The following is a 72,089-nucleotide window of genomic DNA, read 5'->3' on the forward strand; positions in this document are numbered from 1 at the left end:
GTGTGTCAGCTGTACAAACCTGGAAAACTCCAACTAACTCTGGTCATCAGCCCACATACTTGTTATTCATGCAAACTTTTTTATACAAGGGGATTTAAAAATTAAAATAACAACAATGTAATAGTAAATATTTAAATAAATATTAAAGGTGAAACATACCACTGGCCACTGTTCATTCCTTCCTCTTTTTTGGTTGAGTTGCAGGTAAATTATGAGCAACAAGCTCTGGAAATGAAAAAAGAAACTATTCATATATTTCAGTTTGATTTGACCATAAAGAAAAATCCAATGAGTAGCAGAAGTTATAGCAGTGTTGGTAATAGTCTGGAATAAACAGTTCACGCTATCAATTTGATTCGGCCCTCGGTGTCTCCTGTGTTCACTTCAACTTTTTTCCAGTGTTTATAATTACATGGTTCTGATTGGCATAAACGCAGCCTGATCCTGCACATTTGTGTATTTTATTGGTTGTCAGTATGATGGGACAAGGTGTGAAATACAGTCCCAGCCGGTTTCTTGCTGTAATTTAACACCTTCACAGTGTTTACACTGCAGCAATGAATTTGAGCCTGGTTCTACAGGATGTGAGGATGTGGGTCAGAAGAGTAAATTAGACAACAGCTATGCAGGGCCAGTCTTGCCAGTTTATTGAAATGCTTGATTATACTTATTATACAGATTATACAGCATATCTTAATTCAGGGATCTGTGCAATTTGCCAGTTTCACTTGTAGAAGGCATAAAACTCTAGGAGAAAATACAATAATTAATAATTAGTTAAAAGACAAACTATCAAAATTATTGTCTATTCTATTATTCATCTTATGACTTAGATGTGTAGAAAGCCTTGCATCAATATACAAGGAGCCGTATAGTAAACATACAAAATATACACTGCTTTGAAAAGAAGCTGAAACCCTATTCATTGATGATAGGAGCTTTTCTGAATGATACAGAACAACGCATTATTTTATCATCATTTATTTTTCCATTTGATGTTTTGCAATCTTTTGTTTCCATCTTTGAAATACGTTTTTTAATTCAAGCGTATTTTCATCCCTTCTGGAAGCAGCTAATATTACAGTCTCTGTATAATTATTGCAGATGATGGTTTATAACCTCGGTGCAAAATAAAAGATTAAAAGACAAGTTAAGATTAATATTTATATATTCTAAGAAGCTTTTTGAACTTTTGCTGTCTTCGTTTTCCTCGATGGTCAGCTAAGGACCAGGTTTTACATCTAACGTGGTAAAACCAACTACCCACTAAATTATTGTAAAAGCATGACTTCACATCCAACTGTCATTGATTTGTTTAATGTGTAGGAATGTGGTGCAAACATGTATAACACATGACAGTATAAGCAAACATGTCAAATATTTGTTTTTCAGTAATTTCACATATTGATGTTGTATTTCTGTATTTGACAGCAGGTGTTTGTGTGGTTTCATTGGTGGCTTTTTGGACCAAGTCTGCTGAGAACTGAACTAGATTTCCTAAAAACCAATATTACAGTTATTTGTAATATTAACCTGTGATTTCTGATATATTAACCTGTGTTAATTAATTTTCAAAAGGAAGACATAAATGCTCTAACTCTCAAAGTTATAGAGTTACCAATGCTTAGGAGGTAGAGCAAGTTGTTTACAATCGTTGGTTCAATCCCAGCATCTATAAGAAGTGGCCTGTGATAAAGTGCTGCTGTATAAAATAGAAAACACTCTGTGAGTTTGTATGCAAATACATGAAGTCTAGAGAAATCATTTCTAACTATTTACTGTGGGACTGACTGATAAATGTTTTCTCCTTGGAGGATGAGAGCCATGAAGTAGCTGTTTGGGACACTGCTGATTTTTCACTGCTACAAAGTAATATCCACTCAACAAAACTCAACTTACTGCTGCTGACATCTGTTCCTGTTGATACTTCCTATACTCCCTGAACTGTAGCTGGTCTATATGCCAAATAGCTGAAGCTCTTGCATAATGATGTAGGCGTTGGCCTAAGAGGTACACAACTGACATTATGCAAAAACTAAAATGACTTTAGAGGACCAGACCTTGTATATAGCTCAGCTTGCTCCATTTCCATCATTTCAGTCCATCCATTTAATTTTTGATGCAGTATGAAGGATGTCTTTCTTTATTACAGCTACCAAAGGAATTTGTTTTTCAGGTTGACTAAGATGACAAAAAACGAGTCCGTTAGAGGCTCTAAAGGTAACGTTGGTAACCTTTTGAATGATTGCTCAGATCAATCGATATTGCGTAATTGTGCTGCAAATGTATTACACCACAGAGAGAGGACGATGGACGATTACAGCAAACAAAAAACAGCAGACGTTCAGCCACAAAGGACTAACTCAACAGCATTTGTATGTGCAAACCTTGCTCAGCACAGCCTGAACTCTATCTTTTACAAGTCAGTATTCTCCACCACACTCTCAAGCTTCTCCACCTCTCTTGCTCTTGTTTTATATGAGCTGCTCTTGCCTCACCACACTGCCTGCGCTGTCTTTCTAGTGTCTCCTTCAGATTGCTGCTTTGCATGCCCAGCGACAGCCGATCAATATCCCGCCCTCTGTGTCTGGCGAGCCAGGCGTCACCGCTGAAATAACAACAGATTGGCCTGTTTGTATAGAACAGTCTCTCAACTCGTCCCGGAGACTCAGGAAACTCAATGCAAAACAATCATTTACAACAACACGGCCAGCAGACAGGCACTGAGGTGGTGGAGCTCATTCATGTAAAAGAATAGATGCTTCACTGATGCTTAGTTGGCCTTTAAATGACAAGGGCGGTACATCCAGTGATTAGGATTGGAAAGTCCACCTTGGCATTCTTTACGGTACCAAAGAAAAAGGCTGCACATTGTAGCTGAGAAAAACATGGAGGCCCTCGAGGGATAGACAAGAGCCCAGTGGAATGGCTTCAGTGTTCCAGCATTTATTCTTAAAATTCAACAACATACTTCTGATAATGCAACCCAGATGCCAGAGCTCCAAACGCAGGTGCTCAGTGGTCTAGTGTTAATTGCTGCTAATTGGTGTTGCAACACATTGAGGCATATCCGGTCTGCGTGCATTTCAGTGAGAACAGAGGGGATTGTCAAGGGCTTCAGTGGAAGCCTATAAGATTATCCAGAAGCTCTGTGCTTACCGTTTCTCTACGTTGCATATACAGACAATTTGACATTTATCAGAACAAAGATCATATTAGTTACCATCGTCTTTGTCTTTTTTGGAAAAATTAGCTGAGTGTTGTTCTTTTTCTCTCACACTCAGCTTTCCTAGCTGAGTGTAAACACATGTTGTACTCCAGGTGAAACATTAAGCCTGTAAGTGATTTTAATCAGAGTCAAAGCAGTGGTCAGTAGTTACTGGTGAGCAGTATATTCGCATTTGAACATGCATTAGAATCTTTTTTAAGGCAGGTGCATCATCATCATTATTATTATTAGCAATAGCAGCTGTAATAGTATCACATTTTATATGTAATATGGAGGGGGTAAATAAATGTCATTAATACATAAAAAATGAATATAGTGAAAATTTAACATATATATCTTTTATAATTAAATGAAGCTAAACACCAAATTTACATTTGATTTTATTTTTTTTAATTCAATAAAACATTTTTTCTTTGCAGTTTATTTTTGGAAAATCTATTCAGTAAACATTTAACGTACTGATGGGATGTGTAACAACATCACTGTTTTATTATGGAAAATGTCATTATTTTTGCCATTGCTTGCAAATGCTTAATGAGATATACAGGAAAAAGCTTTTAATGTTCCCCAGGTTAACCATTTGTAATTTGTCAGTTTCAACAGACGATGGCTGTCTGAAAACCACAGCAGAGATGTTTTACTGCTCGAATGTAAATAGTGAAGGTTAAGCTATAGTTTAACTCAGAGAACACATGGGTGGATCCAGTAAACCCACCATGACTAAGTTAGTGGTAATGCTGAATTTAAGACATTGTACCATTAAAATGTTGTCTGATCCTGCACTACAATAGTTTAATGGCTGAATCTCAATCTGTGAACAGATTTCCTTTGTTAAGTGTTTAAAACACACTTTAAAATACATTTAGTTCCGTTTTAGAGTCTCTGTGATATTCACATCGTCTCCAAGATCCCTAATGTGACCGAATACTTGAGTATTTCCAATGTGGGGAAACTTGCTGAAAGCCTGAGAGCTTTATTATTGTTCATAATCAGAAATATGGTGACTGATTTTTTTTCCAGAGCTGATCAAATATTTGCAATGTAATGCTGTCTCTGTCATATTGTATTATTGTAGGGTCTACCTCACAATATAAAAAGCACCTTAAGGCGACTGGTTGTGATTGGGCTCTGTTTAAATAAAACTGAATTGAATTTAATCCGTCCTTATATTGAAAACTGAATGATTGTAAAAGCACCCACAGTGAACTAATGTCTTACTTACTCATTACACTTGAGTACCACCTAATGTGTGTGGGGTTGTTACAGCAACCCGACTGAAAGTCCCATGACGTCATTTTGTATGTGACACAAACTACACATCAACGGAGGATGTCAAGGCGATGGTATACCTGCTTCTTGGTGTATTACTTTTTGGCCATGCCATGCCATAGGGCAGGAGGCAGGGTACACCCTGATAGATTGGTAACCATCCAGTGTGTCCCCAATTTCTCGTCATATAACAGACTCCAGACCAACCAAAATCCTGAAATGGATAACTGCAAGATTTTGAATGGAAGGATGGAAGTTATATATGACATTATATTCAAAATTATACAATGTAATTATGTAACAATCTAAGAATGTATTGAATTCCCAACTTATAAAAGAAAGAACTGAACTACTAAGAGACCTGATTAACCAGCGGTTTAATATTACCAGAATGGAACAGAGGTGTGTAGATGGAAAAAAATAAATAAATAATGACCTACGCACACGGTTTTATTTCATCACAGTGTTTTGGTCCAACTGACTTTTGTCACAGCGTAGTATACTAAGTATTGTTAATATTCTCCAATTGGTTGATAGAATTCCACTTGGTGTCCGAGTGTGAACGTATATGTAAATGATTGTGTGAGTAATTATATGAACTGACTATCCACAAAAATGAAAAGTGCATCACACCACACAAATGTACAGCATTTCATTTCTACGCATTGCTGGTAAATATATCCACATTATTAAGACAATAATTGTCACATGGTTTACTGACCATACTAGAGTGAGACTCCAGCAGCAGAACAGATGCAACAAATCTTTCTGTTTGCTGCTATGAATCGACAATAAGAAGCAGAAGATATTCACAGTGTGATACAGAGAAAATCAGAATGAGATAGCCAGCGCTCAAGAAATAGATCCAACTTCATACCAACTCTTTCATTTGATCTTAATGATAGCCATTGTATTGATGCCTTTCGCGATTATTTCCGCTTCTTGCAACCTCCTTCGGCTCGCCTGGCTGCCGGCCTGTGTGCCCAGCTCCAACACATGACTCCTTTAAAGAGCTTGAAGGGGTCTTAGAAATGGAGCAAAGCAACAGCAACAGAGGAATACAAGAGGATAGAGTAGAGGAAGAGACAGACGAGCAGGGGGAGGAGGAGGGGAGCTGGACAAGATGAAAGAAACAGCTGTATACAAATGACAGGCTTCCATACCTCCCCACCACCACCAACAACACCAACAGATCCCCCCACCCCACCACCACCTGTGGTGATGTTGCCCTGTGCGGTCATCGAACAGCTTCAAAGAGCCAGGCAGGCGAGACGAGGCGAAGCGAGCGGGCCGAATCCTCAAAGAGACAGCCTCCCTCTCCTCCTCCGCTAACACCACGGCCTCTGACACACAAACACAATCTGCCTCATCCACACTGCACACCCTCTTTACTCCCCACTCAGTACCCCCCACCCCCCATCACATGTAAATAGCCAGCAGAAGGAATACAGAAGGAGGAGGAGGAAGGCAATGAAGTGACTTTATCACAGCCATGTACTCAGTAGAAGTGACAGGCTCTGTTGTGGGGCGAGACCAGCAAACATGCAGCATACGTAGTTTCTGCATAAGGTATATTTTTATATACCTTATGCTTGTACACTATATCATTAAATCTAACCACAGGCTTATTTTCTATGTGAGACAATAAAAAATTGTTTAGAGAACACTTTTTTTCAGATTTTTCAGCTACATTTTACATCCATTGGTGTAAATTATTGACAGATTACATTTTACTTCAACACACTTAAACCTTGCATAAAGGAGGCTTTGATAAACAGTGGTATGTTATAGACCTTATGGATAATGTGTAAAGAAAGAGTTCTTTACACATCCAGCAGACACAGAGGACACTTAACATTAATCTGAATTTGTATATACAACTTAAATATATTGCTCTTTAATGGCTAACTGCATCATTGTCTTCACAGGCTATTTCTTAGCTGCTAGCATACAGCATGCGTATGTAGGCAGAAGGGTAAAAGAATGATGGTAGCAATGATGGCTTTGTTTGTGTCCTATGTGGCAGGAGTGTAGTTTTTGGGTCCGGTGCAGGGGAAAGCACTGTATGCACTACAATAAATGAGAAAAAACACAGTCTGAATCCGGTGTGGGTCCTCGTCTCTTTGCATTGGTGCCAAAACCCTAAGTGGTCATGTCAGGACTGTAGCCCACGCAGCTCGCGCCGCATGCGCAGCCGCTGTGCCTGCTGACGCAAATGCTGGCGGAGATTTGCTGCAATGCATCAGAAGCAGGTAGCGGCACACAAAGCTCAGCTGGACTGGCTCCAGGCCTTCAAGGGAGGACTTGCTGCCTCCGGTGATTTGCGCCATGGAAGATTTTCCACTGAAGCAGTCTTGTATGACACCTTACGCCTATCCTTTGACCAAGTGATAGAGAATGGTGGTCACTTGTGGCGCCCTGAAGGCACGCGGACCTTCATATTGTTAAATGATAGACTTTATCAAGTGAGTCATGACACTTGCACAGAGGAGAAACACACCTAGTTAAGTGAGCCACCGGGAATCGGTATCAGGGCACATTGTTCATGTCTCGCACACTAAAGGAAACGTATGAAGTATTGGGTGTTAAATCTGTTCGGACTAGTGTGTACCACCTTAGACTATCGGGTTGGTGGAGCAGCTGAATCAGAAGTCAATGATTTGTAAGTTCATTCACAAGGATGAAGACAATTGGGATTGCTGGTAAGACCCTCTGTTGTTTGAGGTGGAGGTGCCCCAGGCCTCTACAGTCTGCTGTTCAGCAGGAAGCCACGGGGGGTGCTGGACCTTATTAAAGAAAACTGGGCGGAAGGTCCAAGCCCAGCCAAAAAATGAGATTCAGTACGTTCCGGACCTGCGAGCAAGCTGCACAGTTAGGGGAGGCTGTCAAGGGAAAATCAGCAGTGGCAAGGACCCTTTGAGGGCACACAGCAGGTAGGCGATGTTGACCATGTAGTGGTACGGTTGGACAGGGTAGGAGCTATACAGATATATCACCTCAATCTCCTTAAAGCATGGAGAGAGGCTGAAACCGCTTCTCTGGTGAGCCTGGTTAAGGAAAGAGAGGAGCTGGGGCCAGAGGTGCCAAATTCCACCATTCCCACCTCCCTCCATTGTGAAAGCCATCTGCATTGCAAAGCATTTTGCAGATGTGTTCCCTCCCTTGCCCAGCCGCACGGCTTGTTTGGAGCCTCTGCCACTTTCCAGTGCCTCGTGATCTGGGTGCTGCGTGCACACGCTGCTGCCTACCTGGATGATGTTATCATCTACAGGGACACCAGGGCAGAGCATGTGCAGTGGATGGCTGCGGTTCTGAAGTCTCTGAGGCAGGCGGGGCTCACGGTCAACCTGAAGAAGTGTGCAGTTGGATAGAGGAAGGTACAGTATTTGGGGTACCACCTGGGAGGCAGGCAGGTGCGTCCACAGGTGGAGAAAATGGGCGCCATTGCATCCTGCCCGTGTCCTAAGTCCAAAAAGGAGGTGAGGTGGTTCCTGTGGCTGGCCGTTTATTTTCGTGATTGGGTTCGTGGACCTGACCCGCCACTTAACCCACCTCACCCACAAGGGTGCCCCAGATCTGGTCCAGTGGATGGAGCGGTGCCATTTGTGTAGGTGAAAAAAAACCTCTTTTCAATATTACCTCCTGGGACGCTCATTCACCCTCTGCTTAGACCACGCCCCGCTGTACTGGCTCCACCGCATGAAAGATGCCAACGCACCCAGTGGTATCTGGCTTTGCAGCCCTTTAAGTTTAACGTGGTCCATAGGCCGGGGGCGCACATGGTTGTGGCTGATTTCGGCCAGATGGGGCCCCTCAGGCGTGCATTGGGGGTGTGGTCTTTGGCTGGAGGTGCAACGGGTTCAAGGGGCAGTGTCGAGAAGACTGATGGGGCACTGTAAGCCCTACAACCAACAAGGAAAAAACAAAATGCATCCGGTGTGGATCCTCGTGTGTTCACATCCTATCTTTACATTGTTTATATACATTTTTACTAATCAATACTTGACTGCTTTTATTGATGTAATTTATTGATGAACACAGGAATGCAACAGACTACCAAGCTAAAATCTAACAACAGACGGGAAATCTTGTCAAGAACCCAGATGTTACGCAGGAGGGGGTAACACAACAACTCCAGAAACTCGGTACAAGTGTAATAACAAAAACAAGTTTAATGGCAGCTTTCTCACAAAAACAGTAACCCAAATTCATACATGCGGGGGAGAAAGGGACAGTTAGGTTGTGCCAAAAAAAAAAAAAAAAAAAAAAAAACACCAAAAAGACAAAACCAAAACTTAGCTGAGCTCTTATCCTAGAAAATCAAGAAAAGGAAAAGACCCTAACCCTCAACTCAAAACAAGCTCAAAATTACATGGGTGGCACCAACCTACTTACCCTAGTGTTTCTAACAGAAAGGACTCTACGTGAGGAAGTGTATGTGGTCCCCAGACTTACCTAGTCCTCTTTACTCCCACCACAACCTTCAAACAAAAGAAAGACACCAGAGGCGTATTACATATGTGCCAAACAATTCTAAGGGAAGAGAGCCACACCCAGCCACAGGTGAGTCTCCTTATCAAGGTGTGCACTCCTGGTTTGTCCAATCAAAGCCTCCTTCCTCTGATTAGCTGGAGATCCCCAAATTGACACCAGCCTGCAGTATGTGTACCTGAGGAAATGGCAAACAAAAGAAGAGGGAAAGAAAGCATTCAGCCTGCAGACACGTAACACAAGAAATGTCTTTCACTTGTGTGAAGATGAGCAGCTTCAAAACTGACATTGTGACATAACATTTATATATTTAGTGCAACTTAAAAAGATGCAACAATGTCTCACTGTTTGGGATCTGCAGTAGAGTAGCTGGGCTCGACATGAAAGTGAAATAGTCAGATGATTTTAAACAGAGGCACAGCTATTGATATTAGAAATCTTCTCTATAAATCACCATTTAACCAAAAACGAAACCCTTCTTATATATAGTCATCACCCTGACTGACAAACTATCAGACTTTCTTATCCCTAAGTAGCTTAATACAACTTACACATCCAAACACGTTTACATTGTTCTTTTATGAACTTTATGTCTTTCTGTTCCTCACATTCAAATTAAGAAGTCCACATATGCAATGCTGTATAATCAGTTCAATCAAGCCAACACAATTATTTACTGTACAGATCAATTAAATTAATGTTGTTGCACTCACAACATAATGTTTTTTTTGTATGTAATTTGTATAGTATTTTTTTCTCTCTTATTTTCTTTTCTAAATGTACTTGTATATTGTTCACATGTTGAAATAAATTACCAATCAATCAATCAATCTTACTTCATCTTATTCTTTTTTTTCCATTGGTTAGTTTCTAATTGTTCTGTTTGGGGCTAGCTAAGAAAAGCTATCTGGAGCATGTACAAAGTGATATTTTAGTAGGGCTGTCAAAACTGATCTTAGTTATCTATCTTAGTTTGAGTGGTCACATGACTGCATCATGTGATTAAAATCCATCATCATTTTCGAAAGGCTCCGGGTTCGCTGTCCACACTGCAACGTGAAAACGGCGTTTTCAAACGTATCCGCTTTGGAGAGCGTTTTTAAAACGCCAAAAACGGCGTCTCAGTGTGGACAGAAGGCCAAAACGGAAAGAAACAGATGCGTTTTCAAACCAAAGTTTAGTGTGGACATGGCCTGGATGAACCAGCCAGTCATCGGCATCACACCCATTTGCATGTATTTAATTCCATCCAGGTGCATTACAGAGCAAAATTGAAAAAGGTGATGACATTTTGAGATGGCATTCACGAATACAGTGTAAAAGTATAATGACCATGTTTAGTCAAAATAAATATGAAAAAGACATTTAATTATAAAACAAATAATCTGACACAAACATAAAAACATTACCAGAAATGTATAAAAAGTAACTGATTTGAGATTGTAGTGGAGAAAGCTGGCACAAGTGTAGGTGTGACAGACAAAGATAGAGATGGATGGGTTACAAATGCCAATTTGGCTGTGAAACAAACAACCTGAATTCACCTCAACCCTTCCCCTCCGCCATACCTAACTATCTTGATCAGGAATGACAGAGCTTGGGTGCAGGCCAGAGCCTTTTAACTGACACATGATGGATATGGACACATCTCTCCAAAGAAAAACATAGTAGGGTAATTCCAGAAAGCCATGTTGCTGTTCTTTTTCTCTTCTTCTCTTTAAAAATGTATTTCAGAAAATCATGTCCCATCCTCTTTTTTTTAAACCACACCACCTGAACCTCCTCAGTCTGGATGATGGAAGAGAAGGAACATTTTTGAATCTGAGAATGTCATCATCAAGAAAACGAGCTGCTGGATGAGCTCACACTACAACCTTCAATCACACACACTGTGCGCCTGCATGCACACACATGAAAACCAACCCCTCACTCACTCAGTCCCACCCTTTACTGGCCTGGGCTGGTAAATAGGGCCGGGTGTGTGAGAATCTCATTACCGCAACACAAAGCCGAGTTTCCTCTGAGGATTGGTGAAAGAGAGAGTGAGACAGTGTTTGTGTATGCAAAAGTGAAATAGAGCACAAGTGTGCATGTGCAGGCATGGCTGTTTCCAAAGTGTGTGTGCGTGTGCATGTGTACATTTGTGAGTGTGAGTGTGTGTGTGTGTGTGTGTTAGGCAAGCTCAATCAGCAGCAGGCTGATGGTGAGGGAGAGTGAGGCAGCTGGGGCCTCCTGCCCAGGCCTTCAATTTCCCTCCCAGTCCAGCCACTGGAGTGTGTAATTACTATGGGGCCGGCCTGGGGGCTGGCATGGAAGTGCAAACACACACACACACACACACCATCTCTCAGTATCCACCCTACCGCAACCGCTACCACCCCCCAAGTCACACACCTCCCACTAATAGCCTCCACATACACAGACACACATACATATATAGATATATACACACACAGTTAAGAAACACATCAGCCTCCCTCCCTTGGCCTGTAGTTCATCCTGATGCCCCATGTTGCCCTGGGGTGGCTGAGCATCTATGATCCGCAACTGAGAGCACAATATGAAATCCCTCGCAGCTCCCACTTCACAGACACGCTGGAAAGTATCCACTCCTCCACCATGACACAAAGTATGGATTTCATATTAATCTATACTATATTTCTCCTTGTGATTTGCTGTGGCATTTAAAGCTATTTTTATTAGTTTTTTTGAATAAAAGTATAACAGTTTGTTCAGAAGATTTGTCTCTTGTCCAACCAAAAGAGTAAAAAACTTTCTCCTTGATTTAGTGGAATTAACATGTTACTGCAAGTATAACTGCAGAAGGACACCGTGGGATGGGAATGACCATATCGGACTACATCTGGATATCGTCACTTCTATATGTGATCACATCTCAGCCATGAGTAAATTCAGTATGTACAGCAGATCCACAGTCTTCCTGCTTCTCTTGACAAAAGATGGCTGACCAGTGAATACTGAGGTACTGTTAATATCATAGACTGTAAATAAAAAACAGTCATCTTTGGGTTCTGTACTCTGCCGCCATGTTTATTTTTTGATTTTTGGTTAGCAAGACGCAAGGATAAACTGTACAGATGAAATACGCAGACACAGATATGTGGTGATTAGTGGTAAGTAGCATACTAACAAAAATACATTTTCACTCACCAAGAAGTGGGCAAAAATTTGCTGTTGTGCAATTATTCAATTAAAAATACTCCAAAAGGAAGAAGCAGTACAAACACCGTCAGGAGATCCACTTCAGAGACTGCAATTAGCAAAGGTTATTCCTAACAGAGAGCAGTCAGCTACAGATTCCCATCAATGCAGCCACATCCCTTATTTTAGGCTTTAACACTATTCAAATGCATGAACTGCAAATCTGGCATAAAAATGAGAATTTTGACTCCAACTATAAAAAGAAGAAATGTCACACAGAGTCTTGATCTTAACAACTTAGAGGAAATATTTAAGGTGCAGAGGTTCCATCAAGCTCCTCATTTTCCTGAGACAAACTGCAGGAATCTCCGAGGCGATGGTGGCACTCGGCTGGTAGGTTGGAGGTTATAAATCCAGACTGTCCTTTGTCAGAGCATTGCTCTCTTCTCTTCTATGTTCATGTTTTTTGGACGACAGGACGACGAAGATTCTTGTTACTTTCTGTTAGATTTCTGATCCCATGCATTTTGGATTCAAACTCAAATAAAGGTCCATTTTTACATTCACCTGTTTATCCCAAGAGTCTGGTCCTTAGTGGCAGGTACCTAATAGGTTGTTGATTTCTTCTGCGTTGTCTTTTATAATCCAAGACTTACTCAATGGTATTAAGATCAGAGCTCTGTGAGAACCAAACCTTCTGTCACAGGATGGTTAGTGTTGTAATTTTTGTCTGCAAGTTGTTGCTATATTCTACTTAACCAAAATAATAAAGTCGTAATGCAAAAAAAAAAGAAAACCGTTTTAACTTTAAAGTATGAACACAGCCTTTGTAATGTCACACATCAGTTTTTGACGTTTAATATTTGAAACCATGAGCAAAGTGTTTTTCTGGGGGATATTTAACAAGCTGCGCTTCATGCTCACATGGTAGATAACCTTTCAGTCATAAGGTAGGCCCACCCACAACCATAGTTTTTATTGTCTTTTCAGACAGTAATGACAAACAAACGTCACAAAATAAGCATCGTGTCGTATTAAATAAGATTAGAATTGTATGAACTCACCAGAAAAACATTCAAAGACGGCATGGAGCTCAGGGATCTCAGTCTGGTAACATTTGCGATCAATCCAACCAGGCAAGATGATCTCAAGATCATTTCAGGGATTTCTTTTGTACAACCAGTTCTTGTTAATATGTAAAGGGATTTTATGGCATGTGCATTGAAATGATGTTGGCACAATGTTTCACTGGTCATCTTCTAAACATGCAGATAAATACCTTAGGATCTGTACATTTATTCTATTCCAATTTTTTGGATTAAGAAATTCGATACCATGTGCATGATTAAAGATAGAAACTAATTTGTATGTAGTGGCAAATCAAGATGCAGCATGTCTATTACTAAAAAAAGATTTAGAAGAAGCAAGTGCAGACTTAACACTCTGTGTGATGGTTGATTCTCTAGTTGCTGGTGTGAAGCTGCAGTTTGTAAATCTGCGGGTGGGATTTGTGCACTTGTTTCAGCAGCCTTAAAACAATAGGCAGACTTGAGAGAGGCTCTTTGATATAACCACATTTTAATGGGACACACACTTATAGCGTGCTTGACAGTATCTGATTGAGACACTGTGGTTTTCTCCATATCGTGATGCACTCACTTCTTGTGTCTAGCTTGTGAGTGTGCATATGTGCACGTGTCCTCCTCGACGCAGTGGGAACACGCACATTCGCTCACTGGTGGGCCCTGGGACAGGCAGACAATTAAACAGGTCAGCGTGGGGTAACCGTGGCCAGCCTGCGGGGGGCGGTAGACGCGCAGCTGGAGGTAGCAGGACAGGCGAGAACAGCAACACCTCCAACGGACATGCTCTCTGTTTCACAGGCAGACACTGAGGGACACACACACATACAAACACACACACCCAGCCGGTAGGAGAGAAAGATGATTAAGAAGTTAGAGTGGAGGAGATGGAGCACTTCTGGACAGTGACATGAACTCTGAACCTCTAAAATTACACAAAGAGGTGATTTCACAATTTTGCCCAAAAATGCAACAAAACATAAAATTTAACAGACAATCATTTCTTCTCCTTTAACCATTTCCCCCTGAGGTTTTACAGTATTAATTCATAGTTATGGAAACAGAAGAGCACTAGATGAGGGAGCTGAAGCTTTCTTGACCTGTACATGCAAACTGAGTTTTTATTGTCCTTTTGGCCTTTACCCTGCGTTGTTCTCTAACTCCTGAATGCTATTTTACATGTTTTTCTTTAACCTTTGCTCCACTGAGAGTGTGGGGGGTTTTTTGCTGCAGAGATGTTACAACAATTAAGAAAACAGGTGCCTCACAGTGTCTAACAAACTTCAGCCGTGGCTCCTCTGTGATAAAAGCAGATTAAAGCTTTTCTCTATGTTTGCGTGGTAACTGATTGCCAAGGCAGTGCTATTCTTGTTTGCTATTGCAGCCGAGGCGGAATTACCTCGATTTTGTACAAAATAGTCAATTAAATTAACTGTGAAAGGCTATTTATTTTGACCTGGGGATACATTTTTTTTCTCTCTTTTTCTTTCCTCTCATGCGCGTTGTAAATGGGGTGGGGGAGTGAGGGGTGGTGGGGACAACAGAAGATGAGAAATTGGGAGCAGAACAAAGACAGAGGATTCGGCTGAAGTCCCAGAGTTGGAGTCACACTGCCATCAGGTGGACATCAGCTAACACTGCAGATCTGACAGGAAATGTGTAAGAAAGTATTTCTGTGAAGGAGAGTGCAGCCACAGTGCTGTTTTCATTTATGCATCGTCTCCATATTCAACAATCTTGTTCTCATGATAACCATAATTAGATATTTGTGTGCTGTGCTTCAGCAGTGTCACGTGGGCCTACAAGTTTTCTGCATCACACTGCACCTGGTTATATCGATAGTGTGCAAATGTTTTAATGATGAAAGATGTAACTAGTACTTTAATTTGACAGGGAAAAATTCAAATAGAAAAATACTCAAAACAGACTAGATTTGCCATTAGTTAGGAGTTACTGCGGCACGGTGGTGCAATGATTAGCAGCTCGCGGCAAATGAGATTTAGTTGAAATATTCTAGCTGACTGGAACTTTAATGTTTGTGGCATGTTCTCCCTGTACATGTGTGGGTTTCCACTGGGTACTGCAGCTATGCCACACAGTCCAGAGATATACACGTTAGGTTAACGATGGTTTCAAATCGTCGTAGGTGTCAGTAAAGGTAAAATAAACAGCTTGTTGTATAAAAGCACTCTGATGGCCTACTAGTGCCATTCCATTCCTTATACAGTAGAAGTCAAAGTGCCACTTCAATTCACTTTAACGAATAGAAACATATATTTATTACATCTAGCTTCGGTGCATGCAACCAGAGCAAAGCATTCTGCTTTCGTAATTGTCTCTTTTCCTTTGCAAAGGACATTAGAGTTAAGATGGGTTGGGTTATCTTTACTTAACCTTTCATTTACACTTGGCTAATATCTGGACGTGGACTATTCAGTTCATTTCAGTATTATTTATACAGTGCCAAATCACAACAGCAGTCACCTCAAGGCGCTTTGTACTGTAAGGGTAGACCCTAGAATAAAATAATTCTTCAACAAGCAAAAATCTAAAAGGCGTTTTGTGTGATGGTTTTTTGCTATTGTTGTTGTTTTCTCCTTGTTTAACATTACAGTTTCACACTATACATGAGAACCTTTAAACTTGATCAATTTAAAATAAAGAGGAAATCTGTAATAATGCAATCAAAATGAATATCCAGTCATTTTACTGAAATTACCCAAAAAATATATCTGTGTACAATTAATACCAGCAGTGCAAATGCAGACTAGTCAGCCATATATGGTTTTGCATCACCAACTGAATGCATGTAAACTCCCTGTGGTAATACAATTCTGACAGTGTGAGCTATGGCAAGGCTTTGTGTTTTGCCTATATGAGACGCCTTCCCTCACCTGAGAATCTGCAGTGCTCTTACAGCATATTGTCAGAAAAAAGGTGAATTTATTCTGAAACTCTGACCATAACCTCCACTGGAGGGTGTTAGATGTGGAAATTAAAGTTAACACGAATTATTCTTTTTTGTACTTTCACAACAAGAAAAAGTCCAGTACTGAAAAATATGGTAATGAAACACAAACTAACAATTCTACAAACGTCAGATTGTAAATTAAAATGCTATTAAATTCTGGTTATTAGACATATGTCACATGTGTCAGGACTGCACCGAGTTAGTTAATTATTCTAAAAAAAAATGTTTGACTTTGTCAAATTAAACATGAATGTTAAGAAATGGGTTTTCAGGGCCTTCACTTGTCCCTCACTACACCCAGCCAAACAACCAAACTTTACCCATGATGTAGTGTGGAGGCATGTCACAAAACAGGAAGGATGTGGTCACAGCTTTTATCCAAACCAGCCTATCGATGATTTGAAATTAAAGGACACAATGCTGCGTTTACAGTAAAATGTATTTTCATACAGTTGTCTTGATCCAAATAAGATGTCCACACACACACAAACACATATCAAAACCTCATTCCAGGTTTAAATAGGATTTAAAAGAATGTACAATACAATGATGTTTGTTAGTACAGCTCAGCATGAGGGAGATTTATCTTCTAACAGATGCATCCCAACACCAAGTGACATCCCAATGAAAACAAATAGACAAAAAACACAATACAGCAGCAGAAACATAAGGGTTTGCACACATGCATGCGCACATGGTGTCTAGTTAAATGAGGCATGTGATACACTGTAGTGGAATGTGTGTGACAGTAAGACAGAGAGAATAATTGTGACTGCGAGATAGAGCAAATGATGAGCTGGAGGGGAAGTAAACAATGCCAGTTCCTGTGATAGACTGCAGAACACTTTCCATCTCATTGACTTTGAATAATTTTTCACATCAAATGAAAAGTAATTACATCACAACAACTCATGCTGAATGGTTTCCTCTCACTCTATCTTTGTGTATCTGTGTGTGTAAACCAAGATGAGTATTTATGTTGGTCAGTGATTCAATTGACTCATTCATTATGTCGAATAAAAGGTGATGGTAGACTTTGCTGTTTGTAGTGTACCTCGTGTTTTGAGAACGAAACCCTTTTGAGATGCTACATTGTATCTAGGACGAGAGTCACAAGAGTGAATGCACAATGAGCAACATATGCTAAACTGTGGCATGTAAAAATGAAGCAAGTACAACATTGGGATTCTTTCTGTGTTTATGTATATTTTACCCTAAAATTTGCTCAGCATTTTGAATAAACTCTGTTTTAACTAATGACACACGAGCCATGTTACTGTTTCTACCTCCATACTGAAAACATCATCCACGCATTTGGTGTTGATGTCTCATTTGGAAAACAAACTTGCACATATGAATATCGTTTTAGCAGAAAATCATCCAATAATTAGCTTATGCTGGTTATAAAGAAATATTACACCCAAGTTTAGTCTAATGCCAGACCTGAAAGGCTCCCTCTCTTTGCCCTCAGTTTTGCAGTTATGTACAGTATGCCTATCATTTCCACCCTTGTAATATAAGGTAACACCTTTCTCACTGAGGTCAGCCAGTTCTGTCTTTCAGTTTAATCTCACTTACTTTGTTAGCTCAACATTAGCTAATCCCGATTACACCTTCCATAGTGCATGGATAATATTGGATAGGAACTACAGTATATAAGGCAAAAACAGAGTTTGCACCATTTTAACAAGCTTGAAAGTTGACATTTGGCATTTTCTTTATTCTTCAAACCCGCCCAAACTCTCTTAAGCACACCTGTTTTGGAATTCCTGCTTCCTTCTAGTGGAACCAGGTCACTAGTGTTTAATGATGTTAATAAATATAACAGGGTATTCTGGATCTCTAGTCTTCTTGAAGAACATTCAAAGATGCTCTTTTTTATGTTGGCTGCCTTTTATTCTATTCTCTGTTAAGATGATCCCACACGGCTTCAATAATGTCGACATCTAGGTTGGGGAGGCCAGTCCATCACTCATAGGCTCCTAGTGTGTATTTTTCTATCCAGGTGGGTTTTTACTTCATTGGCAGTGTGTTTGGGATCACTGCTATACAGAAAAATGAAGCTGTTGCCAATCAGATGCTTCCCTGATGGGACTGCATGGTGGATCAAAATTTGACAGTATTTTTGTGTTTAAAATGTCATCAGTGTTGACAAGATTCCCAAGAGCACTGGCTAAAATCCAGCTCCCATCTGTGAAACAGCATCCCCTGTGTTTTAGAGATAATCATAAACACTCACTGTTGCCTCTGTCCTGACCTCATTTGCACATACTGATGGCAGTCTGGACCAATTCTAAGTCCGATTCATCCCTCTATATGCCACTGATTTTCAGTCCACTTCTTGTGTAACTTGGCTCCTCAGGCTTTTCGTCCCGCCTGCCTTCCTTAAGAAGAGCTTCTTGACAGGTAACCTCAAACAGAGGTTTTCAGCAGTTGATCAAACCAACATTTGAAAATGAGTGAAAATGCAGCTAATGTCCAAAGAAAAACTATGAAAGAACTTTGGAAGCTTTGGAGAACTGCTGCTCAAGATCATGTTTAAAAACTACATGAAGGTCTGGCTCCCTGCAAGCAAAATATAATTAAATGACCAATGGTTCAAGACTTGCACAGCATTGCATATAACAAGCTAAATGTTTCAAAATCAGCAAAGCAAATCAGAATTTTAAATGTCTAATTGTTAACATAAGACATGTGTATAGCATGAAGTATACATAAGTCTATAATTTGTTGGACAAGACACTTTTCAAAAACTTTTTCTCTTTACACCACCACAATATATTTCAAATACAACAATCAACATGTGATTCAAGGCAGACTTTCAGCTTTAATTTAATTTAATGGTTAGGAAGTACAGCACTTTTTATACAAAGATGCTGGTTTTCTAATATTTTCTAATACTTGGATGAAAATCCTTAATATCAATGACTGTCTGAAGAAGCCATGGACATCACCAAATGCTGGACTCCCTCCCTTGCTCTGCTAGGCATTTGCTGCAGCCACCTTCAGTTGTTCATCGTGCTTATTTGTGGGTCCTGCTGACTTCAGAAACTGAAAAGCACACTCTGAGATTAGGTGACTGACTTAACCATTACAATTATCCCAGATATGACAGAACTTGTAAAAACAGTCTTGACCTGGGGAAACGGGAAGGCTTGGCAGCAGTTCCTGTCAAAGGCAAACAAGGAACACGAAAAGTGTCAGGAGAGAGGCAACATCATTGGGAAGGTTACTTTTCAAATGTATTCCACTACAGATTGCAGAATACATGCCCTAAAATGTATTTTGTAACGTATTCCGTTACGTTACTCAGTGAGAGTAACCTATTCTGAATACTTTGGGATTACTTGAGATATTATCATGCTTTTTACAACTACATGAATGTACTATTGCTGTGTGATTTATTACTATTACTGAAGGTACTCACCATTTTTGCAGCGATCTCATATAGAAAATTATTCCGTGCTTATATAAAACAGGTCAGCGGCCGTAGTAAAGGGACCTCTGGCTAATACGTCGGGTTCGTGTCGGGCTCGTAGCCGAAAACTAGCTTTACTGTGTTGTCTGGGTCGACTTTGCTAGCGAGAGACAGAGAGAGGCGTTGAAAGACTGCTCCAACAAAACTTATTGTTTCAGAGGAAAACACGAACACAGCGTACAGTCGAGTCTTAATAGCTTACTTACAACTGGGCTCGTCAGGCACTCTTTTCGGCTGCAGTGGTTATTATTATATTTACATGCTTCCAGCTCCCGTTTCTGCTCAGTGACAGCTCGTACTTTTCCACTCTCCTTTTTCTCCCTCCCTCGCTCACAGACACATAACGGGTATGGCAGTCCATTCTCCCTGCAGCACGGACTACACTGCCCACGAGGCTACATTCTTTAGGGCGATGCCTGTAACACTCTGCCTATTGCCTTCATATTAAATAATTTTTTGCATAATAATTTTTAAAAATATTTCTTCATGTCATTAGAGGTGACATGGGCCACGAGATTGAGACACAGGCATTAGAGCCTCTTAATGCGTGTTTTGTTTGGGTTTCCACCAGCGTGGAATTACCAAAAATAGAGAGGGCAAAAGGAAAAGGCCGCCGTGTAATCCCTTTATTTCAACAAAGTAACTGTATTCTGAATACCACCTTTTTAAACGGTAACTGTAACGGAATACAGTTACTCATATTTTGTATTTTAAATACGTAGCATTGGTACATGTATTCCGTTACTCCCCAACACTGAGTGTAACACCATGCAGCTTGCTGCTTTCCACGTCGCTCCACTCAAGCCCTCTCTCCACAGCTCTTCAGCTCTGCAGCAGCAGCTTTGGCAAAAGGACACCAAGGTGAATTTAAGCAAAGTGAGTATGCAAGCGAGGGAGCCAAGGTTGAGTAATGAGTCCAGTGCAACGATTTGGCGACAACTGAGGAAACAGGATAGGAAACAGGAATGTAGCCAGAATGAAATCAGCCTGGCTGCATTCAGGTGTGTAGTTCGGTAGCCGGTGTATAATTAACAATGGGCTAGACTAAACTGGTGTAAGTTGTCAGGTGGACTAATAAAGCAATGTAGCTGATAGTGTGAAGCACCCAGATACTCCAGATTACATAAATAGTAAAATGTTGTGTCAAGTGGTGTAACTAAAGCGTAGTTGTTTGTGAAGAACGTGCAACATTTGAGTTTAAAAGTAAATCATATCAAAGATATAATCATGCTAGAGACAACAATGTTTTTTAAAGCTGTCATTTCTAAACAGTTAATGCACCAACTTTGTGAAAGCCCTAATGTGTGACACCTTAATAACTGTATTTGCATCTGTTGCTGCTTCCTGTATTTTTGAATTAAACAACCATGAGGTACAGAAATTAAAACAAAACACATCTCTGTTTATTTCTGTTCCAACCCACGGTCTGCTTTTCACGGAGCACGTCATCACTTTGTCCATTTTTACTTTTTTTTTTTTTGTCCTAAAACAAGCCGAGCCCACCAGCATTCTGAATGAACAGTATGATGACCAGGTCCGCGTCGACCTCATTGATAAACTCTTGATTCCAAATGTGCTCTGCCCAATCATAGGCATTGGTTGCTACCGACAACAAGAAATAAAGCAGGGCTGAACCATTTTCTAATAGGGGAGGGAGGATAACGCTATGCAATATATTCATTTTTTAGAATTTATATTCAACGTTAATTGCAGCTAGGCTCAAAGTGTTAATGCTAGCTTATTTTAATAAACAACATGTCATATGCAAACAACTAGGGTGTGGCAAAGATTATTTTAGGGTGGCACATGCCCACCCCATGCCACCCTTGTAGATCCACCCCTGTCAGTACTGAACTTGCTGTCTCAGAAAGTGAAAACCAAACTAGAGCTCAAAGTGGACCTAGAACAAGGCTGAAAATAACAGGCATAAACACTGAGTTTGTTCTTAGAAAATCTTTCTGTATTTACAGGTTTGAACAGACAAGCAGGTACAGACAGAGTGCTTATATACACAGCAGCACAAGATGTTAAAATGAGTGCTAAAACTATACGGTATTTACAGATGGACTACAGCGGAAAGTACAGACTAAGAACAAGTTTTATCACAAAACGTCTGGTACTCTACACAGTATCACAAATTCAATGAGCTGTACAGTTAAAAACCAAAAAATGGCAAATCTACATGAAATCCAATGTTTCTCCAATCGAGAGGCACTGAATTAAAATGTATTTACATTATATATACATGTTATAGTGTATAAGCATGTATGTTTTCATACATATATAGCTACCTGTGGTGCAAAAGCAGCAAAAGAAATTAGAATGTATGGAATTGAATACTACAAAGAAAAAAAATGTTTGTGCTAAATGGGCTGACTGACAAAAAGGTTACACCATACATAACTAATATACTGGCAAAAACAAAGATTGAGCCCAAGGAAGTAATGTTTGCTCAAAGTCCTAACGGTCCTAACGGTTACGTCAGTCATTTAAAAGAAAAAAGAAAAAAAGAGATTGTCAATAATACTTCAAGTTCATGCAAAGATATAAACCATTTTAAAAAAAAAGAAAAAAAAGAAGAACTTTTCCCTGTTGACCAACCAGCTGTGCAGCTTTCCCTTCATCATGACACAGAAGGTGCAAAATAAGAGGGAGGGCGGGGCTTCCTGTGCGGATTATGGAACAGAGTTAGAACGCAGTACGGGCACTTGGTGGGGAGGTACAGTCTCAGAGTCAGCCTCATCCTGGTTGGAAAAGCCGCTTGTTGTGGCAGTGCTGGGTGGTGGTGGTGTGGAGGTGTTAGCGGTGGTGCTGAGGGTGGTGCTGATGACACTGCTGCTGCTGGTGGTGGTGCTTGTGCAACTGGCAGCAGGTGTAGTGGCCTGCTCCTCTTTGGGCTGCTTACTGGCAAACTCAGTGATGCTAAAGACAAATTGGAGGCAGCCCAGTTTGATGTAGCTGCCATGGTGGAGCAGGGCCGTGCCCTCCCAGCCCGCCCCACTGCCTCCAATTAGGCTGGAGCTACTCGCTTTGCAGCTACAAGACGGCTCAGCACCACCCTGACGTTGGCTACTCATCACTCCTCCTACTGGCAACAACCCCACCATGGAGTTGGCTCCCTCGTCCTCTTCCCGTTTCTTACTGCGACCTACGCAAAGAAGAAATGCAGCAGGTCTGAGAAAGACGTCTGTACAGACTAGTGTCACAGTAAACTCCATTAATGTGGAGACAATGCAACCATGAAAAGATTTCACTGATTACATTTTATCCACAAAATAAAAATGAACACTTTGTTTTGAAAATGAGACTAAAATCATGTGGAAAGCTGAACTCTGGCAAACATGTTTTACACTCATCATCTATAAACAGTTTCAGAGAAATTTGATTTAATGCTGTTTCACACTGCAGCTCTTTACTAATCAAACATCTGTCCAAATGATCTTTAATAACAGATTAAGACTGGAAGCTTTATGTGATACAGCAACATTCAGACTTTACATAACGTGGTCTGCCACAGAACAAGTATATCTGACTGTAGGGCTGCTCAATTAATCGAATTTTAATCACGATTACGATCTGGGCTTTCAACGATCATTAAAAATGACTGAGCCGATTATTAGCCCCTCCCTCATTTATCCGCGACACCTTAAAGGCCGGTCCGTGAAAATATTGTCGGGCATAAACCGTCCGTGGCGCAAAAAAGGTTGGAGACCGCTGATTAAGAGGACCCGAGGGAAGCCCGGAAAGCTAAGCAGAAGTTATTTGGAGAGGAGAGTGACTGCCGCTGGTTGAAAAGAGAGGTAAAAAAACTTCAGTGGTGTTGCACACTATTTTATATTATTTTTTAAAGTCATTGTTAACCCTTTAAAGCCGGTCAGAGCAGCACGCTCCGTGTTGTGTAACTATTTTTAAATCCCTGTAGAACCGGAACCGTGTAAGCTAGCGCAATAATTTGTTTTGCATATGAAACCGGAGGAGTTGTACTTACATCTGATGCCATCAGCTTGTCCTCGGTCACGGTTTCCTTCCACATAAAGCTTTGCAAAAACTGCATAAAAAGCTCTTGCAGGAACAAAAACATAATATTCCAGAAACACGCTTTGCCGATCTGATCAGCTGTTCATAACACTTCCCACAGTGAAACAGACGTCAGCGCGAACGATCGCATGTCCGCCATTTCCTGCCCGAAACCGGTAGTGACGTCATTTTCGCGGAAATTGTAGTTTTTTATTTGTAGGCCTTAAAAGCCTATACTGGTCATGTTTGACCTTTCTGAATAGTTGCTGGGATGCTTAGAACTCGAATTGCACAGCTGGAAATAGTTTATTTTGATGCACCTGCTGTTTTCTTTGCAAATTTGCATCATAGGATTGTTTTTTCGTTTTTCCTGCAGTATATAAAAATTGGTGTATCTCCAAAATAAAACTATGAAGACACTCAAAATAAATTTCCTGTTGTTGTAAACTATTTTTTGCAACTTTTTTGTATTTAAAGTTTTGAGGGATAAACCTCTTAAATTTCTCCAAGTAGAAATACATGTAAAAAAACAAAAAAACAAAAACGATTTTCAATTTTTTTGTAGTTTATTGCACTTTTTTGCAATTTATGTAGTTACTATGGACTTAATGCATACATATTATTAAAATATGGGCTATAACAGTTGCATAGCAAATTGAAATGCTCCCACAAACGGCACTACAACATGTAAAAAAAATAATATAAGCTCTGGCGGACTTGGTTCTATAGTAGGTCTTAAAGGGTTAAATAAATATCGTCAAATAATCGCGATCTCAATTTCAGTGAAAATAATCGTGATTATCATTTTTGCCATAATCGAGCAGCCCTATCTGACTGCTCATTTTACACTTTATTTATTTACCTTTCTCATTGCTACAATGCCACATGCACCAAGTTTACCACTGTACTGTACGTTTACTGCATCCTTACTTTTACTTTGAAATTGCAATAGCTAATAATAAGCCAGCCCGTTCTTTCCCATTTGGTGTTTTCTCTACCAGCAGGCTCGCTGGCTAGATCGCCATTATGGATGGAGATGAACTCCAACACCAAACTCATGGTTTGTTTTTTTCCTGCACTTCAAGCTGGCACTCTAACCAGAACCTACAACAGACGGAGAACTGGTTCTCTACTCAAACTAATTACATGTACCCATTAAGAATGACAAATGTGACCTTGACCACAATTTGGATGAAGAACACTAAAAGCTGACCAATACTGCAGGAGCAGTGTCAGCGTAACAAACAGCACACTGACATTAAGCACATGGGGGGGGGGGGGGGGTACACTTCCTGAAATTCTAGCCAAACTAAAACTGATTCTTTTCAGTATTAGAGTATAAATTAAAGTATTCCTGTAATTTACAGACGCAATGATGTTATGATTTCTTCACAATTAAAATTTTAACTATTTTAACCAGAACACATACAGATGAGTGGCTAAGTGGAAGAAGATGGATGGATATTCATAAAAGGTTCATACAAAATCTATGAGTGACGACCTCATCAGCAGTCCAAGTCAAACTGGGCACACAGACCTGGGTTCCTTCAAGCCAATCCAAACAGATGACGGAGATGTACTTACGAATGATTCCTTGGACTTTGGCTACCAGGCCACCGGGTGGACATGGTGAGGTCTTCTCAGAGAAATCGCACGAGTACAGGACATTATCCACTGTGGTGCCATGCTCGCTATAGTTCAGAAGCTCATAATGCTTGGTATTCTGAAGGACGACAAACACACACACACAATTTACATCTTGGTCACTAACAACCACAGGAGTGCTCTGCAGAGTGATGTAGTTTAATAGCCTCACCTCGTCATAGAAAATACAGGCATGTTTCCCCGATACGTAGTTGCAGTGACCGTAGTTTGTAAGGCACACATCCATGTCAGCACCTTAGAGAAACAGTTAAAGACTTAAACACCCTTTCCCACAACACAAAGAATACAGATTTGCAACATGGATTTTTTTTCTGCAATATTGACGTGTCAAAATGTATTTTAATGACCTGCACTCCAATGTGACATATTGTGTTTTTGTTCAGTAGTTTTTATTCCACATGGTCCTGTTGTGACCCTCACAGGTCTAAGAACTTACTTTCACAGACAACTTGCTTAAAATACTCCGATTTAAAGATGACGGTACCAACTATCACTCAACCTGACTAATGATGCAGAGATTGTGAGCTAGTACAGGCTCAGTACATTATTATATTATACTCTGTCGTGTACTGCTGCCTGTCGTACAGAAGTACAGTCATGGTTAAAAGGATACCTTCTGTCAAGGTTTACATATTGGGACAAAATAAAAATCATCTTGTTTTTAGCAGGTCTTGAAATTAAGTCTTGATATATAACCTCAGATGAACTATAAAATATGACATTACTGTCATGTATTTGACAAAACTAAGCCAAAATGCAGAATTAGTGTATGAAGCACTAAGCAAACCCTTGTTGCTTCCATAGAAATAAAGATGACAAGTAGCAGGTACATACTGCTGATCAAACACAACTGATTAACTGATTATCAGCACGAGTGACCACCTCTATAAACTCAGAAGCATTCTGGTGTGTGTCGACATAATGCCAAAGAGGAAAGATGTCTTAAAGAATAAATGAGTGCTGCATGTCAGTATCTGAAGTTGCATGAAGCCAGTCCCAAACACGCTCATAATTCTACCATGAGAAAGATTATTCACTATTCAAGTGGAAAACATGCAAGACAACTGCAAAACATTCCCAGGAGTTAAAGTCCAAAAACAGTCACCAAGGATCAGGCAGTGCAATGACTCCAAGCACGTCAGCAAATCTGTCTGGTGGTTCTGCAAGCTGATGAATGATGGGGTGTTGTTAGTTTTTCCACACACTGCTTCTGCTTCACTTCCCAGTTTTATATCTGTAGGAGTGATTAGCTCAGAGCCAAGACACCAAACCAGGGGCCGTGGTACACCTGCTGTGTTGGCAGCTTTGTGTGTCACCAGTAAGACCATCACACAGCTATATCCATTCATGCTAGCTGCTACGGTGCATGTACGTGCTGCAGTATTCTTCTGAACAATAGGTGTTGCCCGTCCTCCAAATCAGCGCTGGTATAGAAGGAGAAGAAGTCAAAGTTGGAAGCCGAGGAATTTTAAAGTTTTTGCCAAGTTTCAAAGTTTCAACATCTCCCTCTGTGAAACCTGTGAACCTCTAAACTTCTGTACTGATATGATGTTAGGATGCCATTAAAAACAGACTTTAACCCAGCTGCAGCAGCAATGCAACAACACACCAGATTATAAAAATGGAGAAGTGCATGACCAGCAGAGATGACAGCTTACAACATGTAACATCAACTTTGCTGTACGGTGACATTTGCCAGGCACCACACAGCAGGTATGATGGGGCCCTACCTATGTTCTACTTCGGTCTTATTAAACTTTAGTCACGAGGCAAGAATATAACCTAAATCAAACATGATTAACTGGAGTTTGGTGAACTGGTAAAAAAAAACTACGTGAGAGCAGCTTTAATGCTGTTCTCCTACGTGAACCTTTCCCCATCACAGGTGAAACCTAAGAGTGGCTCAGAGCCAGGGCACAGAATGCAGCAGGGTCAAAGTCACAGCGACTGAATGTCCTACCTGATCCTATGTGTAACGTCCTATAGCACATGCTGACAGCTGCTCCTCTTCCTGTCAGAGGGTAAAAGACCGCTCTGGCTTGCACCTTTTTCTGACCTGGGAGGAGGAGAGTGTAGGTTTTAATAATTCGAACAAAACAGCAATCAAACAGCAGAAAAACTGACTTCTTGACAAGTAAACAGACTAAACTGTAGTGCAAAGGTATCTTACTGTTTGGGTGGGGTGCTGAGGTTTTTGGGGTAGTGCTGGTGGTGGGGGGAGGTTGAGTGCTGGCCACTTTGGGAGCAAAGAGCTGCTGGATCCTCTGATAGGCCAAGAGCTTGATCATCTCTGCATCCAGTTTGTCCAGCTCGATCAATGTGCACAAAAACACAAACACACACAACCGCTAGAAGCTAATTACATCTTCGTGTGTTTCATAGCAGAACACAGCAATACGAAGGCTCTTAAACTGTCACATGTGGCCGCAGAGTGACAAACTCACCCCCATCCTCCTCTTTTCCATCCTTCATGCAGCTGGACAGGTTGGTGATGGAGGGCAGTGTGTTGGGCAGCAGTGAGTCCGTCAGTGCAGGAGCAGCCTTTATGTCTGAGGGACAGGAGAGGAAAAAAGAGACAAATTGATGAGATGAGATAAAAGAAGGACCAGAAAAAAGACAGTTTTTGATAGTTCACTATAAAGGAAAAAAGTGCACAGGAACTATTACTGAGATAGAAGGCAAAGCAAGTTGTATCTGAATAACTTTTTTTTCTTCATAACTCAGTAACTGAAAATAAAATGTGCTCTTAAATGGCCATGTATCCTTTTGGTAAATGGGGCTGCACGACACAAAATATGCAAGAAAACTGTTAGCACCATCGATTATGTCAGCAGTGAGTATTCAATTAATAGCAACAGTAAACATTCAAAAGAGAGAAAACTCAGGTCTTTTAAAATGAACGTTTCATTTGTTTCCACTTTAGAAAATGCTTGTTTTGATAGTTTAACAATACACAGTATCTGCCAAAAGAGCTCAACTCTTTCACTGTATTTACATCCCATATCACAATCACATTTCCACTTTCTTGAAGAAACATTTTCCTAAAGACAAAAACTGATAAATTATTAAAAGTAGAAGTAACAGAATCACAATTTTAAGTGATCTGCCAAATAAAATAAGCTATGCATCCTAGACTGAGGCATGAAATAAAAAGGCCTTCTTCCCATCTGCTTGGAGCTCTTTCTTACATTATAAGGGGAAAAAAAAGAGTTCTGACAGTATTGCATCTCCTGGATGAAGCAGAGTTGGTCAGTGTGCACGCGTGTGAATGCATGTGTGTTAAAGTGTGCGAGTGAATGTGTGTAAGCCTTCAAACAAGCATGTAGTGGCTGCAGTGAAGAAAGGTGAGCATATAACCATTCTCAGTTCTGAGGCCTTCTCTGTGCTTTAATGCAAAACAGACGTTATGAAAGTGGAGATGTTAATACTAATAATAATTCAGCCTAACAGCATGACTATTAACACAATTTCTTAAAGTTAAAAATGTATTTATATTAATTTAAATATGCAAAATAATGTTGCTATAGCCTCAAATTAAATGTTCTCTCATGCACACCATGGCCCCCGTTACATGTATAATGAGGAGAGAGTAACATAATGATTACTTGAGTATATTATTACTATTATTATCATCATTATTATTATTAGCTGTATAAAGTGATACATTTAGACTGCAGCTTTGACATTTCTGATGTGTACCTGGAGTAGGTGCTGATCCAAACTTTACTGTGTCGTGCTCCTGGCTGCCTCTAGATGGTGCATCTGTGAAGGAACTGCTGGTGATTGAGGAGGGCTTTTCATCGGTGCTCACACACTCCTCCTGGGGCTCTGTCTGGCTCCTGTGGTTCTGTTGGCCACTGTGGGGCCATATCGTGGGGGCAGTGGGGCAGTTCTGTTGGGCACATGCATTTACAGTGCTCTCGGGTTCCTTCTTAACCGTTTCTGTTCCTATGTGGTTCACCAGTCCAGGGGCAGAAGCTGATGCCGTTCTCCCAGCCTTCAGTCTGTTCTGTAGCTCAGCCTGCCTGCAGGAATCTGAGGCACTGTTACAGTCTACAGGTCCATTGGCTCTGGGAGGCTGAACCAATTCCAGAGGCCCATTAGGTTTCCTACAGTTCTGACATGGTGTCACGGTGCATTTGCAAAGAACTAGCCCTGATGGGCTGTCCTTGGAAAGAGAGGCCCCCTGGGAGTCACTGGGTGTACTGCAAGCTTTAGAGCAGAGGTCAGGGGAAGAAGTCCTTTCTAATGAGGCCTGAGTTTTCATGTCTTCTGATGCTCCACTTGATTGTGTATTTGCTTTCTGCTCAAAGTGCCACTCTGTTGATGAGGCCTTCTGTTTGATGGATAGGTGTCGCATGATACTGCACTGGAGAGCGATGACATCCTGAAGCCACTGTTCAACACAACACATGTATGTTTTTATAAAGAAGCAACCAGCAGTTCTGTTGAGAGGCCCTCCCCTTCATCAAGGATTCATTTATATCACACAAACAAACAGATACCAGAATTTATCTTTTGCTGCAATTTTCAATTAATTACTCAAAGCTCTACAGTCTGTGAAAAAAACAGACTTTCTAATGCAACTGTTGCAAAGTGCCGTGAAGCAGTTGGTTCAGCTTTCAGAACTTCTGAAACTGAATTTTCTGTTACTTTCTGATAAACACAGTACACAGGATGTGTCAGTGTTTCACTCATCTACACCAAAAATCTAACTCTCTAAAAACTTCTTGTCCAAACTCTCATCCAATCATCCAAAATGAAAAGGAAAGCGATCAATCATCCTTAACCTCCTAGGACCTGGTGTCCACATATGTGAACATCACATTTTGGGTTGGCTAGACCAAAATACTAAATGTTGCTCTACAAAGGCCTGATTTCCACATGCGAGGACGTTATACTGCCACTGTTCTATTGAAATTTAAATCGAATGTCCTCATATGTGGATCTCATTTTTCTCAGAAACAAACATCAGGTAAAAAATAAAATCTGATAATTCTTTGGTTTTACATTCATCAGGTCCCAATCAGCCCAAATAGCAAAGAGAAATTAAAAATGCATGCCATGAAAGAGTTTGGGTCTTAGGAGGTTACGCTGCTCTCCTATTAATCTCACATCCTATTACATCAGATGACACAGATTGTAGCACACAAAAGCCTGTTTTGAGGGAACTATCATTACAATCTGACTTAAAGAACATGTTAGGCAGCTGCTGGTTTCTCTTGTGCCTACCTCCTGCTGCTCAGCCTCTGTGGTGAAATGCTTTGTGGGCTGATGGTCAGGAATGCCACTACAAACCAGCTCCAGCTGGCGCACCCCTGCAGGAAGCAGCATGGGCGGAGGATTCTGGTACTGGGACTTGATGGCATCTGGCACCTGAATAAAAACACTGACTGTTAGAGACATTTTTTTTTTTTTTTTTGCCTGTCCCGTTTGGCTCTTTTGCATCAGAATTGTTGTCTAAAGGCAAACAAAGATGCCCAACGGATTTACTTTACCAAACTGACCATCCCAGCCTTGCCGTAATGGTCCATTTGATTCACCTTTTATTGTTTATTTTATTTTCACTTACTGAATACGGGACAGACTTGACTGGGGGAAAGAAGGGGAGAAAGAAAGAGGGAAAGAGAAACAGCTGAGAAGAGGGACGGGGGAGAAGGGCAAAAGACAAAAACCAACAGAACGGGCAGAGAAAAAAAAAATGCATCTATCGATCACCTGGATCACCTGCTGAGAAAGAAAAAAGAAAGCAAGCAGAAGAGAACAAGAGTAATAGAATAAACAACATCACAATGATATATGGGAATATGACAGTAAATACTAAATGTTAAACATTATTGTGCAGCACATAAGATCAACAGAACACAGTGTGCTTTGAGGTAGGAGCCAAAAAGGGTGTAGTTTGTGGGTGTGATCACCCGTGTGTACACCTGTGAGCATGGACGCGCTTGTTTTTTGTTTTTTTAAAAGGTTCCTTCATGTAATGATCTGCTAGAGGGTGTGGGGGGGCCACAGCCCCGTCCTCCAGGGCGTGAAGCAGGTGTGGAGGAGATCAAAACTCCAGACATCCAGAGGCCCCCAGAACACAAGAGACCAAGGAAGACCAACAGAGGGGCAGCTGCGCCACTGTCCCAGAAAGAGCTGAGGAGAGTCCCAGACGAGGGCTCACTCAGCAGCCGCGGAGCAGAAGCCAGGGGGAGTTGCAGTGATGCGCCCGTGAGCTCCGCTGGCAGCCAGCTGCGCCTGAGTGACCGAGCCCCAGGCCGAGAGGCCGGGGGCACCCCACCTCCGAAGTGGCCCGAGCGAGCCCCAGGCTCCAGGCCCCGATAAGCGGCCACCAAGGAGTGAGCCGGTGTGTACCTGGACGCCCATCCCCGGACACAAAGAACCACCAACGCACCGATGTCTGAGGGGGTCCGCCACTGGCAGGGGAAGTGGTGGTAGGGGGAGATAGGCCTCCAAACCTTGGAGGGCCTGAGATGTCCCCAGAGAGGTGGCGCCTGACACCCAACCTGACATATAGACACAGACATACAGGCACACACAGACACAAACATCCATTCCCACCCTCATGCTCTCATATGCACTTACTCCACACTCAACCAACGTGGAGACAGACATAAAGAGACGCTGTACACACGATCACACTCCCCAAGCGTACTCTACAAACCGGGTCTAGGTACCCTTGCCCCTGGAGGGGGGAACTGCACCCAGACCCAGGCGGTGTTTCCCTTTTCCCTGCGGTGGGGGGAGGCAGACCGCCCCGACTCCGCAGCAGCAGGAAGGCTCCACACTCCAGACCGCAGTCGGACGGCCAACTCCTCCTCCTAGCCCCCCCGCTCCAGCAGGTCGCAGAGAATGGGGGTGAGAGAAGACTCCAAACCTCCCTCCACCCGCTCATTGTAGTGTTGATGCATGTGTGTTCTAAGGTGCATTTAAAACCCAGGAGGGCATGGAGCTACCTGCCAGAGAGCAGCAGGTAAGCGCATGGTCCCTCCTGCTAGCCCTCAATGTCTACGTGTATTTAAAATTGAGAGGTGGGCAACGATGCCAGGGGTGGGGTGTACACCCTGATGGTACTTTGGACTCCGTGTATCGTGCCCACCCCCAAGATCCTATATGTATGTGTAATGAGAGTGTGAGTAATGTGAATGTCTAAGTTGTGGGATAAAATTGAGGCAGAGGCAGCCAGAAGGGGACAGAGGGGGGGGGGGGGGGGGGGGTAGCCTCCTCTGCACCCTGGTGACATACCCCTACTCCAAGGCCCTGCATGTGTGGGTGGTTGTGGTGGAGCGGGAAGAGGGAGGCAGCTGGAGATGGGGAGGGAAGGAAGGGAGGGGCAAGTGACCCCTCCCTGGGGCGAGCTCCCCCGCTGACCCCAGTAGGCACCCCCATACTCCGCGACCCGCCAGGGAAAGGGGGCCCAGGCCCATCCAGACTGGGCCCAGTGCAGCAGCGCCACCCGGCCCCACAGAGCCCGGGACAGTCCACCCAACCCCACCACAGAGAAAACTGCACCCACCCCACCATCCACTCATCTTCCAGACTACATAAGACAATAAACACCCAGGCTGAGATCTTCCTCCACCTCTCCTGTATCTCCCCCTCCTGCAGAGGGAGCTCCTGAGGAGAGGAAAGCTCCTGCAAGATGTGACAATCTCCCCCACCAGTTGAAGAGCCCCCCAGGTGGCTCGACGCACCGGCGGCACCCTGCTCCAGGGCTGGGCCCCCATGCACCCACCCGCCCACAACCCCGGCAACACACCAACCAGGACCCAAGCCCCCGAGGCCCGGTCCGGGTCCCAGCCCAGAGACGGAGCGCCCCCAGAACCTCACGCCCATCCCGGACCCACCCAGGGGCAGCCAGGCTACCAGGTCAGTAACCCACGTCCGTCAGCACAGACCCTCCCCTAGCCCCGCTGCATGCAGCCGCGAGGAAACAGTCACCTGAGAGCCAACAGAGCCCCTAACAGGACATGACCGCTACCCCGGGTTGAGCCCCCCAAGGAAGATGCCTCCGGGGAACCCCCCGACGCCCTAAGCCTGTCCCTACCCCCACACCAATCACAACAGTGAAGGCGGGACCAAACTATGACCCCCCACCCCCACTAGGTGATGGAGCTGATCAAAGGAGCCCAGAGCAATTGATCTGATGTGGTGGCAGAGGCTGTATCAAGACTAATGTAATCTAATAGATAATTTCTATATTGGTTAGAATTAAGATTGTTTTTATTTTTCCAGTTCATGAGGACTGTTTTCTTGGCTATGCATAGGGCAGTGAAAACCATATGGGCGATATTCTTTTCTGAAGTGACATTATCTAAGCTGCCCAACAAACACACTAAGGGGGAAGTTGGAATGTTACATTTCAGACACTTCGATAAGTCTTCACATATCTCGCGCCAAAACTTCTGAACTGGTGGACAGAACCAAAGAGCGTGGATATAATTGTCCGGTGAATTGGTTTGGCAGTGTGAGCAGTTGTTGGTAGACGTAAAGCCCATCTTGAACATCCGATGACCTGTATAGTGCACTCTATGTAATATTTTGTATTGAATTAATTGAAGACTGGGATTTCTAATTAGATGAAAGGTTTTTAAGCAAATCTGAGACCAGAAGTTTAGGTCTAAGTTAACTGATAAATCCGCTTCCCATTTTGCAATAGGAAGTGATATTGATTCATCTGTTTTAGAAAGCATTCTGTATATTTTGGATAGTAATTTGGGGGGTTTAAGAGTAAGAAATTGAACCACACTTGGTGTTAGAGACAATTTAACACTTTCTAGCAAATTAACCAGTACGTTCAGATGTGTCTAAACATAGCATCACTTCATATACAAGTGCACAACTGCTTAAATTTCAGAAGCTGAAAAAAAGACAGTATGTCAGTATCTAGGTAGAGCAGGGCGATATGACCAAAAATATTTCAATCAATCAATCAATCAATCAATCAATCTTTATTTATAAAGCACTTTTCATACAGAAAAAATGTAGCACAAAGTGCTTTACATAGTTAAAAGCAGCCCACCCCACCCTCCAACTCACTCCCCACACTCTCAATACACATATATCCCCCCACCCCCACCCACACACACATACACACACGCGCACACTTAAAGAGTAAAAATTGGGCTGGGCTCGCATGAGCCAAGTGAGGAAACATTATAACAGAGAGCCGTCTGCACCGGGAGCCGGTCACAGACCGCAGCCTCCGGGCTGGGCACACAGCAGGAGGGAGGCCAAGGAGCCCCCCAACCAGGCTGAGAGGACCCCAGAGACCCAGCAGCCACGGTCAATAACAGCCCCGGTGCAGAGAGCGCCCTCCGAGGAAACACTGGAGATATGACGCAATACGATATATACAGGGTAAAATGATAAAATAAATAACAACAGGATACAATATAAATATAAATATAAATAGAGTAAGAAGATTAAAAAATGAATAAGAATAAAATCAAAAAATATTAGGTAAATCCTAAATTAATAATAGAATAACAGGATAGAATAAATAAGCATAAAAAATAAATAAACGCTAAGTAAAAGCTAAATTAAAAAGGTGGGTCTTGAGCCTGTTCTTAAAACTTATCACAATATACATTTGAAAATTTGCGATAACTATATAATTGACACTAGACAAAACACTTTACAACTCCTCAACTTTATTAGTGCAAAGAAAACCCCATCAATGTATTTTCACTTAATCAAGCAGCTGTTTTTTATGTGCATTAAAGTTATATAAAAATGTAACAGTGCAAATGCAAATTCCTTGCTGACAGTTTAACCAAAAAGACATTTCCAGTGGAAATTGGCCGACATATCCTCAGCATAACCATGTATAATATCCACAAAACTTAAGAGGTTATACACACAGTGTACGGTAATATTATGTTGAAGCACAGTACATATCACTCCGCGAGGCTCCTGCCTACGACAGCCGTAACGCTCCGACAATCCATCAAGCAGTGCAGCTTCGTAGCTTAGCAAAGTTGTACTGAAACATTTGACAGATTTTCGAGCGCCGTGTACATAAAATCGTTTCGAGGTCAGTAAACACAACCAGAATTCATACATAAGGCGCACGGGATTATAAGGGGCACTGTCTATTTTGAGAAAAATCAAAGGATTGATTTTAAGTGTGCCGTATTTTCCAAAAAACACGGTAATAACGTCGGCCCGCTAGCATGCGCTACCAAAAATAGTGCTTTGTTGTGTATCTGAGGGACGAAAGCTAAACCAGTTCCACCACTGAAGTTGCAGCATTTTTACAAACCAGTTCTGGTTCATCCGTTTCATTTAACAATCCGCTTTCGCCCTTCTCATTCTGCGTCGCCGCCATGTGCGCATGTATCAGAATCAGAATCAGAATACTTTATTGATCCCTGGGGGAAATTATTTTTTGTTACAGTGCTCCATTTTAAACCAACATTAAGACAAGACAGACAATACGCTAACTAAGAATAGTACAATATATACATATATATACATACATACATACATACATAAGTCACTTATAAATAAATATTTGGAAAAGAAACATGTGTAGTTGTAGCAGCAAACAGTGTGTTAAGTGGATGCGTTGTACAGGGAGATGGCCACAGGCAGGAATGATTTCCTGTGTCGTTCAGTGGTGCTTTTCGGTAATCTCAGTCTCTCACTGAACGAGCTCCTGTGACTGACCAACATGTCATGGAGTGGGTGGGAGGTGTTATCCAACATTGTCTTTATCTTGGACAGCATCCGCCTCTCCGACACCACCTTGAGGGAGTCCAGCTCCATCCCCACAACATTGCTGGCCTTACGGATTAGTTTATTAAGTCTGTTGGCATCTGCGACCCTCAGCCTGCTCCCCCAGCATGCAACAGCATAGAGGATCGCACTGGCCACCACAGACTCATAGAAAATCCTCAGCATTTTCTGGCAGATGTTGAAGGACCTCAGTCGCCTCAAAAAATAGAGACGACTCTGGCCCTTCCTGTAAAGTGCTGTGGTGTTTTTAGCCCAGTCCAGTTTATTGTCAATGTGTACTCCAAGGTATTTATAGTCCTCCACAATGTCAACACTGACCCCCTGGATTGAAACAGGGGTCAAGTGTTTCCTGGTCTTCCTGAAGTCCACGATCAGTTCCTTGGTCTTTGCCACGTTGAGCTGCAGATGATTCTGCTCACACCACGTGACAAAGGAGTCGACCACAGCCCGGTACTCTGTCTCATCATCCCTGCTGATGCATCCAACCACCGCAGAGTCATCAGAAAACTTCTGAAGATGGCAGGTCTCTGTGCAGTGGCTGAAGTCTGTGGTGTAGAGGGTGAAGAGGAAGGGGGAGAGGACAGTCCCCTGTGGTGCCCCTGTGTTGCTAATCACCTTGTCAGACACACACTGTGGGAGACGTACATATTGTGGTCTTCCTGTCAGGTAATCAACAATCCAGGACACCAGAGAAGCATCCACCTGCATCGCTGCTAACTTATCACCCAGGAGGGTCGGCCTGATGGTGTTGAAAGCACTGGAAAAGTCAAAAAACATGACCCTCACAGTGCTCGCCGGCTGGTCCAGATGGGTGTAGACACGATTGAGCAGGTAGATGATGGTGTCCTCTGTTCCGAGACGAGGCTGATAAGCGAACTGAAGGGGATCCAGATGTGGTCTTACTATGGGTCGCAGCTGGTCCAAGATGAGCCTTTCCAGGGTCTTCATGATGTGGGAGGTCAATGCCACGGGCCTGTAATCCTGGGGGCCACTGGGACGAGGCGTCTTTGGTACAGGGACGAGGCATGATGTCTTCCACATCACTGGGACCCTCTGCAGACTCAGACTCAGCATAAACAGTTTATGAAAGACTCCACACAGCTGGGGGGCACAGGTCTTGAGGACAAGGGGACTCACTCCGTCTGGTCCAGCAGACTTGCCTGAGTGAAGTCTCCTCATTTGCATCTCAACCTGGTATTGAGTGAAGGTGATGGGTGGGGGAGGGGTGTCAGGAATCTCACAGGAGGCAACATGTGAAGAGAGAGTCTGGCACAGTGGTGTGGCTCTGGATTCCAGGCTGACTGCAGGTGAGGTTGTGGGGGTGGGAGCAGACACTGTGGTGTCGAATCTATTGAAAAACAGATTCAACTCGTCGGCTCTATTCTCACCTCCCTCAGCTCCCCTGCTGTTGGTTGGCCTGAATCCAGTGATGGTCTTCATGCCCCTCCACACCTCTCTCATGCTGTTCTGCTGGAGTTTCCACTCCAGCTTCCTCCTGTAATTGTCCTTAGCCTCTCTGATCTTGTCCTTTAGTAACACCTTGCACGTTGCCTGGCGGAAGGATCGGGGTTCAAGAGTGGTATGTTGGTCACATGTCCGTCCGCCAGGCAACGTAGTCCCGTACGAAGTAGCGCGAAAAACAAACTTCAAAGTAGCGCTACGCATTCAGCGGGAGGCGTGGATGATGAGCGGCGATAAACTTGCGAAAAGCAAGTTATGCTCAACTCCACCGGTGGATTCTGACAGCGTGGAAAAGTGTGAAAACATCCACGATCACCAACGGATTTTGAAGGGCTGGACTGCTGCATGATGGAGAGGACACTGCCACGGCCCTTCTGAGGGTGTTCGACTCTGACACTGACAACGAGGATTTCTTTGGTTTTGAAAGTGACAACGAAGGAGAGAAGCGGAGAGTGGATGACGAAGCCATCCTGAGCCTGTTTGTATCCGACACTGGAGGAGAGGACTTTGGTGGTTTTAGAGCGCAGGAAGAAGAGAAAGATGGTGAATGACTGACTTTTCTTCTTGTTAAAGCCGTGTCGCTGCACCTGAGCCTAAAAGGTAGGCTGAATCTATTTTTCTGGTGTGCTGTAGGTTACTGTTATGTACTACATGTGCAAATATGTACCCATAACTTGTTTTTCAAAATATTAATAAAAGGGGTGTGTCTCCAAACAGCCATCTCTTTCCTGACAATTCCCTTTGTGCATATTCTCTTACATATGATAAGTCAACATTGAAACACCTGCGGCTTTTAGTCAGGTGCGGCTAATGTATGTACAAAACAGGATTTTCCCCTGATTTTAGCTTGTGCGGCTAATATTCAGGTGCGCTTTGTAGTCCGGGAAATACGGTATATTATTAAAGCCATTCATTTCCTAGATCTCCACCTGTGTTCCAGTGGCCAAGAAAAAACGATTATATGAAATCCAACACACTGCACCGTCACACTGAGACGTACGTCTACCTTGATGGTTTTCTTGTTGCGCTGGTGAGTGGTGGTTGGGAGCATTTTGTCGATGTACTCTACGCAGGAAGTCCAACTTAACTGCGTGCTGGGACATCCTGTCCTGGAACTGATCGAAGAGCTGACAGCGGCTGGACAGGCTGAGGCTCCTCTGATTCAGCTGCATAGCAAACAAAAATATATCAATAAAAATTTACATCAATAAAAGGAAAGGGAAAGCAGCTTTAGCTTAGAATCAGCACAGTGCATCTTACTACTAAGTGCTCCACATGGTTTGGACACATCCATTTGCCGGCAGGTAAAGCTGTGAGTGGAGGATCCAGACAGTCCATGTGGAACAGGAGGGGACAGTAATCGCACTGGATCAATGGAGCCAACCTGCAACTCCTGAGAGACCAAATAAATAGAATTAGTACCTGCTGTCATCACTTCAGGGCTTCGTCTACCTCTTTGCACTGTGCTCCAGAACTCCTGACCTGTTGCATGAAAAGCAGATTTTGACTGGCAAAGGGACTAGACCATTGGGATCCAGTTCATGCTGAGGCCGCCTGAAGGGCTTTCCAAGCAGCTCTTCTTTTTTCCTCCGTTTACTGCTGCCTAGAAATCCAAACAAAAGAGCAACATTGAAGAAACAGTCTAAATTGCATATATAAAGAGGTATTTTAAACTTAGGGTGCTGAAAGAAATCATATTTTGGTAGTCATTATGACTGACTGACCTGGTAGTGCAGTGGTGCACGTGAGCTCACTCGGCAGCTGAAACTGAGTGGGGTTTCTCTCCATAGCAGCCGCTATTAGGAGCTGAAAGGGCCTCTTGAGGAGTCGCGGGGTCGGAGCAGAAACTGTAGAACTCTCGAGCTCTGCACCCTGAACTTCATCCTCAGGCTCTGCTGCCTCCTCCTCTCCATCGTTCTGCTCCTCTGAGGGGGTTGGGGTGGATGAAGTGTTGGAATTTGGAGTCCCAGGTCGGCTGATTGGCCTGCTGCTGGTTCTGCGGTCCAATAGTCGTACCTGGGCCACTCGTAGACCAGGGCCTGCAGCTCCGGCCCCTGGAGGAAGACCGTCAAGCTGCAGCCGGCCAGCGTTGAGCTGCAGCTCCACAGATGGAGAAGCAGAGCGCTTGGAGGAGGATTTCTCTGGCAGGTCGTTGGTCTGTTCAGACTTCTGTTCTGTACATAGACACATAAAAAAACCAAACACTGATTTAAAAAGCCACCTCTTGACCCTGCTGTCCTACCTAGTTAGAGGCGAATCGCCAAACTTCCTTTTATCTCAAAGATTCTTGAAAAAATAATTTTTAAAAAGCTAACAGATAATTTTCAGAGGAATGGCTTATTTGAACAGTTTCAGTCAGATTTCAGAGCTCATCACAGCACAGAAACAGCTTTAGTGAAGGTTACACATCATCTTCTCATGGCCTCAGTGCAACGTTCAAAACTTTTGACCGTAATATTTTATTAAAGCAATTAGAGCATCCTGTAGGTATTGATTTCTGCAGTGGTTTGTATCATATTTATCTAAGGTTAATTATGGATGTGCTAGGACCAATTCTGTTTACAATTTAAATGCAGTATCATCAGAAGGCATAGTATACATTTTCACTGCTATGCAGAGGACACCCAACTTTATTTATCTATGAAGCCAGATAACACACACCAATTAGTTAAACTGCAGGAATGTCTTAAAGACATAAAGACCTGGATGGCCTCTAATTTTCTGCTTCTAAATTCAGATCAAACTGAGGTTATTGTACTCGGCCCTGAAAAGCCTAGAAATATGGTATCTAACCAGACTCTTACTCTGGATGGCATTACCTTGGCCTCCAGTAACGCTGTGAGGAACCCTGGAGTCATTATTGACCAGGACATGTCCTTCAACGCACATATTAAACAAATATCTAGAACTGATTTCTTCCAATTCCAATCTTTGTGTAATATCTCTGAAATAAGAAATATCCTGTCTCAGAGTGACGCTGAAAAACTACTTCATGCATTTATTACTTCTAGGCTGGACTAGATGTTTTCTAATATTTTGGGACATCATTTTAGAGACAGAACATTACTTTTTACTTACCACATTGTTCATTCTCGCCAATGTCTGAGATGCAGAAGATGATAATTTACACTTTGCACTGTCTTCATGGATTATTGGTTCATTTTACGCAGATTACATAATAAAGTCAGTCTTGTAGTCCTTGCAGTCATATCAAACACACAGGCCAGCACCAAGAAATAAAGAAAAGTGCAAGACGCACTGAAAACGCTGACCTGTGTATCTCAATAAAAAAAAAAACCTATATACATATGTACAGAAATAACTCCTCAGACTAGCCACATCATGATGGTCTCTGTGTAAGATGGAGAGATGTTTCCAGCCTTTCCAGACACAGCGCAGACATGAGGAGTTAGAAAGTTTGCTCCAAAGCACGAGGAAACATCCATATGTAACATCCATATGTAACAGCCATGTTCCATATGTCCAGGAAAGGCTTCATTGCTGATCACAGCCGGAGACGTTTCCTTGGTGGAGTGGGGCTCCTGCTGCTGCTCTCCTCCTCTGCAGGCTTCCTCTTTGCACCCTGTGTAAACCTCTTCAGAAACTGGCAGAGCACCGACATGATTACTCTGCCGTCAGAGGTGTAGTCTGTAACTCTCCATCGATTTGTCATTTCCCTTTCCTCTGTGCAATACACAGTGGAAATGACTCTGGTGATGGTGTCGCCGTCGACATCCAGGGTGCAGACGCAGTTCCTCTGATCTGCCTTGAGGACAGAAAGATCTGCCTTCTCTGGAAGCAGAGGTGTGAGGAACCATGAATGGAGGTGGGACCCTGCAGGCAGCACCATTAAACCAGCTGGTGAGTTGGTAGGAGGAGATGGAGTGGTGTTCTCCAACTGGCTCTCTGGCACATGGGTGAAAGGTGTCGTCAGCAGCAGTTTGTTAAAGAATCCCCTGAAGGCAATATAAGGAAACGCCTTCGTCCCCGTAACCAGGTTGTGGTTTAATGAGAGGACCAGATTTTTCATAGAGTCCACATGGCTGGGGCTCAAAGGACGGTTCCTCAGGTTGGAGATTAACATCTGGCGTACGCTGACAGGACTCACCAGCTCAGCTACGAGAAAACAAAAAGATCATCTGTGTTAATCGTGACATAATCAGACAAATTACGGATTTAAATGTCAAAACATGGCTTTATATCATCATATGCTATTTCTACACACAGCAATGAGAGGCCCGCAGCAGCACTCTTTATGAAAGCCTTAAGATTGGTAGAAGGTGAGAAAAATGGTTTTGCACTGTAAATGACTAAATTTCATGTTTTAAACCAAAGATCACAGCACCAAACTCTGCTTGTTAGCATGTTTAAACAGTAAAAATGTCCTGCTGATAGAATTCATTTGCAAATTCACATTTTAGCTGCATGTAAATTAAAAATGTACAGCTCATAGTAAAGAATAACTTTGTGTGTTCTTGGTGACTGTGAACAACATTTCATGATAAATGAATGTCATCCATAATATTTGTGAATTATGGACACATTGCCAGTAAGGCTGCATAGAGTTTCAGTGATGTTTAATAATGAATTCATGTTCAGCACTTATTCTTATTTTATTTAAGCATCAGTCTGTTGGAAATAAAACAGCTAAAGTCAGGTGAGAAACCTCCAACCTGCTTATTGCATGCACACAGTTTCAATTTCTCACCGAGCACATAACATACATCTGGACACCTGTACAGACACGGCAATACACAATGCACTCACATAAATATGATATACTTAATTCAGCATCAGTAGCTATAACTGATTTTGCACATAATGCGTGCAAGATCAAATTTTGGCCACATCTCCGAGGACTCCCTAACCTCCCTCAAAATTTCCCAGCTTTATAAACGCAACGAGTGCCTCTGTGAACTCTCACAGCTCCATCATGCTTCTATACAGATTCGTAATTTATTAACTTTATCGTCTAATTCAGGGCCAGTTGCTAAAACATGTAAACTCAAACCCTCCACATACAAAAACAGGACTCCAGGATGACCGCACTGACGTCAGACGTCAGCCTACCGCAGGTTCTAATGACTGACGTCGTTTCCATGGCGCGTGCATTAAATTGAGTGTTTTTTTGTTTTTTAGCATTTTTCAAACCAAAATTGAAGTTTCTAAAGTTTGACATATTTCACCTGAAATGTTCACACTCATGAAATCTTCCTCACTTTAAAGTAATAAAAGGCCAGTCTAAGGTGTATTTGTTTGCTTAAATATTCTATTATACTTATTAGCTCACTAAGCTTTACCATAGCGCTCATCCAGAATACGGGTGACACCAATGGAGAGCAGGTACTGCTCACGCCATACTCCGCCGGAGCTCATTTTTGGGGTGTTTGAATCCTCGTTTCAAGCACTAGTTTTAAAACTTTGGAAACAAACAGATTTTCACAGCGCTATTAAACAAACCTCCTGCTCGCACTCTCATGTGAAAACCAAATTCGAACGTTGGCTTCTGCTTTTATACCTGCCGCGCTACACGTCATCCTCATCACCTTGACTCCCAGGGTCACGCAGGCGACGCGGAGTGATTCAGAATAAGTTTCCTATAATTATCAGATTTTTAAAAATAATAATTCTCATTTAGTTTCGCAGTTTCTAATCATAAGTATTTTAATTATTGAATATGTAATATGTAATGTTTTTTTGATCATGAATTCGTCTCTTTATAAACAACAAGTAACTGAAAGCCATAAAGAAAATTCATCACGTTAATTAAGTCTGCTTATTTCCTTTGTTAAAATGAACCGAGTTAGTCCCTCCGTTTAAAAAAAAATATTTAAAGAAAAGAAATCACATTTATTCGGGAAAAATAAATAAAAATATTCAAATGAATGAATAAAAAATTAATATATAAACAAACGAAACGTGTATAATAAAGTCGTTGTACTGTGAAATATGTCACTTTATTTAACTGTGCCTTTGATAAAAAAGGTTTCCCCTTTTCCCCGTTGTAGTTGTACAGAGTGAAATTCACCTGAAATTTGTTTCAAACTCTTGTGTACAGTGATTTATGCGCAATTTTTGAGGACTCTGACTTTAAACTATTTTACAAACGCGAATTTGAAACTTGAATAAATAGCGATCCCTTGAGCTTTTACAATAGCCTATGAAGCAGAGGTGGGACCAAGTCATTGTTTTGCAAGTCTCAAGTAAGTCTCAAGTCTTTATCCTCAAGTCTCAAGTCAAGTCTCAAGTAATGTCAGGCAAGTCAGAGTCGAGTCTCAAGTCACTGGTGTAAAAGTCCGAGTCAAGTCACAAGTCTGAAACTTTGAATTTCAAGTCCTTTCGAGTCTTTAAAAAAAAACAAAAACGAAAAAATAATGTTGCAGTTATGCTAAATGTAAATATTAGACCATGTAATTTTAAAAGCTGTGTTTTTCTCAACACATGACAAAATAGTGAACTTAGAAAATATACACAAATTGTGAAATTGCACCTCTTTAAAATGCAGCTCAATTAAACCTAGCTCCAAGAATAATTTTCACCGACAGTTCTGAGATAAGCTGCATGTTATTCTTGGATGCGGTTGTAGGACCGGCTTTAAAATCGCATGACAAAAATATCATACATATTAAAAAAAACTGTATCACCAACGTAGCCTGGACAACATTTGCTAGTTAGATGAAGTCAGCTATCTCATCTTAGCATATTTATATGCATATTTATAATTATATGGTTCTTGGAGTGAGTGCATACACTCATGAAGTTTAGTAACTTCAGGTCACTGCAACAAGCCCAGGTACAGTTTACCGACGGATGGGTGCAGGACCTTGAAATGCACCGTGTAGAACGAAAGACCATCGTACGTATCATAAGTTTACCAGTCTCACAAATTGTCTTCATAAATACACATTCATTAACCGTTTATTAATAGGACCTTTGAGCTCAACGGTAATTAATTAGTAGGGGAAATAATTTCTGGTAGCATTACAGAAATGTAGCAGTGACAATAATACTGTATGCTGTAATCGTACTGGGCAATTAGTGATACAAAAAACTGTTTTATCCTGTGAATAAAAGTATAGTTTTTGTCAATGTACCATAATAACAGAGGCGAAACGCAATATTGTGTCAGGACAATTCACTATTTATGCACAATAAACAAAGGAGCATAGCGCGACAATTTCTGTTCAGCGCCAGACTTGCTTGTAACCTATATCACCAGTTATGTTATGAAAATGACGTATTAACTACAACAGCAGACTGACCTTCGTGTAAATGCTTGGAGCAGAGTAACCTGTGAGCTGGAGGGTTCTGGGACGTTACATTTGGTCTTTGAATGGCTGCAATCCAGGCCATCCGTCACCTCTTTGTTACTTCAAAAACATGGCTCGAACAATTTCTCTTCAACGACGTAATCCGATAACAACCGATCTCTTTACCCGTCGGCTTCCCGTGGCTGTCATGCGACCGGCTATTGCAGTTAATAATACAACAGCTTCTTGACATTTTTGTGTTTCTTTTTATCGCTGTGTGACTGATTTCAATTGAAAGCCTGCGTGCGCTAGTACCGCTTGCCACGAGTTCCCAGAATCCTTTGCGGTTCTACCTGTGAATGACGTCACATTTTCAATCTCTATATAATATGCATGTTAAATTTTATATTTGGGGTGAAATATCAAGTCTTTTCAAGTAAACCGGTTCAAGTCCAATTCAAGTCCCAAGTCATTGGTGTAAAAGTCCAAGTCAAGTCACAAGTCTTAGAACATTTTTTCAAGTCAAGTCTAAAGTCATAAAATTAATGACTCGAGTCTGACTCGAGTCCAAGTCATGTGACTCGAGTCCACACCTCTGCTATGAAGGTTAGTATTTAAGCTCAATAAGCTGCTGCATTTATAACATTTTTATTGGAAATTTATCTCCGTAAGCACAAAAATAAATCCATAATAAAAGAAATTTTACCGTTGAAGGAACTTCAGTGTTGATCGTAGGTCCACATGGTAATGCATGTAAAAGTAGTAGTAACTGTTGTGTGCCCACCTTATTACTGAATTAGGCAGAGCACGCTGAATTAAATCAGGACATAAAGCACGGTCTTTCTCTTGCTTTATTGAATGCTGTCGATCTGACAACTAGCCATGTAACGGGGCCTCCTTCGGACTACCACATCCAGTTTAAAAGTCATCACATTAAGACAGCCATATTTCAGTACATGACATCCCCCTTTTCCTTAGATTAAAAATTTTAAGACTAAAGTTTGAATGTCATTTTTTTTCTTTAACATTGAACATTCTTTCTTGTCTTACTTTGGAACAATCATATTATCTAACTGCCTCACCACACACACTGTAAAAAAAATTCAGTAAAGATACAGTACAATCTACTGTATAAACGTGAAGGAATTTTCCGTATTAGTCATTTACAGGTATTTTTCTGTATTTCTCAACTACTGCAATGCATTGTGGGAAAAAGAACCTGAAAAGGAGGGAAAAGTAAGCACAAGAGCAGCCATTAGGCTTCTTTCAGGCTTCATCTGGATTTTGGACTCTGAAGTTGGAGAAACTGCCTTCTCATTTCTGTGGTAAGTATTAAAACTCATGTTTCCTTTTATTAAAATAATGTTTTTCAAAAGACTCCGCGTTTTTATTTAGAAAGAATTGTTAATTCTTTCTGAATTGTTAATTAATGCCACTATCGTGGCTCAAGAGTTGGGTGTTCCTCTTGTAATCGGAAGGTTGCCGGTTCGAGCCCTGGCTCGGACAGTCTCGGTCGTTGTGTCCTTGAGCAAGACACTTCACCTACCGCCTACTGGTGATGGCCAGGGGGGCCGATGGCGCAATATGGCAGCCTCGCTTCTGTCAGTCTGCCCCAGGGCAGCTGTGGCTACAACTGTAGCTTGCCTTCACCAGTGTATGAATGTGAGAGTGAATGAATAGTGGCTTTGTAAAGCGCTTTGAGGGGTCCCGAAAAGCACTATATAAATGCAATCCATTATTATTATTATTAATTTATTTGTTAACTGGTTTCAGCTGTCTCCAGACAAGTCAGGAATATTTTGCTGACTCATTTTTTAAAATAATTGTTATTTAGGTTTAACATGACTTAAGCTTTCCATTTTAGTTAATGTTAAAATAATCTTTACTGTGATACCACCAGTTTTGCCCTTCAGTGGCTGAACCAGTTTTCATAAATATTATAGTTAGCTGTCTGTGTCTCTCTGGGTATTACACAGCTGTGACTGCTAACTAGCTGATTAGCGAAAGTCAGCGATGTGGATAACTGGGAAAAGTGAGAACTTCATGGTCCTAGAAATTATTCTAGGACTCTAATAAGTACTGTATCAATACCTGTGTTTTACAGTTGGCTCTACTGTATACTTTAAAGGGTTTCAGGGAAAGTTACACTAACCCTAGTTTAAGCCTCAGACCTTCCTGGCTGACGCTAGCAAATGCTAATGTTAGCCTCTGATTTGGGCTGCTAAAGTAAATACTTTTAGCTAGCTGACCAGCATAGATTATTTTGGTGGTTAACAGATTGTAGTGGTAAAATTATTGAAAGTATAGTTTCACCTCAGCACATTTACAATTATGTCTATTTTGTAGCACATAGAAATGTTTAGTTAATATTTACAGACAGACACATTTTCCCTGTAACTGTGTTTTTACTCCAACATTTGTTGAAAATGTATTTTATGAAATGCTGAGCAGCATTTCTAGTATGTGGAATATTTTTGTCACTCCACTGTGCTAATGTGATTAAATACTAATAATGATTACTAAAAAAATTCAATAATAAATCAATAATAACTATTTCTTGATTGAACTATAATGTAAGCGCAGTGCTGGTGTGCAGGGGCTTTATATGCCTTATCTATATCAAGCTTTTAGCCAAATATAAGCAGAGATATTTGTATCTTTCTTTTTTCTTTTTTCTTTTTTTTTCTTCTTTTTTTTTGCCTGTCCCGTTTGGCTCTTTTGCATCAGAATTGTTGTCTAAAGGCAAAGAAAGATGCCCAACGGATTTACTTTACCAAATTGACCATCCCAGCCTTGCCGTAATGGTCCATTTGATTCACCTTTTATTGTTTATTTTATTTTCACTTACTGAATACGGGACAGACTTGACTGGGGGAAAGAAGGGGAGAAAGAAAGAGGGAAAGAGAAACAGCTGAGAAGAGGGACGGGGGAGAAGGGCAAAAAACAAAAACCAACAGAATGAGCAGAAAGAAAAAAAAAGAAAAAAATGCATATATCGATCACCTGGATCACCTGCTGAGAAAGAAAAAAGAAAACAAGCAGAAGAGAACAAGAGTAATAGAATAAACAACATCACAATGATATATGGGAATATGACAGTAAATACTAAATATTAAACATTATTGTGCAGCACATAAGATCAACAGAACACAGTGTGCTTTGAGGTAGGAGCCAAAAAGGGTGTAGTTTGTGGGTGTGATCACCCGTGTGTACACCTGTGAGCATGGACGAGCTTGTTTTTTGTTTTTTAAAAGGTTCCTTCATGTAATGATCTGCTAGAGGGTGTGGGGGGGGCCACAGCCCCGTCCTCCAGGGCATGAAGCAGGTATGGAGGAGATCAAAACTCCAGACATCCAGAGGCCCCCAGAACACAAGAGACCAAGGAAGACCAACAGAGGGGCATATTTGTATCTTTCTTAAAAATCCAGATCCTTACAGATTATTTGAGAAATGGATCAACAGCTATCACTACTTGAAGCCCTCTAAGTCCTGCAATGGAAAAATATCCCTTATTTCACCTTTGATCACACACTTTGGTTTCCCAGTGCAGAGCAATGGCCAAGGAAAGGACAGACTTCCCCCCCCCCCAAAAAAAAAGATGAAGATACAAGCTGGTGATGATCCAGAGCAGCTGGTCTCAGGAAATGAAGAAAAACCCTGATCACCTTCTCTACAGAAACAAGGTATAATCTACGGAGTGTGAACATTCTCAAAACTGTATTGTATATAGTTTTTTTTTTTATTGTGTAAATTAAATTTTTGTAAAACTAAGGTTCCACGTGTCACTGTTGAAGTGGGGCATTAATCAGTGTGACGCCACTTGTAAACATGTTGCATGTGTGGGGTTTCCCAGCCAGAGCTGCATGGACTCCACACTGGTGAGGCACACTTTCTGTAGCTCCTCTCCCTGTACTAAATTATACGTTTAAATTTGGTGTATTTGTCTTTGCTAAGTATTAGTTCTTATGGCTAAAAGCTCCCAAAGTGTTTTTGATTGCTTTGAACGAGAAAAATAGTAATTGGAACTGCATTTTATCTGTTACACCATCCGTTTATGTGTTCCTTACTTGTGCTAAACAGGGATGAGGAGAGGCCTGCTGTTGCTGTGTGACACTGATTTTGCTGCTGCACTTTGTCTTTTAGGTATGTGTAAATGTATAGGTTTTGTTTTATGTGTATAATGAGTTCATGACCTGAGGCTGCACACTGAATAGTATTTTCAGCCATGTTGGGAAAAGTTAAAGTTGTTTGAATATGTATTGTGTAATTGATCCATCTTACTGGGGATTTAAATATTACAAGTTATTATTAGTGGCTGTTGAGAGAAACCACACTGTTGTTTTGATGGATTGTATTTTCTTTTATATATTGTAAGCAGTGCTGCATGGACTCCACACTAGGATGAGGAGAGGCCTGCTGTTGCTGTGTGACACTGATTTTGCTGCTGCACTTTGTCTTTTAGAAATAAATCCAGTTTCCAGCCAGTCTGTGTCTGTCGTCACAACGCAGTCAACCATTTGAAATCTGCTACATAAAAGTGGTGCCGTGACCCGGATTCATCTGATCAGCCGCTGCCGATCGCTGAGGTTGAGCTGGACACTTCTGAAACCTGCGATATCAGCCAAATTATCTTGTGGATCCTTTTCAAAAAAATCCTCAGTGTTTTGTTAGTAGGCATTTCTCCAAGATACACGTGTTAGAGTTTAACTGGGCTACATTTACATGTGTTGTATTTTTCTGGGTGATAAGCACTTTCGTATTTTTCTTGTTTCCAATTCTTTTTGTAGTTATTGTTAATTTACTGTAAGTAACATGACTGGTAGGGGCCAAGGCTCCTTTAACCTTTTCACACCAGTTGCTGGGAGAGGTTGGAGACTGTCTGGGGTAGATGAAGTTAGGGACAGATCCATAATGTCTCATGATGAGCCATCAGAATCAGATGACATTATCCAAAATAATGCTCATGGGCGCCAGTTTTCAACCCCTGCTTTGAGTGATGACAGCACACACAAGGAGCTATGAGAGCTTATTGGTGAGCTGGGGACTCAGATAGGTGAATCAATCGCTAGTCGGTTATTATCCAGTCAAGTCCTGCTTGGTCCAAACCAGACAGCTCCAACTGAGTCCCCCAAAGTTAAGAGCCCTGATACCACTCTCGACCTCTCCAAAATGAACCTAGTGGTCAGACAAGATATCAAAGACCCACCTATGTACCGAGGTGATGACGCAGATAAGTACTCTGTTCATGAGTGGATAGATATGATGGAAGTGTATTTGGAGAAGAGAGGGTTGTCTGGAGAAAGGCTTCATTACTGATCACAGCCAGAGACGTTTCCTTGGTGGAGTGGGGCTCCTGCTACTGCTCTCCTCCTCTGCAGGCTTCCTCTTTGCACCCTGTGTAAACCTCTTCAGAAACTGGCAGAGCACCGACATGATTACTCTGCCGTCAGAGGTGTAGTCCGTAACTCTCCATCGATTTGTCATTTCCCTTTCCTCTGTGCAATACACAGTGGAAATGACTCTGGTGATGGTGTCGCCATCGACATCCAGGGTGCAGACGCAGTTCCTCTGATCTGCCTTGAGGACAGAAAGATCTGCTTTCTCTGGAAGCAGAGGTGTGAGGAACCATGAATGGAGGTGGGACCCTGCAGGCAGCACCATTAAACCAGCTGGTGAGTTGGTAGGAGGAGATGGAGTGGTGTTCTCCAACTGGCTCTCTGGCACATGGGTGAAAGGTGTCGTCAGCAGCAGTTTGTTAAAGAATCCCCTGAAGGCAATATAAGGAAACGCCTTCGTCCCCGTAACCAGGTTGTGGTTTAATGAGAGGACCAGATTTTTCATAGAGTCCACATGGCTGGGGCTCAAAGGACGGTTCCTCAGGTTGGAGATTAACATCTGGCGTACGCTGACAGGACTCACCAGCTCAGCTACGAGAAAACAAAAAGATCATCTGTGTTAATCGTGACATAATCAGACAAATTACGGATTTAAATGTCAAAACATGGCTTTATATCATCATATGCTATTTCTACACACAGACAATGAGAGGCCCGCAGCAGCACTCTTTATGAAAGCCTTAAGATTGGTAGAAGGTGAGAAAAATGGTTTTGCACTGTAAATGACTAAATTTCATGTTTTAAACCAAAGATCACAGCACCAAACTCTGCTTGTTAGCATGTTTAAACAGTAAAAATGTCCTGCTGATAGAATTCATTTGCAAATTCACATTTTAGCTGCATGTAAATTAAAAATGTACAGCTCATAGTAAAGAATAACTTTGTGTGTTCTTGGTGACTGTGAACAACATTTCATGATAAATGAATGTCATCCATAATATTTGTGAATTATGGACACATTGTCAGTAAGGCTGCATAGAGTTTCAGTGATGTTTAATAATGAATTCATGTTCAGCACTTATTCTTATTTTATTTAAGCATCAGTCTGTTGAAAATAAAACAGCTAAAGTCAGGTGAGAAACCTCCAACCTGCTTATTGCATGCACACAGTTTCAATTTCTCACCGAGCACATAACATACATCTGGACACCTGTACAGACACGGCAATACACAATGCACTCACATAAATATGATATACTTTTTTTTTTTTTTTGCCTGTCCCGTTTGGCTCTTTTGCCATCAGAATTGTTGTCTAAAGGCAAAGAAAGATGCCCAACGGATTTACTTTACCAAATTGACCATCCCAGCCTTGCCGTAATGGTCCATTTGATTCACCTTTTATTGTTTATTTTATTTTCACTTACTGAATACGGGACAGACTTGACTGGGGGAAAGAAGGGGAGAAAGAAAGAGGGAAAGAAAAACAGCTGAGAAGAGGGACGGGGGAGAAGGGCAAAAAACAAAAACCAACAGAACGGGCAGAGAAAAAAAAGAAAAAAATGCATATATCGATCACCTGGATCACCTGTTGAGAAAGAAAAAAGAAAACAAGCAGAAGAGAACAAGAGTAATAGAATAAACAACATCACAATGATATATGGGAATATGACAGTAAATACTAAATGTTAAACATTATTGTGCAGCACATAAGATCAACAGAACACAGTGTGCTTTGAGGTAGGAGCCAAAAAGGGTGTAGTTTGTGGGTGTGATCACCCGTGTGTACACCTGTGAGCATGGACGCGCTTGTTTTTTTTAAAAGGTTCCTTCATGTAATGATCTGCTAGAGGGTGTGGGGGGGCCACAGCCCCGTCCTCCAGGGCATGAAGCAGGTATGGAGGAGATCAAAACTCCAGACATCCAGAGGCCCCCAGAACACAAGAGACCAAGGAAGACCAACAGAGGGGCAGCCGCGCCACTGTCCCAGAAAGAGCTGAGGAGAGTCCCAGATGAGGGCTCACTCAGCAGCCGCGGAGCAGAAGCCAGGGGGAGTTGCAGTGACGCGCCCGTGAGCTCCGCCGGCAGCCAGCCGTGCCTGAGTGACCGAGCCCCAGGCCGAGAGGCCGGGGGCACCCCACCTCCGAAGGGGCCCGAGCGAGCCCCAGGCTCCAGGCCCCGATAAGCGGCCGCCAAGGAGTGAGCCGGTGTGTACCTGGACGCCCACCCCCGGACACAAAGAACCACCAACGCACCGATGTCTGAGGGAGTCCGCCACTGGCAGGGGAAGTGGTGGTGGAGATGGGCCTCCAAACCTTGGAGGGCCTGAGATGTCCCCAGAGAGGTGGCGTCTGATACCCAACCTGACATATAGACACAGACATACAGGCACACACAGACACAAACATCCATTCCCACCCTCATGCTCTCAATATGATATACTTGATTCAGCATCAGTAGCTATAACTGATTTTGCACATAATGCGTGCAAGATCAAATTTTGGCCACATGTCAGAAGACATCCTCGTCACCTTGACTCCCAGGGTCACGCAGGCGACGCGGAGTGATTCAGAATAAGTTTCCTATAATTATCAGATTTTTAAAAATAATAATTCTCCTTTAGTTTCGCAGTTTCTAATCATAAGTATTTTAATTATTGAATTATTGTAATATGCAAATATTACAAATATTTTGAAAATATCCACCCTGGCAGGAGTTTTTAAAAATCTCCGTTTTCAGTTACCGAAAACGCCGTTTACATGTGGACGAAAGGCGCAAACGCATAGAAAAATCTGCGTTTTCAAAAATACCCGGGTACGTGTGGACGTAGCCTAAGTGCCAAACATTAGGCAGATGGCAGAGGTTGTGATACGGTTGTTGACAATCTTCTTGTCAATGCTCAACATGAATGTCTCAGCAGCAAAGCAGAAGGAACCTGAGAATTTAAAAAAATCAACAACAAAAACTAATGAAGACCTTTAATGACAAGGGTTTGAATGTCTTACTGGCTCAACCTATATGGTTGTGTTAGTCAGTGTATTAGTGTGGAAGCAACAGCACATGAAACTAAACAAGCCAAGAGTATCACCTTGATGCATGCTCAATGATCCAGGTAAGTAAATCCCAAAAAGTTGATTCTGTTCATCAGCTTAGTCTATTCAATGTATACATCTGTCCCAAGTCTTCGTATTTCTTCAACAACGGTTTGAATGGTAGATGTTGGCAGAAGATGCTGTCCCTGTGCTTTAATGTAAAACATACTGAAATTAGACCCATCCATACCAGGGTCTTCTGTAAATGATACACTGGCACCTTACTGTATGGTGGCACTTGTGGTTGGACTCTTTGTTTGAACCACAAATCACGTTTTCTAAACGTTTGTGTTTTCTACACATATGAGAGGCAAATGTAGATTTTACAGAGAACACACTTTGGCATCCTCTCACTGGGCAACTCACATGCTGTTCACAACTAAAGCGTGAAGTTTTCTTTGTGTGCACTCAAATGGAGTCATGTCAACTAGCGCCACCTGTGGCCAAGTGCCATAGTCTACAGCCAGGTTAACTTGTGACACAGATCTGCACCACGTTTGAATTCCTGTTTCATGCTCAGTGTATTTGTAACTTTCAATGTTGTCTGTTTGTGCATCTTGCAAATAAACCTTTGAACCTAATGAAATGATAGTATGTGTTTATTTTTGGCCTGCATCAGTGGGAAATGCCAAGTTATATACGTAAAGTTATAGAAATCAGCACTCCCGTTGTTCATCATGATCTTAGTAACTTTTTTCCATAACAAAGAAATAGGTCTTGAACAAATATATGACACATGAATATTTCACTAGTGTTGTAACGTCACATCCTGTTAGCTTTTCTCTGGAAATTATCATTTTATAATTCATAATGCCTCATAATGGTAATTCATCAACATGGCTGGAGAGAGTTGATTCAGTTAAAGGACTAGATGTTACAGTCCCTGATAATGCATTGCTTTAGATGGAGAGACTCTTGAGTGATGGCTGTTATGAGGAAAGGCAGCCCAGAAACTTTGTCAGCAGCACGCACCATTGTGTGCCTCAACTTTCGGTCTTTTACCCAGGCTAATCTGCCATTTTCCTTCCTTGGTTAGGTTTAGGAATTAGAGATCGATCTAGATTACCATTTTAAATTTGTGACACATCATTAGTTGTGGACCTTGGGTTCATCAGGTGTTTCGGCCGTTATCACCAGACACCCTCATCCAAGGAGGCCCTGCCAGGGTTGATCAGGCCCTGGAGTGTGTCGCCGGTTTATGTTAAAATTTTTCTCTTCTTCTTTCTTCTGTTTAGTTTCCTACATTTTCTTTCTATATGTTCACTGCAACTGAGAAAAAATAATAATTACCTCTTTAGCATTTACAGAGCCTAACTTCTTCAAAGGGATAGAAAAGGTGATAGAGAGAAGTAAGACAAAAGGGGACAAGATAGGAGAGAGAAGAGCCGGAAGGGGGGCACCCGGTCTGGCTTCCCACACCACCTTATATACAGTCTGTTTAAGTGTGATTAATTTAACAAACACTTGCAGCAGCATCTGCAGCAGTTACACAGTGATTAGTAATAAACAGAGCCAGTGTGATTGAGTCGAGAGAGTGAGTGGATTTAAGAAAGTGGGTGACTCAAGTGTGTCAGTTGGTTTGTTTTTGTTTTTTTATTGTTGAGATGAGCTAGAATTTTTTTTGTTTGTTTGTTTTAAAGTTAATTTAATTTTCAAAACTTGCACATGATCTTCAATTTGTAGCAGATCTACTGACTATCACATAGCAGCTGGAGCAGTCTCAAATGGAGTTCAGTCCACTACTGCCACCTGTGGCCAAGTGCTATAACCCACTACTAGATTGACTTGTGACACATCTGCAGTAGAGGCTGAGGGGCTCCACTTACACCTGGAGCATTCAAACCTACCCACAAACATGTTGAAAGGCGCAATGTGGATTGTCAAGACTGAAACCAGTCATTAAGCAAAGACAACAGGGATCTTTTTTCTGCTTATTTAGTATGCACAACATTTGTAGTCGCCTTCTGCACAGGGGAAGTCCCAGCAACACTGTGTACAGCCCTGTGTACAGTCCCAGCAACACTCCAGCACGTCTTGGTTGGTTGTAGGACTAGCCTTACTCAGGGCAGGTGTCTAGCCGAGAAAGCTGAGTGCAAGAGAAAATCCATTGATGCTCAACCTTTTGCGAACCAAGAGAAGTGTCAGTTTTCATCAGCATTTGTCCTGGAGGGGGACAAGCCGAGGACTAGCCCTTCCGCCCTGGACCTGGGCCCGCTGAAGGTCGCCAGGGATTGGCAGATGCGAGTGGACTTGGATCAGACGCTAATCTTTTCCACAGAGATCGTAACAACTACTCTGCCACCAGACCTCGTCCTTTGGGCTTACTAAAAACTTGCCACTGAGCTGAAATCTTTGGGAAATCTTTTTGTAGCCTAAGCCTGCTTTAAATTTCTCAATAACTTTATCCCTGACCTGTCAGGTGTCTAAATCCAATCGAGAATCTGTGGCAAGATCTGAAAACTGCTGTTCACAAACGCTGTCCATCTAATCTGACTGAGCTGGAGCTGTTTTACAAAGAAGAATGGGCAAGGATTTCAGTCTGTAGATGTGCAAAGCTGGTAGAGACAGACCCTAAAAGACTGGCAGCTGGAACTGCAGCAAAAGGTGGTTCTACAAAGTATTGACTCAGGGGGCTGAATAATTACGCACACCCCACTTTGCAGTTATTTATTTGTAAAAAATGTTTGGAATCATGTCTGATTGTCGTTCCACTTCTCACGTGTGCACCACTTTGTGTTGGTCTTTCACGTGGAATTCCAATGAAACTGATTCATGTTTGTGGCTGTAATGTGACAAAATGTGGAAAAGTTCAAGGGGGCCGAATACTTTTGCAAGCCACTGTATATAACAGTGATGTACTGTTAGTTGCTAATTGTGAGAGGGAAGGATTCTTTAAAAAATATAATAAATGTTCTTCCTAATATTATTATTCTTCCTGTTAATAATAATAATAATAATAATAATAATAATAATAATAATAATAATAATAATAATAATAATAATAATAATAATAGATTAATATTAACAAAATAAAACACAATGAAATTATTGACAAGTTGTACATAAATGATCAAACTCAATAATAAATATTTGGCTGAAAATGTTTCCCATCAGTGTTGTATGGATCAATATTGTTTAAGGCAGAGGGCATTTTAAATACTTTAGATTCAGTTAGCTGTCCACCATCAGATTTCTACAAAATGATACATATGTATCATTTGTGCATGTCAGGACCACATACCTTTGGGGAAAAAAAGATTATTTTAAATATAACAATAATAAATAAAATCACATCTCCATATTGACATGATATATACAAAGTAAGTAACAATTAAAGCCACAAAACCTATGTTGTTATCACAATAAACAAACGGGGATTTCTCTAAGCGTGTGGATCATAATCACTGATAGTCTGGTCTAATGTGCAGCTTTGTTTAGAATTGTGCAAAGCTTGTTTCTGAAACCTCAATACAATTCGTGCACAGCTGCTTCAAATTATTTAGTGTTTCACGAAGCATTACTTTCACTAGACTATCACTAGTCCTAAGTATTTTGATTGCTTAACTACAGACACTTCAAGTCTCTTATTATGATGTAAATTAAAGACACTTGGAGGTTAACAATGACTATTAAGTTGTAAAAGCTTTATTTGTAATGCGACGTAATCGTTGTGTCCGCCTTTGCTGTTGTTTGGTTGGTTTGACGAGAACGTATCCGTGATCTGATTGGCTTTCAATGACACAACACAGTTCCGCAAATCTAGTCTGTTTGTGTTTTGACTGTTTTTTGCAGAGAGCTTCAGAGCACCACGAAGTGTATACACAAGGAGACTGTCAGCGTTCAGCTCCTCGGTTCGTAACTATAGCTGCTAGCTATAAAACATAATGCTTTATTGAAACATGACAAATGTATCTCCAGCTGTTGGGTTTTAACTCTATTCTTCTAACACTATGAGGGACTTTTATCAGCTAATGCTAGCTAGCTATGTTAGCCGTATGTTATCTAGTGAGATAACTTTCGCGTTAGCCAATGGCTGTGTTGTGTTCCCTTGACAGCTGTTACAATTGTCACCCGAATGGGTCCGCTAGCTGCTAGTGGTACTAGCTCGCAGAATAAGAGTTTCGTGTATGTAACGGAGGCTAGGAATGTCAAGCTTCTCAGGCATGTTGTTTACTGTATGTAGCTTTGTCTCTACCGCCACACAAGCTTTTGCCCTGTGTGATTATAACGGTTTTCGACTGGTCTTATTAGCCCCGGTAGTTGCTTGGGAATGCTTCCAAAGACAAAAGAAGGATAACTGAATGTGGTTTACTAAGTGGCTAAATGCATAAAGACCCTGTGTCATTAGCTTATAGGGATGCTTCATTTCGCCAAGCCAGTTTTTGTTAGTGTCGAGGCACTGGTATTAGCATGTGTAGTATACATAGTTTGCAGTCTAAATAAATTGTCAGACCTAGAATGTATTTGTCTTACTAGGGGCATAGCAAACAGCTGCTTCAGTATTATCGTGGCATATAGCTGCCCCGGCTCTCTGGTTCAAATTCATGGTGGCAGCTGTATCCATTGGCCCCATGTCCAGCTCCTCAGATCCTGTTGGTGCTCAGAGGTTAGCTTTGAAATATAAATCCACAGCTGGAATTATATAATCACAGAATATAATTCTGTGGAATAATTCCACAGCTTGCTTAGGCTGTGTGGAAGAGTGTGTGTCCTATTTTTTTACCAGCTGATTTGGACTATCCACGGGAATTCATGGTAGGATCTATAAATGTTAGCTGTCTTATAAAGACCATGTTATACCTTTTGCCGAAGTGTACTAGGTATAAGACAACACCTTAAAATCCTCATACTTCTGTTCTGTAAATTTACTGTCAGAACACTGTCAGATCTTACTGTCTGTGCTCTCCCAGAAGCTCAGATTTGGCAACAACCCCATTTATACTCTGGGTTTTATTGGTGTTTTTATCTTAGATTCACTGATTACAGGTTTTTTAACTAATACGTCTGTGATGCTTGGTGTATTTACTTTAGTCGCACTGAATTTCTGCTTTCAGTGCTGGATTTTCCAACTACCCTTCTGAAAGAATTTGTTTTTTTATTGTTATAAGCTGAAGCCTGTTTTAGTTTTCTGTGTGAACAAAATGCGGTAATTTTGCAAAACATGCCATAAAACTAAGGCCACTAAAGGTAGCAGTACCAGGAATTTATTCCACTGCAAAATTAAGACTGTTTTAAACTCCACATGTCAGCGTCTCTCCACACACCAAAAAAAAAGAAAAGGTTTGAGGTCATCAATTTTTTTATATGTTGGAAGCACAAAAGAGCACCCTTTTAATTTCTAGTCTTGACCACAGAGAGAGACAGTATTGTTGTTTGTGAGAAACCTCTTTGTGCAACTGATGGTTAAAAAAAATGGCTAAAATAAAACATTTCTATTCATTCTGATTTTTTTGTAATATACATGGAACGGTCGATTTGAGTAGTAAACCAGTGCGATTTTAGGCACTATATGCTCACAAATAACATTTGTTTTCTGAGGTTTTTTAAACATATTGCGATATGTAGTGTATGGTGATGTAGCCAAAAAATATTCTCCTCATATCGCACAGCCCTACCTCCTGGTAGGACATGTGGAACACCTTACCTAGAAGGTGACAGCCTTAGCCTTTGTTGGTGATGACAGTTTCAAGACACCTCCTGTCTGGAGAAACTTGCATTGCTCAAGTGTGATTTTGGCATTTAGACAGTCTTCAAATTCCAAAGGTTCCTTGGGCCCCGTCTATGATCTCTCAGCTTCTTTCCATAGATTTGGATTCAGATTCAGGTCTGGGCATTCTAGCAGCTTTATTTCTTTCTCTGAAACCAATTGAGAGTTTCCTTGACTGTGTGTTTGGGATCATTGTCTTTCTTAAACTTTCACCCTTATTTTATCTTTATCATCCTGGTAAATGGCTGCAGAATTTTATCAAGAATGTCTTGGCACATTTTTCCATTCATCCTTACTTCAGTTGTATGAATCGTGCCAGTGATGTATGCTTAAAAACAGCTGCACCTCCCTTTTTTCATGTGTTCAAAACTTGAAAAACGATGTGTTTTCACATTATCACACTAATTTATGAACAACTATAGTTTGATTTCTTTGCATGTATGGATTTGATGGGTTGTTAACAACATCTTGTAAGAATTTCATGTCAATAGCACCTTTGAAATTGGTGACGGGTTCAATACTTATTTTACCCGCTGTATGTCCAGGTACTAGTTTACCATTAACTTGTTGTAGTATATGAGCTGGTATACTTACTATATCAATTCATATACTACTTCCTCTCTGTGTTAAGTCCCAGGGATGCATGTCTACATTAGCCCGGGTGGTCTTAGAAACTCTTGCAGTGTCATTTGTTCATCAATAGGGGTTCTCTGCAGTCAATACTGCTTTGAAAAGATCTTGGAGGGTGTGGTATGCCTTTATCTCCTTGAATCATAAGCTGACAGTAAAAAGTGGTTCTTGTCTATATGACAATTCAAGTTTGAATTTAGCAGAAAAATAGCTTGGTTGGTGTTGTTGCCTAACAACAAGAATGTTTATAGTTTAAGCCATGTAATTTCCCTCCACCATAATGTGTCGCATGTATAAAAATAATGATCATAATTAAAAAGCTTTAATCTTGAAAATAAAATGGTTTGGTACTGAATGAGTGGCGCAATGATCATCAACTTTTAAACTATTTATAACACCTGCATGAAATGTAATGCATAAATAATACAACAAAATGCTGTGCTCAGTTCCAAACCAAATGTAACAGGAAACAGGAAAACATTTGCACATGTCGAGGAGCGTGTCAGGTTACATTTCACTGTGTGTTATACTTGTATAACTATGCATGTGACAAATAAAGAACCTTGAACCTTGAAAAACACTGATGTTGTTGTTTTTTTGTTTTTGATCCTAATAAAGTGTAGTTTTAGAAAACACTCATTTCTGGTTGGGGAAATTTCAATTGGCTGTCGCAGCCATCAGTCTACTGTTCACCCAAACATTGTAGACATTTAAAAGTACATTTGCATGATTCACTGTCTTTTTATTGTTTTGGTAGGATAAATAAGCCCAGTGCCTTTTGGCTATGGTTTCATTGTTGTTGTTACTAGACTTTGTTGTTCTGATCTTTGTAATTTGAAAATGCTTTTTGAACTAAGCAAAGAAGCAAAAAACTAACCTTGGATATTTATTTAGGAATCAATATTCTACAATCAACATTCTGCTGGATTTTACCATCTAGATTAAAAACCTAAATCTACTTCCTTTTTTCGGACATTGTAACTGCTTATTTCATGTCAGTGTATACATTCAACATTCGGTTTGTTTGTCAGGTCAAGTTAGTCCAGCTTGCTAAATGTCTCTTTTTATCTTTTCAGAATATCAAACCAAAAGGACAAAATGGCCTCGGACTCTCCGCGCAGACCGAGTCGTTGTGCTGGGGGGGTTTTGGTGCGAGCACAAGCTGCTACGTAAGGACACATCTTTGTCATCTATGAGTAAACACATGCACTGTATTTCTAAATACCAAGGATAAGAAATAGTGTACTTGATGAAATTGGATGTTCGATGATTCATGTGATCTCATGAATTGAGCCTCCTTTAAGTGTTTTCACACAGTAGTGTACAAAATCTTAAGCCACCCCTCATTACTTGATATTTTGCTATTAAAATGGATGCAGCGATTTATTGAAACATGTGCAAACATATATGGCACAAACAAACTTTGTACAATTCTCACAAGCTTGATAGTCAATATTTGGTATGAGCACTTTTATTTAAGGATATTCCAAAGCACTTCTTTGTTCACTCACTCCTTTTGTTTCTTTTTCTGACAAGATGATCCAACATTACTTCAATTATTTTGAGGTCCAGCCAAGATTTGCTACACCACTGGTCAAATGCAGTTCCAAACTATGGAAGAGCCTCCATTGTGTTTTACAGATGACTGTGATACACTGTTCTTTGCCTTTAACGTATCAAGAATTTTAAATTTGGATTATTCACTCAGTAGTTGATTTAACTAACACATCTGTGTTGCTGTTGATTTTTGGTCCAGTTTTTGTGTAGTCTGGCATACTCCAGCCTTTTCCATTTTTTCAAGTACACACTCCGCATCATGCCGAGATCATGTTTTCAGCTCAAAGCTCTTTGGAAAAACACTGAAAGACCCCTAGAAAGACGGGCGAACTACTGCTCAAGAACACTTCAAAAATTACAAAAAGTCCAGCTCTTTGAAAGCAAAATGTAAAGAAATGAGGGGCTATTCTTGACTCTACATCCATTTGATACTTACTTTTGCTTTGCTCATGTAAAACCCTATGCATTAATGTTAGGGTGTAATTCCAATGCATTCTGCACATTTGTTATGAGCTTTTTGTTTTTACAGGGAGCAGTCTTACATGGAGAGTGTTGTGACCTTTCTGCAGGATGTAGTACCTCAGGTAACTTTCCTGTTTTTTTTTTTTTTAAATTCAGTTTTTTTACTGAATAGACAACAACATTATTAGCAATTAGCATACAACATTGAAAAACCACACTGAAAACAAATTCTAAATATTTTCACAGCCTGTCCCTAATTTTATCAGTTTTATTGATACTCGATGTACATTGGTTAGAAACCAGAAAGGCAACAGGGAGGGCCTGGTTGAAAATGCAAATGCAAATACAGTGTTGCAGATAGGTCTTGCATCCTTTAGTATTATTCCTCAGTGTTGTTCATGTTTTTGCTGCGTCTGTTTTGCCTTCTTTCTTTCTACAGGCATATACTGGGGCTCCACCCACTGATGAGAAAGAGAAAATCATTTGGGTTCGATTTGAGAAAGCTGACATTAATGGTATGAAGTCATGACTCAAATATTGAAAAGCCGTAGTCATCCTCTGTGTATACACTGATCTACTAATTTAAAACTTTAAAAAGTCTATAATACGTTATGCCTTTCCAACAATGTATTGTAACAGTGTTACAAGTTTTAACTTTACTGTTATTTACTATTGCTCATTACACATTTTCTGTTTGCAAAGACACTGCACGCAACCCAGAGTTTATGGAGATGCACAGTGGCACTACTGACCCTCCACTCTGCCTCATGATTGGCTATACTGATGGAATGCAGATCTGGAGCGTATCTGTAAGTTGCATCTAATTGGTCCTTTTTTTTGCTTGATCCTTTTCTGCCTTAACTTTTCAGAGCTGTGATCACTTCAGTTTGTTTTCAGTGTAAGCAGTTAGTTCACTGCTGAGCAAGTTTTTTAAACCTTTCTAAAGAAAGTGAAGCTTTTCAAATTACAAAGTGTAGATAACTCATCTATAAATATGTCTGTGTGATTTTCTGTGACTCATTAGTGATACTCCTTTTTTGAGAGTGTCATCAACCAATATTGCCAATCTGAAAGATTAAAATAAACACAGCTTTTACTATGTCAGCAGTCAGCATTTGTTAAGCTTGTGCAGTTGGAGGAAATAAACTGTGCACTTACTGGGCTCAGAACTCAAATGTTGGCTACGAACATTTGCTACTCTTGGACCTGACAGGATCTGACTAAAAAATGCATATTAATTTGTAACTTGCTATAGCCAAAATACTTGCTGGCAGTTCATTGAATGAAATGCTGGCTTGTTAAAATTTAAGTACCAATGGTGTCTATTTATTCTACTGTAATGTGCTGTCATGATAGCTGTGTTGGAAAACGTTTCTTTTTTTTCCAGAGTGTTTGCTAGTGGTTATCTAGTAATTAGTTATTAGTTATCTTGCTAATTGAATTAATTGAAATTCTCAAGAAAATGTTTTGAATATTTTATATCTTTATGGTTGAAAAAATAATGAAACTGTACACAACTATAGTCACATACTTTGAAATGCACACAAGAAGCAAGAATGAAATAAAATCACTCAAGTAGGTTCGAAGATATTAAGAAGTAATATTGCAAATGAAGCTTACTAAAATAAACTTAAACAACTCAATATGTTCTTATGAACCCCTGTGGCTAACCTGGATCTAACCTAATCATCACTTCATGCTTTTAAGTCAAGAATGTGTTGCAGTGTAGGTCCGTGTCCACTAGCCGGCGATGTTGACCATGTTATGGGTTCTTTGATACAGATAGCAGCACTTCTTACAGCTCGTATCATGTCTGAGTACTATGTTAGGCATGTCCACCTTTTTGTGAGTAAAGGCTACGGAGAAAATGGAAAAAAAGAGTAGAAACTCACACAGCAGTGGCAGTGGTTGTCCCACATCTTCACGGGCAAGTGTGGCCACTTCAAGAATTCTCTTTGCAGTACAGAATAGATTGCAAAAGAGATTCAACACCTAATGCTCCTTTTAATGTTGTTCTTTCAGTGCCTGTGTTTATCACAGGTTTAAAAAGCCTGGCACCCGTGCCTTCCTTCAGGGTCGAGTCTTTTTAACGGTGTGGGAATCAGTCCATTACAGCTGTTAGCTACTGCTGAAACTCTCCTACATGTCCATCAAAATTCATGTAATCACATTATCACGATATGTATCAAGACTGTACAAACCTATGATTTATTTTTAAAGCAACAAAATTTACTTTCATAGCTGGATGATATAAAAATACACATGGTACTGACACATAAGACTAGTGAGGAAATTGTGATTGTGCAGTTCAGTTAATGAAGGATACATAATTGCAATATTAAGCAAGTACTAATCATAATAATATGACTTTAACCATCTTAACAATTATCAAATAATATTATTAATATTATGATAAAAAAAAAATTAATGAGTATATTAATTAATGATGTTTTAAGAAAAATGTAGTTGGTTCTATTGTGTGTCCAGGATAATTTATAAATGTATTGTGAGTGATACCTGCAGTTCTGCCACACTGCAATGTCATGTTGAATGTAGCCACAAGGTGGAGACCTATTGATAGGCTGCCATGTTATGACATGCTACTGATTGACAAGATATGGATTAATGTGACCTCTGTTATCTGTAGCACGGCTCTGTGCCACAGATAATAATTATCTGTGGCAAAACGAGTCAAAGTAAAATGTTGTTTAGGGCAAAAGTGTTCTGTTTGGCTCGTATTTCTTTTTACATAATGTTGGTGAAAAAGTAGTTCCTGTCTTCAAATATGTTTTTGTAACTTGGACAGTGTTAAACCTCGTAGAGCCCTCACCCAGAGTGGGCAAGTTATTTAGTCTTTATAAAAAACGACTTCTTCAAAGTCAGACTTGGAAAATCATTAGAAGATTTTGTCAGCTTTGTAACTTAACAAATTATCCACAACACTGCGAAGGCTTCGCTCACCAAGTATCGCCTTTCATGTGGAGGCTGTCACAGAAATATGCAAACTTCACATACATCCTGTGAGATCTAAACACACCGAAGTCCTTAATCAGTCTCTTTATAAACATCCACAGGCCACGGCTAAAAAGACACACTCTTACTTTATTCATGATCACACACGTTGACCAGAATGATGTGGCAAATCTCGTGTTGTGAGCAGACTTTCTGTTGCATTGTGGAGGAAAGGATTACAGCTGTTTTAGCAATGCTACACACACCCGGTAAAATAGCCTTTTCTGCCTTTCTGTTGCAACTGACACCAATTCTGCAGCAAAGGCTGGCCTGTTATTGCACACTTTCCTTTTCTATTGTTTTCCTTTTAAGTTTTCAGAGTTTCCAGGATGTTTATGGGTTATGTTTTTTCACAGGCTTTTTAAGTAAGCACCTAAGGTGCCTTGCTCTCTGGCTTTTGAGTGGCCGTGAAGTGTTTGTGACAGTTGCTAAGCCAACACCCTCTGTAATGGCTCACCAGAGTACGAACACACATTTACACACATGCTTTCACAGACTCATGAGGCGGGGACTCTGACTGGTTGTATGGATACTGACAGAGGTGTTCAGGTGATGTAGATTACAGTCACCTCTCACTGGAGAGGTGTCACCGAGCACTGCGTGATAAGAGGCAGACTGTCATAGACTAATTGTCTGCGATTGTGTTGATGAAATGCTAAAGTAAAATGCCTGTTCGGAGTGTGAGTCGATGTGTCGAGGAGTTGGAGCCATCTTACAAAAAGGGTCAAAAACCCTCTCCTTTATAATTCAGAAATATTAATACATGGATGGGCATGGGGAGTTTTTGTAATCCAGACACTGATATGCAAGTTACACAGAAGGAGAGAGCTAATACAATCTGTTTAATCTGCCATAGCTGTGCAGGGTTATTTATGTTTAATCAGTTTGAATTTATGTGCCTTCCCAAGGCTAATCATTGTCCGCTAATCCTGTTTATTAGAGCCTACTAAAATAGCATTTATTAGACTAACACTAAAATTCAAGTGTTAATCTTCATTTGAGAACTCTGATGTAGGTGTGCTTATTTTTTTTTCCCTCCACAAACTCAAACCATGAACCAATTTCATAAATAACTAAACATTTGTTATGTGTAGTTATTTATTTGTTCAACTACTCTCTGCTTTGATGATTGTGTTTGTGGTGTTCCACACACAAGGGAAGTCGCAGAGTGGACAAACTATGCAACATCAGCACTCATCTCTCCCATTACTTTTTAATTTTCATTTGTCGGGCATTGTAAATGCTGACACTGATAGATAAGCAACCGATAATATTGGCCTGTTTTAAACTGTCTCCCCCCCCCAGTGACTATATAATATGTAAATCTACAGTAAAAAAAACCCCCAACAACTTTATTTTAAAATACATAGCACATAGTGGTGGGACTCTCAGATTGTTGCACATGAGCACTGAAGCAAAGTGCTTTCCTCCACAAGTCTCATTCACCCAATCACACAAACGTTCATGCAGTGCTTTTAACTATACTTAAGCGCATTTAAACATACACCCTCACACCCCTATGAATGCATCAAATGCAACTTAAAGTTCAGTTGCAATCCACTGACCTTCCGACTAGAGATCACCCACTCACCATCTGGAGCACAGCCACCCCAATTTTAAATCAGTTTTGACAGTTGAAAAATTTAAAAGCATACCGAGCATACATATAGAAATATTCATCAGGACTTCCGAATGGAAAAGTGGTGTGTAATAGAGACCAAGGGTTCCATTACCCTTACCTGTATTTTTATTCACTTGAGGATTTGTATTTTAAAACCAACATAAAAAAGAAATATATGTATAGTTTGGTGATTCTTTATCAGGTTTGACGTTTCAGTTAGTATTTAAGTGACTGTTTGTGGACAGTGAAGGGACAGAGGGGGACTGGCCATCCTACCTGTGTCACGAAAAAGGACCTGAGTAAACCTAAATTCCTTGCACATGTATTTGTGTGTTAGTAAGTGTCTTAGCAGTGGGAACCTTTTCCTGGTTGCTTCCTTTGCAAGATGTGGAGTGAAAGAGTAAAAGCAGCTCAGTGACCTGCTTATGAGCTCCTGGAGTAAACCAATGGGCCAGGTGGGGGGTGTTTTGGTTAAGGTGTTTCTAATTTATATATAATTGATTGACGTGTATATGTTATTGAATTATTTATAGGACTTTGTATGAATAGAAATATGTCTTCCGTGTGTTGTATTGTGGTTTGATATTTGCTTATGTGGACGTTTGTTTTCTCGTTTGGTTTGCTAACCCCAGACTTGGGTAATTCCCGATGCTCACCTGAATGGGTAGAGTATAAAAGGAAGCCAGTTTAGAGTGGTTGGTTTTTGGTTTGTGTTTGTGTGTAACCAATAATAAAGCCCACCAGTTGATGGATAGATTTTATTCCAGCCTCGTGTCATCTTGTTTGAACCTACACATGACCGTCAGCCGAGCTGACACGGTGTGAAGTTATGAACCTGCATTCAATCCATCTACCTTTCTTCTGTGAGCTCTCTTTCAGTCCTGGTTATATGTAGTTCTCTTCTATTATTATGGTATTGTGCTACAATATGCAGCAATATGGTGCTAAATCAGTGAAGAGGAAGACTATTGCTTATAATAAATTTGAATAATGCTATATTTCAAATGCTTAAATATGGTTTAGCTGAATTTTCCTGAGAAGGAAAGACACTCAGCATATTTATTAGGGTTTAAGGATGCACACATTTTGATGAGCAGCACTTAATGTAAACTTTTAAATTTTCAACAGCATTCCTAAAGGTGCTTTATATTCTGCTATGTTGGAAAGTATTATTGGAGTTGCACAGATGTGCTCTCCAAACTGGTGATCCTTACTCAGCATCGTTGGTGTCGATAGACAGATGACTGAGGGTTCAGATCTGGTCCGTACATTATGAAGAGAAAACAGAGTGGCACATTTCAATTTGCGTTGCAGATCTGCATCATAAGCAGTTCACCAATCTGTGCGTTTATCACCTCAGTGGTGTGTGTTATGGGAGAGCAAGCACCTGCTACTGTCAGGCACCTCCTCGCTCCAAACCCCCAATATGTCCAGCGCTGTATTCGTGCGAGTATCCACTTGTGAATATGGCCCAGATATCTGTTCACAGCTTAAGGCATTACATTTGAGAGATTAAAACAGAAGAGCAGACACTGTGATTTCACAAAAACATTATGTGCCACAAATGAAATGAATATAATGAATAACTATATGCAGGAAAAACAAGTTTGAAAAAGCAATTTGGCATATTGCATACGCTGGCCGCTAATGTAATATTGGGTATGTTGTTGAAGGCAGTGGATGTCATATAGAGCCATGTAAGGCGAGGATGAGCAGTGGGGTAATGCACAATAACCTGCCGCATTAACCTCCAGCCATCCCCTCTTCTCATTTTAATCCAGCAAATTCCATTATTCCCCCTTGCAGGACCATTTGCCTGCATAGGAATCGTACCCTGCTGCCAACCTCCTTTTATTCCTGCCATCAGTGCTTGTATAACCTGCCTGTGTCTTCAGTGTTAATCTACCGCAGCTGGGCCTCAAGCACTTTGAATAAAAACACAGCTCCAAATCCGCCACTTTGAAAAGGCTACTAATTGCACAAAAGAGCGATCATCCCCTCAGATGGGTTTAAAGACTTAAAACAAACAGATTAAAGCACTAGTAAAGTGATAATGCGGGGTTCACTGTAATTTAATGCATAAAAGAGAAAGAAAAGTAGGGCATTGTATGCTTAGAACAATGTGCCATTACATACACCACACACTGCCAGGAACTAATATACTGGCATCACATATAAATGGATGAAGACTAAACCCAGCTGGACACACACACACACACACACACACACACACACACACACACACACACACACACACACACACACACACACACACACACACACACACACACACATTAAAGTGCTTTTCACTGTGGTTAAATTTTCTCTGTAATAAAGACCAGAAATGCAGCAAACTTAAAAATCTACTCTAAGTTCGACTCTATTATTCTTACTGTTTATCTGTAAATGTAATTTCAAGTCTGTGCAAATGTGGTAGAATGAACATGTTTCTTCAGTAAAGGCAGATGATGATGGCAGTGAGAAACAGACAAGCTCACTCCCCTTACACATCAACTGTACAACAGTCAAACATATAAACAAACAGCTGCTGGTTATGTAGTTTTTATTTCTCTACTAATTTTTTATGTATTGTGGTGTGTTTTTTTTCAGTAAATAATTGGCTGCACTATATAAGCTGGACTGTTTAACTTTTTAGTACTGAACAGATTGTGTTCATGTACTCAAATGGCTCAAGAAGGCAATCCGAGTGGAAGATGAAGAAAAAAGGAAATAATGATTGCGTTTTTATTATTCTCAAAATGTGTCTCTAACATTGAGTATTAAAAAACCTTTTATAAATTGATGATGTCAGAGTCTTAGGGTTATTTATTTATTTTTTTAATGCATTGGTGTAAATTTTATGCATTTACAATTTGGGTATTTTATTGGCACAAACATCAGAACATTTCGAATGAAACTCAGTCGTACACCTGGGCAGGGATTTTCAAATACTGAGGTTGGGAGTCTCCCCAACAACTCTCTTAGGCTCAGTTTCCCCAGATATGAATTAAGCTGACTTCTAGACCATAACTTCTTTCCATATTCATTGAATTTTTCTTTTAGAGTAGGACTAGGCTTAATCCATGCCTGGGAAGCTGCTGATAAACCTGCTGAAAATTTAGACTTGAAACTAAAACTGGCATTTCCAAATGTTTTGTTTGCCTTTTAATTTATTAAATTAAGTCTGCTATTTCACTCCATGTGGTTCATATTTCTGGGTGGGAAATTACCTAAGATATCATCAAATATTTATGCAACTAAAAGAAATAAAATGCAGGTGAAACAAATTAAATGAAAATGTTAGCCTTGACTTTATTAAGGAAAAACTACAATACACTGCATATTTGTAATGAGAAAATTGAATTACTGCGGTCATTTACACACATTTAAGGGTGTTTTATTAATTTGTGAGCATGACTCGTGGTAGAGTGAAATACTTTATTTATCCTTCCCACTGTCCACTTTTCCTTCTCAAAGTCGGACTGGAGCCTGTTTTGTGGCTACTGGTCTTGCTGCACTAATGACACTGCCATCATTAGATTAAAACCAAATTACAGTTTTGACCATTAAATTTTTCAGTGTGGACAGATTCATTAAAAATGTGATAAGAGTTGCAGACGTAAGTGAAAAAAGAATCATTTGCCATAATTAACATAAAATACAGAACTTTGCATTGAACCCATCGTCCCCATTGTTCCCATTGCCCCAATGCAAAATGCACAGTTCCCTCCAAAGATGATATAGTAGCTGAAAATTCTGATTTATTTATTTATTTATTTATTTTTTAAAAATTAATTTAATTTTTTTAATATAGTGTAACACAAAATCTTGGCAACGAAGAAGTCATCGGGTGGTTAATTAAGAAAGCCAGTACCTGAAGTAGTGGATGAAAAATGAAATGATGGGAACATAATTTACAGCATAAATCCAAAAACTGCTAAAGATGACAGACACCGTGGAAATAATAAAGGTTAATGAAACATTCAGCTACGGGTCTCCCATCATTCTATTATGTGCAGTAAATCAGAAATCAAAGATAATTCTGAATTATGTTAAGACGCACTGGCTGTTTCTTATGTATTCTGCTACAGAGGCATTATGGGCTGCTGCTCACTTGGCATTGACCCACATCCCCAACCTCTCCTTGTTGGCTCTGTAAGTGGAGTCAGCTCATTTGTGTTGTGATGCCACTGGGACTTTTATTTTGTGCTTGGTGGATTTTACTTCGTGGTTTGGCTGGAGCTTAACAACCAGACCACCATGTGGATGTTCCCCATCCTCCCTCCCTACCTCACCCTGCCATTTTCTATGAAAAGTAGTTTTACACCGCGAGAAAACGTGTTGTTTTTCTTAGTGTGAACAGATCAGATCATAGGTTTAAAAAAAAAAAAATGACAAGAAATTGTACGCTTTAAAAGAAACGTGTGTTTTGAAACAGTTCCCTACGTGGCCGGACATAAAGATCTTCGAACGGCCTAATACCTAAATACGTTTTGTTTTGGATTTTTTCATCCTGGTCTGTACTACTGAGTAAAAATACCTCTTTTATTGTGCTGATTTGTGAACTTCTCTTACTTTCAAGTCTAATATATGTTTTTTTTTTCAGCTGGCAGGAGAAGCTCAAGAGCTTTTCTCAGTGCGACACGGTCCAGTGCGAGCTGCTCGCATTCTGCCAGCTCCTCATAACAGTGAGTATTTTCAGTTCCGTTACTTGAGTATGATATGCACCTACCTGCAGTTAAGCACATATTGCATATTCTTGCTTGAATAATTATACAGTAGTGATGACATGATTATACAGCATTAAAACCATCGCCAGGTGAAGTTGACAACATTTGTTGTCAGTTCTTTTATCGGTGCTGCTGAGAAACATTTCTGCTGAGGAAACACAGAAAAACAAACACAGCAGGTGTCAGTATTTTTCACATCTCTGCTATAAGGGTAGAGATGGGTTCCTTTAGTTATTTTTATAAGGTATTAGCTTGTTGGCAGGATCTTTTGGGTAATGTGCTGTGGGATTTGTATTTTGTGCACAGGCTATTTATGGTGTTTTGCAGTGTGCAGCCCACATTGGCTGGTAGAGGAGGCTGCTACTGTCATGGAGCGTCTTTGCTTTCAAAGGCTGTTTAAGTCTACAACAGTGTTCAGCTGTGTATTACGCATCAAAAGTAACATCTGCATTGATATCAGGACCTTAGGTTTCATAAACACACTGCATGATTGAAATTATGAGATGGTCAATGTTTTCCATCCATCAGTGATTGTAATGCTGTTGATCATTATGTAGCTTTCTTTATGGTATCAGTGGTATTAAAGTTCCACATCTACATATCTGTGTCAGAAGAAGCTGCATTCAACTGTGAAACACAAGCTTTTATACCTTGTAGTAGATAAAATCTCAGCTCGTGTTGTGCCACCTTCAGATGCTGTCTGAGATTTTTTTTTAACAGTAAATGTCTCTTCTGAAACCACACAGGGATGTGGAGGAAGTTCATTTAAACATTTTTCCTTTGCAAGTCTCCTGAAGTGTCTTTTCAGCATAATTCGGAAATGTCTGTCCTGGAAAAAAAAACTCTGGTTAACTTGATTTCAGCATCCAAGGTCAACACTTAAAATTAAATTTTGGATGGCCTATTGTAATGTAGTTTTGGGTTGTGGGCATTTTAAGTGGTGCTATATCATTAAAATTAAAGAGTGCTCCTTGGTTCCTCATCCTAATGTTGTCGTAAATCTATGATTACTGTTAGCCCACTCTCAGTCAGTAGTCCATATTACTAGTAATGCAGGCATTGGTGTCCTTTTGTCATGAAGAGTTTAGCCAAACAAAGGGTATCCCAAGTGCATTTTGATCAAA

At 40.9% G+C, this 72,089-nt stretch overlaps 1 protein-coding gene, 1 long non-coding RNA gene and 1 pseudogene across 7 annotated transcripts in view; 2 read left to right on the forward strand and 1 right to left on the reverse strand.

Annotated features, from left to right (window-relative positions):
- Nucleotides 1-21,620: 21,620 nt before the first annotated feature.
- LOC113035741 (PHD finger protein 12-like) lies at nucleotides 21,621-41,421 on the reverse strand (annotated as a pseudogene). Its single transcript, XR_013901194.1, has 13 exons — nucleotides 41,091-41,421; nucleotides 39,296-39,745; nucleotides 39,054-39,174; nucleotides 38,832-38,964; nucleotides 38,578-38,737; nucleotides 30,597-30,740; nucleotides 29,064-29,760; nucleotides 27,801-27,913; nucleotides 27,535-27,673; nucleotides 27,325-27,420; nucleotides 25,516-25,598; nucleotides 25,284-25,422; nucleotides 21,621-22,830 (listed from the first exon to the last, which is right to left on the reverse strand). The product of XR_013901194.1 is annotated as a PHD finger protein 12-like (transcript).
- Nucleotides 41,422-48,900: 7,479 nt separating this feature from the next.
- Nucleotides 48,901-49,305, forward strand: LOC145419999 (uncharacterized). Its single transcript, XR_013901279.1, has 2 exons — nucleotides 48,901-48,964; nucleotides 49,200-49,305. It is a non-coding gene; the product is annotated as an uncharacterized LOC145419999 (long non-coding RNA).
- Nucleotides 49,306-56,956: 7,651 nt separating this feature from the next.
- bcas3 (BCAS3 microtubule associated cell migration factor) overlaps nucleotides 56,957-72,089 on the forward strand; it is a 312,938-nt gene continuing 297,805 nt past the window's right edge. For 3 of the 5 annotated variants that reach the window (XM_080289123.1, XM_080289122.1, XM_080289124.1), the window contains exons 1-6: nucleotides 56,957-57,097; nucleotides 60,660-60,752; nucleotides 61,670-61,724; nucleotides 62,042-62,117; nucleotides 62,305-62,411; nucleotides 70,842-70,923. In XM_080289123.1, coding sequence (XP_080145249.1) covers nucleotides 56,982-57,097; nucleotides 60,660-60,752; nucleotides 61,670-61,724; nucleotides 62,042-62,117; nucleotides 62,305-62,411; nucleotides 70,842-70,923 — 529 coding nt within the window. In that variant the 5' untranslated portion in view covers nucleotides 56,957-56,981. The remainder of the gene's footprint in view (nucleotides 57,098-60,659; nucleotides 60,753-61,669; nucleotides 61,725-62,041; nucleotides 62,118-62,304; nucleotides 62,412-70,841; nucleotides 70,924-72,089) is intronic. The other 2 variants (XM_026193356.2, XM_026193347.2) reach the window with 1 other exon arrangement.

This window comes from Astatotilapia calliptera, chromosome 14 (assembly GCF_964374335.1).
Source record: "Astatotilapia calliptera chromosome 14, fAstCal68.1, whole genome shotgun sequence".
Classification (NCBI taxonomy): Eukaryota; Metazoa; Chordata; class Actinopteri; order Cichliformes; family Cichlidae; genus Astatotilapia; species Astatotilapia calliptera.